The sequence below is a fragment of the Brassica napus genome, chromosome A7, assembly GCF_020379485.1.
Source record: "Brassica napus cultivar Da-Ae chromosome A7, Da-Ae, whole genome shotgun sequence".
Taxonomy (NCBI): Eukaryota; Viridiplantae; Streptophyta; class Magnoliopsida; order Brassicales; family Brassicaceae; genus Brassica; species Brassica napus.
In genome coordinates this window covers 10,930,929-11,000,172 of record NC_063440.1, presented here as the reverse complement: position 1 = coordinate 11,000,172, position 69,244 = coordinate 10,930,929, and the positions used below count along the sequence as shown (strand labels likewise).

At 32.7% G+C, this 69,244-nt stretch overlaps 10 protein-coding genes, 1 non-coding gene and 1 pseudogene across 23 annotated transcripts; 9 read left to right on the top strand and 3 right to left on the bottom strand.

The window, feature by feature from the left end:
- The first annotated feature begins 12,594 nt into the window (after nt 1-12,594).
- LOC106355169 (transcription factor RSL3-like) lies at nt 12,595-13,923 on the top strand. Its single transcript, XM_013795168.2, has 4 exons — nt 12,595-12,939; nt 13,030-13,224; nt 13,591-13,722; nt 13,828-13,923. The coding sequence occupies exons 1-4, from the start codon at nt 12,595-12,597 to the stop codon at nt 13,921-13,923; spliced, it is 768 nt and encodes a 255-aa protein (XP_013650622.2).
- A 2,665-nt stretch (nt 13,924-16,588) lies between these two features.
- LOC106355170 lies at nt 16,589-19,122 on the top strand (annotated as a pseudogene).
- Nucleotides 19,123-20,796: 1,674 nt separating this feature from the next.
- On the top strand, nt 20,797-24,141 carry LOC106358040 (beta-glucosidase 9-like). 3 transcript variants are annotated; one of them, XM_022688744.2, is made up of 14 exons: nt 20,797-20,962; nt 21,211-21,360; nt 21,437-21,500; nt 21,855-21,904; nt 21,998-22,073; nt 22,168-22,239; nt 22,312-22,399; nt 22,504-22,762; nt 22,853-22,968; nt 23,060-23,271; nt 23,346-23,369; nt 23,458-23,547; nt 23,631-23,721; nt 23,797-24,141. In XM_022688744.2, exons 2-14 carry the CDS (start codon nt 21,232-21,234, stop codon nt 24,023-24,025), a joined length of 1,500 nt encoding a protein of 499 aa, XP_022544465.1. In that variant the 5' UTR covers nt 20,797-20,962; nt 21,211-21,231; the 3' UTR covers nt 24,026-24,141. The 3 variants fall into 3 exon arrangements, with proteins under 3 accessions (XP_022544465.1, XP_048592619.1, XP_048592621.1); XM_048736662.1 differs by having other exon boundaries at nt 20,860-20,962; nt 21,211-21,500; nt 21,992-22,073; XM_048736664.1 differs by lacking the exon at nt 20,797-20,962 and having other exon boundaries at nt 20,982-21,360; nt 21,992-22,073.
- A 2,715-nt stretch (nt 24,142-26,856) lies between these two features.
- On the top strand, nt 26,857-31,758 carry LOC106358041 (ATP-dependent DNA helicase Q-like 5). The gene is made up of 19 exons (XM_013797780.3): nt 26,857-27,868; nt 27,947-28,000; nt 28,079-28,191; nt 28,263-28,478; nt 28,542-28,620; nt 28,738-28,791; nt 28,876-28,950; nt 29,058-29,111; nt 29,195-29,239; nt 29,326-29,420; nt 29,515-29,644; nt 29,788-29,886; nt 30,004-30,059; nt 30,157-30,259; nt 30,606-30,734; nt 30,835-31,004; nt 31,093-31,117; nt 31,207-31,322; nt 31,430-31,758. Exons 1-19 carry the CDS (start codon nt 26,879-26,881, stop codon nt 31,524-31,526), a joined length of 2,700 nt encoding a protein of 899 aa, XP_013653234.2. The 5' UTR covers nt 26,857-26,878; the 3' UTR covers nt 31,527-31,758.
- A 400-nt stretch (nt 31,759-32,158) lies between these two features.
- Nucleotides 32,159-32,354, top strand: LOC125576788. The gene has a single exon (XR_007315214.1). It is a non-coding gene; the product is annotated as a U2 spliceosomal RNA (small nuclear RNA).
- A 1,324-nt stretch (nt 32,355-33,678) lies between these two features.
- On the bottom strand, nt 33,679-34,900 carry LOC106358042 (probable methyltransferase At1g27930). The gene has a single exon (XM_013797781.3). It carries the CDS (start codon nt 34,796-34,798, stop codon nt 33,929-33,931), a length of 870 nt encoding a protein of 289 aa, XP_013653235.1. The 5' UTR covers nt 34,799-34,900; the 3' UTR covers nt 33,679-33,928.
- Nucleotides 34,901-37,866: 2,966 nt separating this feature from the next.
- On the top strand, nt 37,867-39,441 carry LOC106358043 (non-specific lipid transfer protein GPI-anchored 1). Its single transcript, XM_013797782.3, has 2 exons — nt 37,867-38,289; nt 39,021-39,441. Exons 1-2 carry the CDS (start codon nt 37,932-37,934, stop codon nt 39,251-39,253), a joined length of 591 nt encoding a protein of 196 aa, XP_013653236.1. The 5' UTR covers nt 37,867-37,931; the 3' UTR covers nt 39,254-39,441.
- A 6,549-nt stretch (nt 39,442-45,990) lies between these two features.
- Nucleotides 45,991-46,800, top strand: LOC106358047 (nuclear transport factor 2B). Its single transcript, XM_013797786.3, has 2 exons — nt 45,991-46,410; nt 46,554-46,800. Exons 1-2 carry the CDS (start codon nt 46,114-46,116, stop codon nt 46,626-46,628), a joined length of 372 nt encoding a protein of 123 aa, XP_013653240.2. The 5' UTR covers nt 45,991-46,113; the 3' UTR covers nt 46,629-46,800.
- A 604-nt stretch (nt 46,801-47,404) lies between these two features.
- LOC106358044 (zinc finger protein CONSTANS-LIKE 15) lies at nt 47,405-49,769 on the bottom strand. The gene is made up of 5 exons (XM_048736648.1): nt 48,924-49,769; nt 48,418-48,565; nt 48,194-48,340; nt 47,817-48,025; nt 47,405-47,732 (listed from the first exon to the last, which is right to left on the bottom strand). Exons 1-5 carry the CDS (start codon nt 49,535-49,537, stop codon nt 47,630-47,632), a joined length of 1,221 nt encoding a protein of 406 aa, XP_048592605.1. The 5' UTR covers nt 49,538-49,769; the 3' UTR covers nt 47,405-47,629.
- Nucleotides 49,770-50,049: 280 nt separating this feature from the next.
- Nucleotides 50,050-53,290, top strand: BNAA07G08660D. Of its 2 annotated transcripts, XM_013797784.3 has the most exons (3): nt 50,050-51,276; nt 52,024-52,434; nt 52,817-53,290. In XM_013797784.3, exons 2-3 carry the CDS (start codon nt 52,225-52,227, stop codon nt 53,111-53,113), a joined length of 507 nt encoding a protein of 168 aa, XP_013653238.1. In that variant the 5' UTR covers nt 50,050-51,276; nt 52,024-52,224; the 3' UTR covers nt 53,114-53,290. The 2 variants fall into 2 exon arrangements, with proteins under 2 accessions (XP_013653238.1, XP_048592617.1); XM_048736660.1 differs by having other exon boundaries at nt 50,050-52,434.
- Nucleotides 53,291-56,197: 2,907 nt separating this feature from the next.
- LOC106358048 (protein NEOXANTHIN-DEFICIENT 1) lies at nt 56,198-59,302 on the top strand. 10 transcript variants are annotated; one of them, XM_048736658.1, is made up of 12 exons: nt 56,291-56,506; nt 57,068-57,139; nt 57,235-57,313; nt 57,390-57,473; nt 57,575-57,638; nt 57,746-57,792; nt 57,917-57,971; nt 58,062-58,100; nt 58,357-58,525; nt 58,631-58,688; nt 58,771-58,827; nt 58,918-59,302. In XM_048736658.1, the coding sequence occupies exons 3-12, from the start codon at nt 57,249-57,251 to the stop codon at nt 59,114-59,116; spliced, it is 837 nt and encodes a 278-aa protein (XP_048592615.1). In that variant the 5' UTR covers nt 56,291-56,506; nt 57,068-57,139; nt 57,235-57,248; the 3' UTR covers nt 59,117-59,302. The 10 variants fall into 10 exon arrangements, with proteins under 10 accessions (XP_048592614.1, XP_048592613.1, XP_048592612.1 ...); XM_048736657.1 differs by lacking the exon at nt 57,068-57,139 and having other exon boundaries at nt 56,198-56,506; XM_048736656.1 differs by lacking the exon at nt 57,068-57,139 and having other exon boundaries at nt 56,198-56,506; nt 58,625-58,688.
- A 14-nt stretch (nt 59,303-59,316) lies between these two features.
- On the bottom strand, nt 59,317-60,719 carry LOC106358051 (OVARIAN TUMOR DOMAIN-containing deubiquitinating enzyme 1). Its single transcript, XM_048736661.1, is given in 7 exon segments — nt 59,317-59,594; nt 59,676-59,936; nt 60,008-60,055; nt 60,057-60,109; nt 60,189-60,238; nt 60,313-60,365; nt 60,440-60,719. Coding segments are annotated over 7 exon segments (678 nt in total). The 5' UTR covers nt 60,614-60,719; the 3' UTR covers nt 59,317-59,555.
- Between the last annotated feature and the right edge of the window lie 8,525 nt (nt 60,720-69,244).

Here is a 69,244-nt window from a genome sequence, read left to right as displayed (position 1 = left end):
TATTGGGGGAAGAGAAAGTGTGTGAGGAGCATAAACTGCCTTGGAGTGTTATTAAAAGTCAAAAACTGCCTTATAGTGTAATATTTTCTTTATTTTATTGTTTGCATATGTAAGGCTTTGAGGTCAGTGGAACTAATCATTAGGCAATGCGTGTTGGGCTTTGAATGTTTAGGTATGACTCGATCCTTTTTCAGCCATTTTTTTTAAAAAAAAAGAAATTTTATAAGTTCAACACAAAATGGAAATAAGAATTTTAATTACAGACATCAACTTGAACAAAACTTTCCAATTCAAACTATTTCTAACTAGCTTCGCTCGACCTATAAAGCACGTTCCGCTAATTCAAATTCGTAATTTTCAGCATTTTCATATAAACGTATCCACCTTTTGTAGAAGTAATCTCTCATGTGTGTAGTCGTCTTATGCTTAGTGATAAAAAGTCTAGCTTAATCAAAAGTAAGTCTTAAATTACAAATCAAGAAACCTTATTATTATTTACTACCCCAAAACCTTGTTCACATATATTTTTAGCCAAAAAAAATAAACAAACTTTGGTCACATATAAGACTAGCAAAAGCTCTATTGTATTATGATCACTTTTTCCGTTTGATGTGTAAATTTGGTACGGGTAAGTAGAGTTACAACTAATTTGAAAGGATTGGTTGTCGTTTGTTTCATTGCGTAGCTCTCATATTTCTCTTTGGGAAGATTTTCTTAACACTAGATTTTTTTTTTTTGGTAAAAAACACTAGATTTTTTTTAATCTATATAGATATATAGTTGTATCTGACTGGTGACCATTCGGAAAACAAGATGAACAAATAAAAAAGGAATATACGGAAATAAAATAGCAGGAATGAAAATGAATTGTTGTTCTTTATCAAATTTGACAAGGAATATTTTTGTTCTTTAATTCTCTACAAAAAAAAAGAATGAGAGGGAATTATTATTCCTTGTGAATGGTAATTATTTTTAGAAACATTAAGAAATGCATTATTCCTCGTCGTTCCCTGGTCACCATTCATACCCTTGGTTTAAAAAATCAAAACTACAAAAAGATATATCAATATTGATCTTAGGTAATTAGATATTTTGTGTATGTAGCGTTAGAGTTATATGAATATTCCATCTTTGTTATTTAAGATCTTGAATCTATAGAGAAATAATCATTGTAATAATCCAAAAATATATATATTATTAAAACTGAATTACTTTTTAAAAATAACTACTTAATTACATTTTAATGCCATTGACAAACTTCTTATTCTTAACTTTTAGAATTCATTGTTTTTTATCAATTAAAGCAACCACAAAACATTCCTAAATTGATTTTAAAATATTAACATACTTTTAAAATACCTATTTAATAAACATTATAAAACAATTAATGATATATTTATTTAGGAAAATAACATAAATCCATAACCAAACTCGTTTTAGATATATTGCAGCTATATTACTGATAACTAATTAATAAAAATGACAAAACACCCATAAAGCCACTTAAATCGATTTAAGTATTTAATTTACCAAATTTAGAACACAATATTGTTTTAAGGATTACTTATATTTCTCAATAGTATTAGTAATAATTAAAAAGTAAAAGCCACATAAAAAATTATTTATATAATATATAAAAAATATAAAGTAAAATGTAAATATATTATTTTCATTTAAATGATAACCCAATATAAATTTTAAGGGATATTTTCATGTATATCACTTTCTGGTATCATTATTCATGTTTATCACCACTAAAAAATATTTTCTTCATTAAGTGGCAAAAAATTCTTATATATTTATTTTCTATATATAATAAATGATTATTTAAATAAATAAAAATAAAAAAATAATTTTTTTATGTTTTCGAATTATACTTTTTCAAATTCAAACTTTTTATAATTATTTTTTAAAAAAATCCAATTTTTTTTTCAAAATTTCTTTCTGAAAATCGAAAATTATTTTTGAAACTGTTTTTAAATTTTTTTTAATATTTTTAAAGTATTTATTTATATATTTATTAGAATCCTAAATTTTACATTCCAAAAACCTACTCACCCTTCAACTGTAAACCCTAAATTTAGATTAGTTAACCTGAGTGTCTTTAACCCTTTATTAAAAGTGAAAATAAAAGTGATTAGTGTAAACATGAAAAGTAGTAATATGAATGTGATATTTTTGGCAATTTACCTAAATTTAATATGATACGTGTTGAAGAATGTAAAATATATAGCACCAGATTTTAATAGTATATTCCAATTTTATCATACATTAAAATTTTGACTCGTATAAAATAAAAATACATTTGTGTGGATCCGTGGATCATATTCTGAAAATGTGGTTGATATAATTGATGGTTTAAAAGACCAAATAAAATTACTCAATATAAACTATAAAATTATGATATTTAGAAATGTCATGTTATACAATTAATGTGGATAAATTTTAAAAATTTATATTACCATTTATCCAAAATAAATATCTGTTTATACAAAACAAAATCAAATATCCGCCGCTGATGTACAACTTAAGCTCTAGTATATATTAACGGTTTAACAACGTCCATCATTTTTCTATTGCTCGGGTAAGAACTACCAAACCAAAACATTGGGGGTGATTGGTAGTTGTTGTAGGTGCTGTCAACAGCTCTATTTATTTCTACAGCACCAAATTCAGAGCAATCAAGCTTTAAATTTTTTTTTGAAACCACAGTTCTTAAAATAATCTACAGCTGTACAAGTGCTCCGCAGAACCAAATACCCAAAGCAATTTTTTAGTGCTTTCAATAAAATTTTACAGCAATAAAATCTAAAACCACATCAAAAAGTCTATAGATTTTTTTCTACAACAAAAATTTTAAAGCTAAAGCCATTACTTGTTACATTAACATAGTCTATCAATTCATCATACATTTGATTAGTTAGAATTTCCATATCGTCGAGTAAATATATTTTGCATTAACAAGTTCGTTAAGTTAATAAGCATTAACGATTGAAAGGGATAATAACTATATTTTTTTTTTGTAACTGAGGCGATAATAACTATTGCCACTATTCACTTATAATTTATAAATCTGTCAAATACTAAAATTTCTGTCTTCCAAAACTATTGGAAAAGAACACACGCACACAACGGGCCTAGTTACGTTCTTTTGATGATATTACAGTTTTTAATTTCATTTTGAAAATTAGAAGAAGCATGATTTTTTTATTTCGCGTACCATAAATTTCTAATATATTTCCAAAGAATAAAAATAATCCATGATCTTGACAAGAAAGACTTCTTCAACGGTTAGTAAAAAACAAAATAAACTAGGGAGACTTCATAAACTCGAGAAAGAAGAATCATTAAAAAAAAATCGAAAAAAAGAAGAATCATTAATTTAAGTGTTATTTAATCTATAGTTAAACATACCTTTTATTTTTCTGAATGAATCATACCTTTTTCATATTCGATAGTTTAATTATACCTAAAACTTAACTAAAAGAACGTCATTCCATTTCAGAAGCTAACTTCAATTATTTTCTACACCATTTATAAAAGTAAACACTTTGATGGCGAAGGGATACATAATTAGCTATTTGAATAATAGAAAAAATAACAAGTAAACGCTGCTAAAAGTACATTCATTTTACTTTGTAAGTGCATTCTAATCATTTTATCACAATGAATTCCTAATTGACTTTCAATGTATAACCAAAAAAAACTTATAAGAATACACTATAGTTACATGTTTCATCCTGATTGTAGAAATGTGTACTTAATTTAGCTTGTGTCTTCGACCAGATGTGTTAAAAAAATTATTTTACCACGAAAATTATTATATAGCATCAAATATCCACTGAACTATGATTTCGTATTAGTTTTTCATGAATTTTAAATAGTGAACTTATTTCTTTCTAAATGATAAGTAGTAAACTTTTTATTGGTTTACTGTTAACCAAGAACCAACTTAACCAATCAAAACTAGTTTTTACTTTTAAAATTGATTCATATAAAAAGTTAATCAACAAATATTGATCCCCAAAAAATAAAATTGATTCATGAACATTTGTGTTTCCGATCTCTAACACCTAAGCTTCTCCATCCTCCCTCCGCAGTCACCGGTGAGGAGTAACCTCAAGTCCTCAACCCCGTTACAACCACTCCTCCATCGCTTTCAAACTCCACTCCTCCCACATCTCTCCCTTCCGCCGCCAGATCCAACCGACGCCGTAACAGTCCGTGAGAGATGGGTCGAAGTTGGAATTGAGATTTGAGAGAGAGAGTGGCAAGACCGGTACAAAGTTCGTCGAGTTTTCTTCTTATGGCATTTAACGTTGAAGATATTGCTTCAGTTGCTCTCTTGCTGCTGGTCTTTGGTTAATGGGTTTGAGAGAGAGAGATAGATAGAGTTTTCCTGATAATCATTTTTGAAGAATCATTTATACGAGATCAGTTCCGTTTGAGATCGAAAGAGAATGATGAATCAGTTTTTCTGGTAACTTATTTTCTTTTTTGATTAATTATTTTGTTATGAATCAATTTTAAAAATAAAAATAACGGAAAAAAATAAATTTACTTTAAATTATTGGTTTGGAGAGAAAAAATACAATGTATAATTAGGAGAAAAGTAAATTTACTTTAAATTTATGGAAAACTAGCAGGAGGTTATAGTTTAGTAGAAATCTGATTATATATGATAGTTTTTGTAAGGAAATAGATCTGTTAAACCCACTAAATATAAAAATTAGGTACAGTACTTTTCGTCTTATTCGATGTTCAATTCATCTACGACGCATACCTTTTTGTACCTTTCCAATTTATAATCCACATCCTTATACGTCGGATCTTATTATAATATCGGATCATAACGAGGTTGTATATTATTATAATATTCCAATTTGATGAAATAAATATGAAACATTCTGAATTTAAGAGAGACATGACAACCAGCAGTGATCATGCCTTAACTTAATTTTATATGTATGTAGTTAAATAACCCGGATAATTGATTTATTTGGTAATTAAATAAAAATGATATTCGCATTAAGAGTATCCGAAAGGGCATACTGTAAACGAAGCATTGATTCCACGAACTGTGCATTCAAAAGTTAGAGGAATAATCATGTTTAACAAGGAAAAAAATACAGATAGGCAAATCCGTAAAGATGCATCCGTCCTCTTATCTTGAAACATATTTTCAAGCTGTGATTTTATTTTCTTTGATAAATTATTAAAAAGTTATAAAGAGAAAATTATATGGAAATAATCTTTTATTTTAAGCTAATTTATTATTATATATAACTAAAAAAAATTTACAGACTACTTTTTTTAAGCGACAATTTTACTTGTTTATAATAATTCAAGTTTGACTTGTTTATAGATAAATTGGCAGTAAAAATGATAAACTAAATTAGTTATAATACATTTTGATGTTTTAATTGATTTAGATGATTTAGAATAATTTAGAATGATTTAAATCAATTATAAATATTTAAATCAAGTTTTAAGAAATCTAGTCGGTTTTCGAATCTGTAGGCACCGCTACCAATTTATAGAACATCGCTTTGTACTTACATAATCTCGTCTTTGCTGACTTGGTAACTCAACTCTCGTATAGATGTATCAGCATTGAGTATAATGAAAATAATCTCTTTCACAAATTTTATATTTTTTGCCGTCCTGAGTATTTTTAAATATGTTTATTTATCTGCTAGCTTGACTTTCATACTTATATGTTATAAGGGAATTTGCCACCAAGCCCAGCAAAAAAATAAGAAGCTTTTAATTCTTATTTTATTATCAAAGTTTTTAAATTTTGTTAAACAACCAACTATAATACATAAAATTAGCTTATTCTTTTTGGAATATCCATATAACAAAGTTAACTAATTGATATATGACCATGCAATTATATAAACATCCCTTGCATACTAAAAAATACATTACAACTTTTGAGTTATGTCACGTGTCATCATTCGAACGATTCTTACAATCTTTAGAAAGTAGGTTGATACATCTAAAACATATACTATATTTTCTCATTAAACTAATAATAAATTAATTATTAATGTATAAAATATATTTTTCATTATTTTTTAATAAAACCTACAGAATTACTTAATATGATTAAAATACATATGACCATTAATACTTTTTACAAAAAAAAATTTGATAATAATAAGTTTAAATCTTTTTGCATATGTTATATTTTAAATTTAAAAATAACTTTAAATTAATATCTGTTAAAATTCCACATTAAAAATTGTGATTAATCGTTTAATTGTTTTGTAACAAAATACAAATTATCAGAAAACCAATGAGTACGAAGTCCCATTTAATAGATATTCATATATATCTATTTTGATTTTTTTTAAAAAATAAACTATATAGCATATAAAATACATAAATATTTGAAATTTTGAAATTTACTTTGAATTTTAAAATAATTATAAATTATTAAAATTTTAAAAATCTCATAGTGAAAATTTGTTATCAATTATTTAAAAAATTTGGTTATAAAAAATACAAATGATCATAAACCATATAAGTAGAAATTTTCATTGAATAAATAGTCATATTAGAAATATATTATTTAACTATGTTAGTATCATATAAGTTTAATTATATATCATTTAAATAGGTAAAAGTGATAGTTTAGATTTATTTACTATAAAATAGTTGTAGATAAATAACAACGTTATGTATGGTATGTATAGCGACTACAACAAATCATGTTATCTCCCGGTGCGAGAGTGTATGGAATGGGCAGCGATGTAACAGATGGATCACACCCACTGATCTATTAAGCAACAAAAGGCGATGGATCACAATAGATGACAGCCGAACACAAGATCATTTAAGACCGAGAACAAAAATAGATAAAGTTAGCGAATCAGTCTATCCTGCAAAAGAGTTAGGAAGCATCGTGTTATTACTTTTCTATTATCATGTTCAACTTAAAAATGTATTTGTTGTATGTTTTAATTCTTGTATTATGTTAAACCTCTTTTGATATTAATAAAGATAAGATGTTATAAAAAAAAATAAAATAACAACGTTAGTTTTAATTTATATGTCCACTTCAATTGATTTATATTCCTAATAGTTAGTTACTTATAAATTTTTAATATATATTTATTATTTTATAATAAGTAGGCAAATAAATAATAGCACGTAAAAATATTTGTAAATATTTATTCCATCTTAACCTAATATAATATAAACTGTTGGATTTCATTTTATTTGCATCTAAAAATGTTAAGTTCTGCTAGTGGACGGAATTTAATGTATAACTAAATACATACAAAGTTATAAAATTAAATGTATAGAAAGGTCTTGTACTTTCTGCCTTATTTTTACTTTTATTTTGTCTTTTTTTTTTGTTAATGGATTAAACCAACACAAAACGAAAACATACAAACCTAAAGGGTAACATTTTGCGTCAACAACGAGCTAGAAATGTTCGGCAAATGAGTTTTTCTTGATATGTATAACAAAAAAAAATGAAATAAAGTAATGTCACAGCTTCGACGAAAAAACATTTGCCGATTAGATCCATTAATCGTGCACGGATGTGGCTATATCTTTATTCTTCACCGTTTCTCGTATGCAACCTCTCTCATTATTATACTAACTAGATTTTTTAACCGCGCTACGCATAGATAAGATATTATAAGTATTTTTCAATTCTAAAAAAATAATATAAAATATTGTATTACATTATTTAAAAAATATAAAATAAAACTACATAACATAAATATATTTTAAATTTTTTTGTGTGGAAATCATTATGTTGTTTGATTATTGTACTTGATTCACATATTTGCATAGATATTTGTGATAGATAAATAACTATATTTTTATTATCAGTAAATAATGTATATTTATTATATAATATAAGAAAAATGAAATTATTTACTTTTTAAACAAACTTGTCTTATGTTGGGGATTCGGTTATAGACATATCATATTCGAAGGAGACAATTTACATTTATCAATCTTCTTAACAATCAAAAAACAAATCTCAATATCAAAACAATCTCTCATACGATCTCTTTGTGAAATAACCGCTTTGAAAAAAATTGAATTTAGGCATAAAAATGACTGGAAATGGATGTGCAGATGTATTATCTAAGTCAGTTTTAAAAAGTAATATTCATAGTTCGTATATCATTTATTACATCATTTCTTAAACATCTTGAATAACTGATGCTAATTAATAATAAACTTTTAGCTGGCAAAAAAAAAATCAATTTAGTCTAATTATCGTTTAATTCGTCTAAATGATATATGTATTTTTCAATTCTAAAAAAATAATGTATAATATTGTATTACATTATTTAAAGAATATAAAATAAGACTACATAACATAAACATATTTTTTAAATTTTCTTTGTGGAAATCATTATATTGTTTGATTGTTGTACTTGATTCACATATTTGCATAGATATTTGTGATATATGAATAACTATATTTTTATTATCAGTAAATAATATATATTTATTATATAATATAAGAAAAATAAAATTATTTACTTTTAAAATAAACTTGTCTCATGTTGGAGACTCGGTTATAGACATATCATATTCGAAAGAGACATTTTTACAGTTATCAATCTTCTTAAAAGTTAAGAAACAAATCTAAATATCAAAACAATATCTCATATATACGATCTCTTTGTGGAATAACTGCTCTGAAGAAATTGAATTTATGCATCAAATCAAAATATCAAAACAATAGCTTATGATGTTATATTATATTTATTTGTGTATATAGAATTTATATATAATGCTAGTGTAATAAAGAAAGAACATTATTTTTTTGTAACTTCAAAAAGATACATTATTACAATTTGAAATTAATAAAAATTGAATAAAATGGTGGTTAAATATTTGTAAATCTAATTGTTTTTATATCTTGTTTAGTTGGATTCTCGTGAAAAGAAATCGATAGGTTAAACAAATGTTTCAAAATTTATTGTGTTATTGTTTTGTCTATAAATTTCAAAATTTATTGAATTGATATATTTAAATATTTCACCCTTAAATAATATTTTATTAAGATATTAGAGAACTATGTTTTGAGTTGTTTTGTCAGAATTGTACAAAAATCTATGATTTTTCATATTTGTCACGAAAATTTATATGTTAGACTTACTTTTACAAAAAATTTAACTTTGTCACGAAAAAAAAAATCTATGATTTTTCTTATTTGTCAATGTTCTCACACTTTCAAAGAATATATTAGTTTAATCACTTACTGTTTTTTTTTTACAAAACAAAGTATCGGAGTCTTGAAAGTTAAATTCATATTATTGTAATTGTACATAAGATTTTGTGATTATTTATTTAGTGACTCTTGTATATGTGTACAAGAAAGTTTCAATGGCTTAGTGGTAACTATCCTATATTTATTTCATGCTAACCTGGGTTCGATCCTTTCCTTCGCATTGTTTTTTCATTTTTTTACGAAAAAATAAATGAGATGACGTAGCAACTTCGGGCTCTATAATTGGTTGATTTTTCTATCTTACGTGGACACCATCTCCACGGCTTATATTTGCCTTTTAGTATTTTTTACGAAAAAAATAAATGAGATGATGTGGAAACTTCGAGCTCTATAATTGGTTGATTTTTCTATCCTACGTGGACACACTCTCCATGGCTTATATTTGCCTTTTAGTATTGTATTGATTTTGATTTTTAATACCAAAAAGTACTATACCGGGTTCGATCATTTCCTTCGCATTGTTTTTACATTTTTTACGAAAAAATAAATGAGATGACGTGGCAACTTCGGGCTCTATAATTGGTTGATTTTTCTATCCTACGTGGACACCCTCTCCACGGCTTATATTTGCCTTTTAGTATTTTTTACGAAAAAATAAATGAGATGTCATGGTAACTTCGAGCTCTATAATTGGTTGATTTTTCTATTCTACGTAGACACCCTCTCCATGGCTTATATTTGACTTTTAGTATTGTATTGATATCTTAACCATTCTTTTTTTTGAAAGATAATATATTAACCATCTTAAACATATACTACACGAAGAATGGCCTCTACACAGCTAAATCAGGATACTTGGTAGCTCGCAACTTAATGCAACCTGACGAAGAAAAAGAAATACTAAAATCCACTATAACAAAATTTCAAGCCTTTGCTTGGAAGATAAAAGCCCACAGAAAATTTGTTATTTTATATGGCAATTGATAACATGTCATTTTGCAGTAACAAAAAAACTGATAAGACGTAACATGCGATGTGATATGGAGAACCAGAATAATCTGTTACTCATGCGACTTTTGATTGCCCACCAACTCTACAAGTTTAGCCCTTATCCTAGACGCTAAAGAATTCAAATATTTTTCTTGTTTCGAATATCTATGCTAATATGGACTATCTCCTTTGGAGGAAGAACATTATTATTGCGGCAGATTTAGATAGAGATCTTTATTCCTGGATAATCTGGTAATTTAGAAAGGCAAAAATGATAAACTTTTTAGTAGAATTGACAGAGATCCTTTGGAGCTAGTTCGTTATACAGAGGGTGAATGCCAAACATGGTTCAATGCAAACGAGATGGTACCATCAAATACACAAGACCATAGTAGTGACGAACCTTAAGTCTTAAGCTTGGGTAATATTTGCATGATAGATGGGCCATGGACATCTACATCACAATTTAGCAGGTGTGGATGGGCGTGGATGGACAGCTTGGGGAAGGTTTAACTTATGGGGGCACAAAATTATATTCGACGAGAGTCTCCTTTGCACTCATAAGTAGAAGCAATAAGATGGGCGATGGAAAGTATGATGCAATACTCGACGTGTCAAAGCTTTGGAACATACTACAAAGATTTGATCGCCATGATTACGGAGCCACACGCTTGGCCAAGTTTTTCAACAGAATTGGAGAGGATATAGACTTTGCATATATGTTTCCCGGATGTGGGAACCAAAATTCGCACTGTCGATTTCTGTTGAATTAAGAAAGATAGGAAACCCTAAATTTCCCAAAGGTCTCGGATATCTGATAAGCCACACGCCAAACAATCAGAAACACAAAAATATAGATGAAAAATATGAGAATCAAAAAGAAAGCAAGAAATGTTTTATTCTGAATCTGCGTATGAGCGTTACAACAAGGTAAAAGCCTTGGCCACGAGAGCTGTCGGTGAGATCCCTAGTTCTAGCAACCTAAGACTGCGGAAACCTAGTTGAGTTGCAGCTCGATAACAAAAACGGAAAGTTGCTTAAATGCTCTAATTGCTAAGTTTGCTCTGAGTAGAAAAATTGTGTCCCTCTGCATCTTCAACCTCGACGTCTTCAACCTCGACGTCCTTATATACTTCTCCTAGAGGCGGATTGCTCTTTCTTTTTCTGCCCTCGGTCGAGTTTATCACTTCACAGAAATATTCCATTTTCATTCGATCTTAGTGTTTATCTTTGGAAACTTCAAATTTATCCTTCGAACTTGACATTTATCTTCTCCTTTAGAATAAAAGATAAATTGTCATAACGATTTGGGCCGAATGGGCGAGTTGGACGACTTGCTCGATCCAACTCGCCGAACGGGCGAGTTAGACTACTTGTTCGGTCCAACTCGCCGAATGGGCGAGCTGGACGACTTGCTCGATCCAACTCGCCAAACGGGCGAGCTAGATGTCTTGTTCGATCCAACTCGCCCGTTCGGCGAGTTGGACGTCTTGTTTGGTCCAACTCGTCCGTTCGGCGAGTTGGACGGTGTGTTCGGTCCAACTCGCCCCTTCGGCGAGTTGGACGATAGTGCCTTATAGTTGTTTCGTTGTTTGAAATCCGTTTGTGCGGGGCCTAGAGTAATCTTTCTCGAAGACTTATCGTGTGAATCCTTTGCGGAGTTGTTACACAAACTTGATTTAGGTTTTCTCACTTTTTTTTCTTTTGATTTTTTTTTTTCAAAGAGGATATTTCCGAGAAAGTTTTTGACGTTGATTTCGTCGTAACCGATTTTGACCTCAACACCAGACTTTAAGATTACTCATATCCCACGAGCGCAGAATCAAATTGTTGATTCTTTAGCTAGGACGACAAGATCATTCCATAGAAAATTTGATTTGGTTGGTTGTTCTATTCCTGGAATGGTTATAAAGACCATCTTAAATTTGAGTAATATAATAACTTTTCGTTTTCGTTGTAACAAAAAGATAGACTATATATATAAATGAATTGTTGACAAAATATATATATATAAACGAATTTTTATTAAGAGAAAATAATATATAAATATTGTAAAGGAATAAAGCTGGTCTCATCACTCCTTCTCGACCCCACAAGTTGACGGAGCGTGTTCAACATCATGCATGGTTTCATTTCGTTTATTTTTCTTTCTCATGACACAAATGATTACAACAGTCTAGTAATCTATTTATTTCTTTTCTTCATTGCTGTATTTCTAAACCTTCCTCAATAGGAATATTCTCTTCATCAAGTACATATCTGCCGTTTTCAAAACAAAAAAGGTACATATCTGACCTATATATATAGGTGCACTAGATCAAGAACTATTATAACAATAAACGAACCAACAAGCAGAAGAAGGAGAAAGGCAGGAGTTGAAGGTTAGAGCGATGGACCTTTTTGTTGATGGTGAATTGGAGTCTCTCTTTTGGATGTTCAATTCTGATCAATGTTCATCATCTAAGGAGGACCGACCGAGAGATGAGATTCTCGGCCTCTCTAGCCTCTACAATGATCATCTTCATCATCACCAGAACAATGTCTCGTCTTCTAATCATCATACTCTCTTAATTCCTGATATGTTCCCACTTGGCGCAATGCTGGGAGGGAATCTTCCGACCACGCTTGATTCTTGGGATCAAAATCACCTCCAAGAAACGGCAACGCTCAAGAGGAAACATCTTAACTTAGAGAATCTACACAATACTTATTCTAACTGTGACACCACAAGACAAGTAAGTGAAAGATCAATAACGTCTACAACGGTTGCATTTATTCATTTTTCTATGCAATAAACTAATTACAACATCATTAACACGATATAGGAGCTGGTCAAAGCCAAGAAAAAGCAGAGGGTAAACCCGGAAACAGATACAGTCTACCAAAGCAACACTAGCTGGAGACATGGTCAGAGTATAAGCACCATTTCAGTTGAGGAGAAAGCTTCGGTTGCAAGTGCTAAAGGCAAAACAAGAGCCACGAAAGGACAAGCTACTGATCCTCAAAGCCTTTATGCTCGGGTAAGAAAACGTGTGAAAGTTTCTAGGACTTCTATCTTAAAACCGTTGTGAATCACTCTCAAATTGAACTTGAAAAAACAAGAAAACCTAGAAGCAAAACTCGATTTTCTAGGATTTGTTTATTGATTAAGTAAACGAATAAATTGCAATTATTTAGATCCGTATTATACTTTTGAAAATCTTGATATTCTTTTCTTTTTCTTTGCAAAAATTATCCTATCTACTTAAAGGGTTTTACGGCCAAACAAACCTAGCTTTTGCTTGTGCAACCGAGATTAAAGTCATTTTCAGAAATCAAAAATACTAATACACAATAGTTTACAGTTTTTGTGGGTTTCTAATTAATTATGGTAATGACTTTTGCAGAAAAGAAGAGAGAAGATTAACGAAAGGCTCAGGACGCTGCAAAACCTTGTACCAAACGGTACAAAAGTTGATATAAGCACGATGCTTGAAGAAGCGGTGAATTACGTGAAGTTCTTGCAGCTTCAAATTAAGGTATGTAAATTACTTTTATGGTTTTATTTTCCTTAGAACCCACCTTTATATCTATAACACCTATATTCTAACTAAACAAAATGCACTATATGTTATTGAATGTAGTTATTGAGCTCGGATGATCTATGGATGTACGCACCATTGGCTTACAATGGAATCGACATGGGTTTCCATCACAACCTTTTGTCTCGGCTTACGTGAAGAACTTACCGATTTAGAACATATGAATAATCCCTTTAATTGAGCCCTACCAGCGAGGTCTACTTTGGGAACGTACCATTTTCTATTAATGGTGTTGTTGTTCATTCTGATATTTTTGTTTATTCCTTTTTGTGTCTTTTTCTTTATTAAGGTTCGGGTAATAAAATATTAAAAAGTCAACTCTGGGACTAATAAAATAACAATCAGTCTTTCCTCGCACATTTTTGAAAACAAAATATATATTTGAACTAGCTGTTAAGAAAATATAGTTAAATCGCCGGCTTTATTTAGAATCAAATGAACAAATTTGAAAAATATGATACATTATATTATTGGAGTATTATTCGACGGAGGAAACCCTTCGTACGTAGCCAAGCATCCTTTTTTTCCTAGGATGCCACACGAAAGAGGCCATGCCAAAGTCTTTTGATCCCATAGTCAAATAATATCAAGCCTTCGTTTCTACTTAGTACTGAATAATTATTAGGAAATTTGGAAAAAATTATATATGTTACGCTATTAAAAAAGAAGAAAATTGAGAAATAGTGTTCATCTGTGGAGAGGAACTAGAGACAACATCATACTGCTTGCTTATTCCAATGTCGTGTCTCACGTGAAATATAGTCAGTAGCTAGTACCAAGTACAACCCCAAGTGCTAGTCAGAACCGGTCCTGAATAAAATTCGTTGAAGCATGCGCTTCTTACCTTGTTTACAATATCATTGTGCTTATTCCAGTGTCGTCGTGTCTCACGTGAAATATCATTGTGCTTAGTACCAAGTACCAATCACTACCAGTCTTGAATAAAAATCACTGAAGCTTGCGCTTCTAACCTTGTTTATAATATATTGTTTTCTTAAGTCAAACTGATAATATTAGTTCTGACTTCTGAGAACCTGATGGGTTACGTATACAAGCATCAAACAAACGAGAAACTAAGTGGATGAAAGTAGTGAAAGCTGATCAAATTCCCTGAGGGATTTCATTATCTTAAGGTGCCTATATAAAGGCAGAGTAGTTACACAAATACCGTGATCTTTACAACAGAAGATCTAAATACAAGATATTCAAAAATATACAAGAGAATATTCTATAGGGAAAATTGCCAAAAGAGAATAAAAAAACCAGGTTGTTGTCCCTTTGGTATAAAGCTAGTTTTGTCCATTTTTTCTCCTTTTTACCCTTTGTATTTCTGAAAACTAATGAAATAAATAATTTTGAGAATCAAAAAAATTATTAAAAATATAAACAATTAATAAAACATCCATATACACAAGTTGGTAATTTTGTTTTGTTCAAAAACTTGGTAAATAAGATTTTTAAGATACGTTCTACTAAAAGTAAAATGCGTCTTCAACATAAAATAGTATAGTAGAAAACAATTTCTAAAATAAACACGTTCATCTACTTCTTTTAGAACGTCCATTTTACTATTTACTAAATTTCTAAAAAAGAGGAATGTGCATTCTACTAATCGTAAAGGTATCCACTTTCCTTCCGAATGCATCTTCTACGTTTATAAAGTATTCTAAATTTTAGGGAATGTGTTTTCTACAATGTACTCTTACGTCTACTCAAAGTAGAAAATGTATTCAAAATTTTTATCATTCTTCTAAACTTTTAGAAGTCGCCTTCTACGGATAAGAATACCTGATTTTTTGCGAAAATTAATGAAATTTCAGTTAAGGAAATATTATAAAAATCTCCTAAAAATATTCTAACTTCCTAAAACGTGTTATGGTCGATTTTACTTGAAAAAATTAAAGAAAAAATGATTCTCCCTTCTCTTCTTCATCAATCTATAGTTTTCCCATAGTTTTTCTTTTGATTCTTCTCACAAACTCTTGTTCTCTATGATGCATATCTATACCGTTTTTTTTTTCTTTTCGATTGCCTTTCAATTTTTTTTTCATTTTTTCCATTAACTTCTTTTTTAAATTCAAATTAACTTTTAAATTGTGTTTAATTAGATTAAATATAGGGATAATTTTACCCGAAATCCGAAGTGGCATCCGAACCCGATCCGAAAAACCCGAACCGAAATCCGAACCGAAGTAGCAAAATATCCGAACGGGTATTGAATTAGGAGAGATTGGATATCCGAACCCGAACGGGTAATATCCGAACCCGAATGGATATCCGAAAATAACCGAACATATGATAATTAATCTTATATTTATAGTTTACATCTTTCATTTTATATAAAATATTTATATTGATACTACACATACTTTAAATTCATATGATATACATACAATTACGTAGAATATGATTTGCTATTCGCTTAAAATGCATGTCAAACTTCTTATTTCAGCAATTAACAAAAAGTTACATCCAAAATTTAAAAACAATAACCAAATTAATGTCTTTTTAGTTTGAAAATGTTATGTCCAAATATATTAACCATGCAATCTATTAAAAATAAAAAATAGTTAAGTGAAAAGTTATATATTTAAATACAAGAAATTTGAGAAATGAAAATTTTTATTTTTTTTTCTTCAAAATCTAAATATCCGAACCCGATCCGAAATAACCGAAACCGAACTTAAAATACCCGAACCCGACCCGAAGTACAGAAATACCCGAACGGGTTCTACACCTCTATACCAAAATACCCGAAAATCCGAAATACCCGATCCGAACCCGAACGGGTACCCGAACGCCCACCCCTAGTTTTGATATAGGAAACTAAGCATCACTTTTGCAGAAACTCAGCGTAAGAACGCTCGGGTGGATTTGTTTGATAGCGATGATGATACGAGTAGTATAAGCTCTTCCTCCATCATGCAATCTGAACGACCTGGCATGGGTGAAGTTCAGGTTCACAAAGATGTTCTGTTGGATCAATCCCTTGATGCTCTCTATGAGAAAAGGTATGCTTCTCCTCTCCTCTCCCATCACTTTTTACTGTTTTCAAAGCTGGTTTTGAATGCGCTTTTGCTTGATTTTGGATGCAAAACTGATAATATTTGGATTCCTTTCTGGATGTGAAGGAGTTCAACGAGAGAGCAAGCTTTGGCTTCCATTGTTGATGCATTCAACAGCGACTTGCAGCATGAGTTTGTCGAAAAGAAGTAATCGTCTCTTTCTCTATTTCGATGTAGTTTAATCTCATACTGTCATACATGACTAAATTGTCTAATGTTTCTTCTTAACGTTGCAGATTTGCCACACTATTGCATCAGTGTTTACACTGCACCAAGAAAGGGTCTAGTAAGGAGACCTCCTTAGCATCAAATGTTATTGGTTAGTCCCCGAGTTAAAGCAACTTTTATGCATCATTCTCCTTAGCTTAATTTATTAAATAACAGTTAGTTAATGTGGCTTTTCAGGGTTGCTAGCATTGACTGTTGGACTCGGCGACCAAGCACAAGAGATTCTTGAAGAATCTGTCACTCCTCTTTCTCAGGCCCTTAAATCTAGTCGTGAAGCCTTGAAAATAACCTCGGTATTAATGATTTCATTATCTAGTAGCTTGTCATTCTGTTAATAGACTCTAAATAATGTCCAATCTTGAATTCACGCTTTGTTAAATTCAGATTCTTGAGTGTTTAGCAGTCATCACCTTTGTTGGTGGGGCCAATCCAGAGCAAACCGAGAGATCTATGCAGATTATATGGCAAATGATTCACCCCAAACTAGGTTCTAATGTATGCATCTTTACTCTTTTCTCGTATTAAACCGAGAGTTCTAACAGTTGGTTAACCTAAAGTGTGCAGTAGGCTCACAGGGTAAGTTGGCGTTTTGTGTAGGTTATTGCGACCAAACCTTCACCTGCTGTTATAACTACTGTTGTGTCCTCCTGGGCGTTTCTGCTCACTACAGTTGACTGATGGACTCTAGGTCCCAAACTTTGGCAAGAGTGAGTGGAGCTCGAAGCATTTATTTCACCTAGTGTCACTTATTAATGGATCTATATAAGCTGATTAGATATTGGTAATCATTGCAGGATCGTAACTTATCTCTCCTCGCTGTTGGAAAAAGATGACCGATCTGTACGTACAGCTGCTGGTGAAGCGCTTGCTCTTATTTTGAGTTGGGAACTCTAGAGAAGTTTGCTGCTGAAGCTAAAGGGTCTGCTGCTAATGGATCAGTGAAAGAAGGTTGTGTGTCTCAGGAGGCATTGATGAACATGCATGGCTTGAAATCTAAAGTCACTAACCAAGTTAGAGACCTCGCTGCGGAAGCAGGTGGTAAAGGTTCTGCTAAGAAAGATCTCAACACGCAACGAAGTTTGTTCAAAGATCTCGTTGAGTTTCTTGAGGTATGCATGCATCCACCTTGTATGCTCTTGATGAGGTTTTTTGTTGACTCTTTTGTTTGAATTTTGATTAGAATGGAGTCGCACCTGAAACCTCTACAAAGGTTGGTGGGGACTCTTTACAGACGTCAACGTGGTATCAGATGATACAGGTTTCTCTCGACCTGTTCTGTTGTTTGTCTCTTTATCTTCTTCTTGTGACTGTGTTTTAAGCATAGACATGTTTCTTGTTCATCAGTTAAATTTTTTGAAGCATTTCCTTGGGGGTGGCTTTATCAAGCATATGCAGGTTTGTTTTCTTGTTTTTCTTTCTTTCCAAGTGTCCACACATCTTTAAAAGCTGACTCTTTGCTGTTTCATTCAATTTGGCAAAACTACAGGAGAATGAGTTCCTTCATGATGTATTTAGTTTCACTCCAAAGAAGATTGGTGGACATTCTACTATGTCTAGTGAAGAAAAGGTTTGTTTGTTTGCTAGACTTAAGTTCCTTTGATTATTTCTGGTTTTAAGCATGAACGTTTCTCATCGCATTGTTTGCTATTATTTGTGGCAGAGGTTGTTTAAATCACCAAACTCAGCTCTCAACAAGGCAAGGACGCTATTCTTGAACAAGCAGAGGATGTTAGCTAAGGTAGTGTAGATTGTAGTTGATTCGTCTTCTTAGAACATTTTGTTGTGGGGGAAGAATATAGTGGAAGTGTGTTTTGTGATTTGCAGAATTTGAACGATGGGCATTACGCTGCGATGGTGGAGAATGAATGAATAATGTATTACTATATGTCTACCCTTAGAATCATATGATTGGTGCCTTCATTATATATGTGTAGCATTTGAAGTCTTTTTTTCCAATAAAGTTTTTGGATGCGTTGTTCCTATGATATAACAGTTGTTGCTCTTAGAGAGCCATTGATAAATTGTAATTTGAGTTGTCACACAATTATAGTCTCTTGAGTAACCCATCTCATGGATGATGGATGTTAGCTAAAACTTAATTAATGTTCTCGTTAAGTTCTTTAATGTTTTCTCGAATAATTATTGTTTTATTCAATTTCTAAAAAGAACCATATAAAGTTTTTTTTCTGATGTATGGTTGTTTAAGATGGATATGCGAAATTATTTTTTCAACATTTCCAGTTCGATTATGGGGAAAATTGCATTTTAAACCTTAAGAGCGTGATATCCTCGCACTTTAAATACTGAACATTTTTTACTAGCACTTTAAACCGTGAAAGTGATATTTTTATCATAACAAACTTCCAATGAAGTTTACTTGTTTTCCAAGTCAACTAGGAGACTTGTAGTGTTCATTTTGTGATGACGTGTTAGTCTTTTTCTAAAAATAAAAGATAAAATACATAGAAAATTCAAAAAAATCTGACAAAATTCAAAAAATGTAAATTTTTTTAGAAATATATAAAAATAACATTTCAAAATTAAAAATAAAATATTTTTAAAAATTAATCCAATTATAAACCAATAAATATATAATATAATAACTTGAATGGCGATTTAAGATTTGATTTTTGATTTTTTTTTTAAAATTGATTTATTAATACTTAATTTATTAAATTTTCAAAATTAGTCCAATTATTGGTATTATTTATTAAAATTATATTTATTTTTGTAATTTAAGTTTGTTTAAAATGAAATTACTTATAAGTGAAGTTCTTAAAAATTGTAAATAACTTTGAAATTAAATAAATAACTAATCAAACTTTAGAGAAACTAAAATATATGTTACTTATCTAAGAAGCTCCACTCACATCAAAACCTAACATATACAAATCTAGAGGCATACCTCTATATCTCTTAATTATATTTCAAACTAACTTACAATATTTTAGTTAAGGTTAAAAACATTTTAAGTGGTTTATGAGATTTTTCTAGTTTCACAAAAATTTAATAACTTAAGTATTAATAAATCAAAAATTAAAAAAATCAAAAACAAAAAAAAAACAGAATCTAGAATCACCATTCAAGTTATTATATTATATATATATTGTTTTGTAATTGGATTAATTTTTTAAAAAATATTTTATTTTATTTTGAATTTTGAAATGTTATTTTTTCTATTTTTTGAATGTTTATATTTTTCTGAATTTTTCAAAAACAAAATCGATTTTTTCGAATTTTTTTGAATTTTCTATGTATTTTATTATTATTTTTTTTTTTAAACTGACACGTCATCACAAAATGAACACTACATGTCACCTAGTTGACTTGCAAAACAAGTAAACTTCATTGAAGGTTTGTTATGATAAAAATGTCACTTTCAGTTTAAAGTACTAGTCAAAAACGTTCAATGCTTAAAATGCGAGAATGTGACACTCTCAAATAATTTTCCATTCGTTTATGTGGACACCATGTTTTGTCATGTTTAATTTGTCCACTTGATTTTCAAAAAAAAAGAAAAGTTACTGGAGCTAGATTCTTTTAAATAATAATGTAATTAAATTGTAAAATTTTATTAAATTTCAGTTAGTTTGATTTTAAATTTGGGTTTGGTTTGGAAATGAAAAATAATTATTGTAAAACTGAAAAAGCTATGGATAGGAATGGATTTCCGTGTGGTCTCAGTGTCTACCACACAAAGTGAATCTGATGGAAGATGGTTAGAGTTGATTGCCGAAATGGTGGCCACTCAATTAAACTGGTTCAAACGTCCCCATGTGGAGCTTAACATATTCAAACCAAATACATGTATATATATGGTGGTTAAGAAGAATGGATGTCGAGAAACAAGTACATATATAATAGGAGAATCTTACACAAATAAGGTAACTTCTCTCACCTAGCTAATTTCGTTATATTTTGACACATCCGTACTTTCTTCAAAAAGATATATAAACTTCGAAAAGGTTACAAGTAACTTGAATGAAGAAGAAAACACCTTTATCACACTTCCTTCGTATGTTGTCGTCTGAATTGAAGATACGACGCGAAAAAGATTGAATAATATAGTTTTTAGACACGCAAAGTCGAATGAAACAGCACGGTTCTGTTTTTCTTCTTCTTCGTCGTGTAGGTTTCTGGAGGATAAGAAGAAATGGAGCTGTTTTTGTTTCTGGTAACAATTTGTTTGAGTTTGGCTTTCTCCGGGAAATGCAGTGATGATTATAGCAGGAACGATTTCCCGGAGGGGTTCGTCTTCGGATCCGCAATTTCGGCTTTTCAGGTTTGCAATTTCAAAGGTCGTTTCCCTACACTCCCTATTATCGGAAAAATGGTTGTGATGATGAGTACTCTCAAAGTGGGAAGGAGCTATTGCTGAAGACGGAAGAATGCCTAGTATAGTGGATACATTCGCTCACGCTGGTAAACTCTTCACTAATAAACACTTGAGAGTTGAATTTCAACAACTAATTAGGACATCTTCAAGTCTACTTTATTTCTCACTCTAAAATAGAGTTTAAAGTAAAAATATTCTAACTCAACTATATATTTCAATCTATAATAAAATAAAACTGAATTTATTCTACAAATATAGTAATTCATTTTTTTGGTGTTCATCATTCAATTTTTCTATTTAAAGTAGACTGCCATTTGAATATAACTTAACTGTGTACTATAGAGTTATTATATATTTTTTGTTTTAAAGAGTGAACCATTGGAGATGGTTTTAGATGATTGAGATTTTTCTAGGGTTTTAATGACAATCAATATCACCAGGTAATGGATCTAACGGAGATATAGCTTGTGATGGGTATCACAAATATAAGGTTTGTGTAGTAGTCAATTATGCAGACGTAATATTTGTTAAAAATTCAGCTAAGCTATGACTTTTGGAGAATGATAATGCTGTGTAGGTGTAGGAGGACGTAAGGCTGATGTATGACATGGGTTTAGATGCACTACGACTCTCCATCTCGTGGTCGCGGCTTATATCAAGTGCGTGTGGTTTCCTTGCTTCAACTCGAATTTGTTACCTTGCTCGAGCTGTAAACGCTTTTATTTTTTGTTCGGTTGGTTTTTCATGTTTCAGGTGGAAGAGGTCCTGTGAATTCAAAGGGTTTGCGTTTCTATAAAAATCTCATACAAGAGCTCAAAACACATGGTAAAGTCATTATATGTCTTGTGTCTTGGTAAGAACGTGAATTGAGTTTTGTTGTTATGTTTCTTTGTGCAGGAATTGAACCGCATGTTACATTGCATCACAATGATCTCCCTCAGGCTCTTGAGGATGAATACGGAGGATGGATCGACCGCAAAATCATGTAAATCCAACATTTTCTTGCAACCACATTTTTTATTGTAATAGAATCTCTAATAAAATTGAAGTGTATGGTATATATCGCCTTATGTGAATTTTTTATGGCAGTGGTGACTTCACGGCTTTTTCAGCCGTTTGCTTCAAAGAGTTTGGGAATGCAGTGAAATTCTGGTCAACAATTAATGAGCCCAATATAGTAGCATGGGTAGGTTATGACTTGGGATCAGGCCCTCCTAGCCATTGTTCTCCTCCATTTGGGATGGTCAACTGCTCCAAAGGAAACTCCTCCACTGAGCCATATATTGCACTCCATAACATGTTGCTTGCACATGCATCTACCGCGAGATTGTATAAGCAAAAGTATAAGGCAAGCGTAATACACACATACGTATCCCTGGTTCCAGCTTGAATTGCTCGATATGACTATCTCTCTCTTTTTTCGTGATCGATTGTATAGCACAAGCAGAATGGATTTGTAGGTATAACCTGTTTTGCATTCTGGATGGTTCCTTTTACTAGTTCTGAAGAGGACGAGATGGCAACTCAGAGAGCCAAAGATTTCTTACTAGGCTGGTTTGTTGTACACAATTATCTTGAGTTTATTTTAAAAATTCTTCTTTGGCTGCTCTGATTGAAATGGAAAACAACGTTTTCATTTATGTAGGGTTTTGCATCCGCTTGTGTTTGGGGACTATCCTAATGTCATGAGGAGAATCGTGGGCAAGAGATTGCCAAATTTTTCGAAAGAAGAATCATATCTCGTTAAAGACTCATCCGACTTCTTGGGACTCATACACTACACAACAACGTACACAGCAGACTTATCCAGTCCACGCCAAGGAGATTATGCTTCAGACATGCATGCATCAATAATCCGTATGTTTTTCTTAAATGGCATCTTTTGGGTGTGTTTTTTTTTTACTGACTCTTTATTTCATTTTATTGGACAGCCTTTGGGAATTCTTCACTGGTCAATGTATGTTTCGCCAAATTCAGAAATCTGACATGTTTTAATACACCAAACATTATTAATTAAGTCTTGATTCCTTGTCATACGTCCACATGTCGATTTGCTTCCATGGGGTCTTGAAGGATTGTTGGAATACATAAAGCAAAACTATGCCAATCCTCCTATCTACATTCTTGAAAACGGTCTCTCTCTTAACATGTTGTGAACTTAAGTTTTCAAACATTACCAATCTTTACAGAGTTTTTCTCAATATCTACACAATCAGGTAGACCTACCAACCACCAATCATCGCTTAACGATGTGGGAAGAATTGAATACCTTCATTCGTACATCGCTGCTGTGCTTAATTCAGTAAGGTGTGTAATATGCTTGAAAATCCTACTTAAAACCCAAATACTGAACGTGATACAATTTTTTTTTTGGTGTTGCAGGAATGGGTCAGAGACAAGAGGCTACTTCCAATGGTCCTTCATGGATTTGTTCGAGCTCATGGAGCCCAATTATACATATGGATTATACTATGTAAATTTCAGCGATCCGGAACGTAAAAGATCTCCTAAAACCTCTGCTCTTTGGTATTTTTGTTTTCTCAATGGTATGACCAATTGTTCACAAGAGCTCTCGGCATCTTCTTCTCCTGGTCTTTTTTCTGCTCAGTGAAACAGAATTGACCGTGTAATTTTATATTGTGTGTTTCATTCGTTGGCATTTTGCCTTGTAGTTTAAGTATTCTTTGTGTTAATCATTTGCGTTTTTTAATATTATAGGTTCATATACTTCTTATTAGAGTCTTAATGGTATTTATACAACTACAAGAGAGGGGGATAAGCTAGTAGATCCTTGAGTCATATTATCTATACACCCCCTTAAGTTGTACTAATAGAGGATATGATCACTCCAATCTTGGAACAAGCATGCTGAAACTGGCTTCTGGAAAACAGCTATCCGGTCATCATAAGCTCCTTTATAAACCCTATTTAACATTTCTACAACATTTTTTTTTGTCTATTAGTATCTCAAATAAAAAAAACAGCTGCATACCGAGGGAAAAAATCGTCGGTATGTCATCGGAATAACGCTATTCCGACGACATACCGACGAAACAAGTCCTCGGAAATTCATTTTCGGAATTCTGAGGAAATGAATTTCCGAGGAAACTCCGAGGACCACAAGTTCGTCGAAAAGTTCCTCGGAATACTTTCCTCGAAATATTTCGATGGATTTTCCGATGGCCAATCCTCGGAAGTCCTGACGAAATATTCCTCGGAAATTTCATCGGGAATTTCCGAGGAACGGAGCCCTCGGAAAATTCCGAGGAAGACTTCCCTCGGTCGACGACTAATTCCGAGGAAGTGCTCGTCGGAAATTCCCGAGGGTTCGTTTCCTCGGAATTTTAAAAAAAATTATTTTTTTTTTAAAATTAAAAATTTTGAAATTTAAATTCGAAAATATAAAATTAAAATTAAAATTGAAAACATATTAATTAGATAATATTCAAAATTGTACAAATAAAAATAAAACATTCCGAGTTTTTGAAAAAAAAAAAAACTACGGGTCTTGAACGTTCAGGAACACCTCGTTCGGGTACATCCTCTTCATCATCTCCATCATTTGCTCGTTCAGCCTCTTATGTGCCTCATAGCCCGCCTGTTGAGCTGCCATCTGGGTCTCCAACACAGATATGCGATCATCCTTATCCTGCAACTGAGCCGTAAGTACTTCTGGATCAACATAGGGCGGTGATGCAGAAGAAGGAGCAGCCGACCGGGAGCGACGACCCAAACAGACCAAACATCCCTTCTTCTTTGGAACCGACTGAAATAGAAAGTAGCCAAATTTAAATAATATAAAAAGATGATAAAATAAAGGCAAATACCACATCCTTTTATATGGCACTGGAACTCTTCCACTCGTATCTTTATAACGAGGCTTCCCACAAAATTTGCATGTAACCCGCTGTTCATCAGCCCTCCAATAAATTATGCAGTTGTCTCTGCATACATCTATTACCTGATACGATAAACCAAGACCAGCTACGAGTTTCTGAACCTCGTAGTATAAACCATGAGCTACATTATCCTCGGGTAGAATACTTTTTACAAAATCAGCAATCGCATCCACACAGTCTTCAGCCAAATTATAATCTGTTTTAATGCCCATCAATCTTGTAGCAGATGATAAAGCTGAATGACCATCTCTGCAACCTTCGTACAATGGTTGCTTTCCAGCATCCAACATATCATAAAATCTTCTAGCTTCTGCATTGGGTAAATCTTCCCCTCTAAAATGATCATTTACCATCTGCTCAGTACCTACACCATAATCTACATCCGTTCTAATTGGTTCTTCTAATCTAACCGCTGGCTGAGGTTCGCTAGTACTACCATGTTCATAATCAGTTTCCCCATGATGATACCAAATTTTGTAACTTCGTGTAAACCCACTCAAATATAGATGAGTCCAAACATCCCACTCTTTAATAACCTTTCTATTTTTACAATTAGAGCAAAGACATCTTAACATACCTGTTTTTGCTTCCAGTTGTCGGTGAACTAACCCCATGAATTCGGTTATACCTCGTTGGTATTCTTCCGTAAGCAATCTCGTGTTCAGATCCAAATGAGGTCGATCGATCCAAGAACGAAAATAATTTGAAAAAGACATGTTTTTTATGAATCAAATTCGTGTGTAAAGAGAGTAAGAGGGAGGATGAAGATATGGAGTGAATGAAGAGGAAGAGAGGTGCTTGTATTTATAGTTGAAATCCTGCCGACAGACCGAGGAAATTCCGACGGAATTCTGACGCTAACGGATTCCGACGCTAATGGCTAGTTCGTCGGAATTTCCTCGGAATTTTTAAAATCTCCCAACGGCTCTCCAACAGCTCTCTAACGGCTATAATATATCCTCGGAATTCATCGGTTTTTTCCGAGGAATACATTTTTCATCGGTATTCCATAAGAATATTCCGACGGAATAATATTTCCTCGGAATTCCGTCGGTATATTCCGAGGAAATTCCGAGGAAACCAAATTTTGTGTTTCTTCGGAATATCCTCAGAAATTCCTCGGGATATTCTGAGGATTTCATTTTCCGTCGGAATGTCCGTCAAAATACCGCTGTTTTCTTGTAGTGAAAGTATTTCATAAATAAAATATTACTAATTTTAATATAGTCTTCATATAAGTTATAACAATGAAGTGAACAAACCATGCAAAACATCATCCCAAAGTATCTTCCATTTTTTTTTCTGTTGAGTTTCTTGGAAGAGAACTCCACTCTCTTCTCTCATCAACTTTTTACAATATAATTAAGTAGTGAGCTATCTGGTCCGGTTATCACATAAACCGGAAAACTAAAATTAACATTTCGGATTAATGAAACAAAAAAAAAATGAAAAAGCGGCATGAACCTAAAACATGGCGGGAAAACGAGGAAGAGTGACATGGACCTAAAACCCCCAAATACTCAATTTCTCAAAAATCTGATTTATCGCAAAAATTGAATTTACCGATGGAATCCGATTCAGACTCCGACGGTTCTCATATCTCCGCCACTCCTCCCCGTGACCCTTTTCCTTCACCGCCGCCAAAGCAGGTTCCTCCAGTTTCCCGTAAAGCACCGTCTTCTTCTTCTTCTTCTCGCTCGAAGCCCAAAGCACATACGCATCCGCAGGCTCCTGATCACTCGGAGGAAGCTCCAGTACCATCTTCCTATCCTCCTCCACCTTCTTTATTCACCGATCTCCCCTTCCGGATCTGCGAACCCTCGAATCGATCCCAACCCGCTGGGTCTTCCTCTTCCGTTTCGTCCTTCTATAGACTCCCGAGAGCGAATACATCGGAATCGGAATCCCAATCGAGTAGCGTCAATCATGTCCTCCCAGAGCTCCCTCACGTGCCAGTCGTTAGAAGAAAGCCTCCTAACCTCATCACGGATTCTATAACTTCTCAGCCGGTTAAAGCTCCGGTGGTGTTTCGTAGCGGCGGCGAGGGTAATTTCGTGAAATTGAACTTGAACGGCAAGAGAGGGAAGAAGTTTCCCAGCAAATACAAAAGCGCATCCAAATCCAGAAGCAAATTCGCATACAGAGGGAAGAGATACAAGAAGTCAGAAGCTAACGGCGAAGAAGAAGAAGGTGAAACTTGGTTGGATGAAGAGTCTGATTTGCAGAGAGATAATGGTTTTATCAGCTCGGTAGAGGAAGCTGTTCTTGCAGTGAAGGCTGAGGCTTCTGATGAGAATCTGACGAAGCTGTTGAGTTTAGTGTATGGTTATGAGTCTTTTAGGGATGGGCAGTTGCAGGCTATCAAGATGGTTCTTTCTGGGAGTTCAACCATGCTTGTGTTGCCTACTGGTGCTGGCAAGTCTCTCTGCTACCAGATTCCGGCTATGATTCTTCCTGGGATCACGCTCGTTGTGAGCCCTTTGGTTTCGTTGATGATTGATCAGTTGAAGCATTTGCCTTCGGTTATTAAGGGTGGTCTCTTAAGCAGTAGCCAGGTGTGTGCCTCAGTTTCTTTACTTTTGGATCATTTCATAGTCTCTAATGGAGTCTGCTTTGTGAATGTGTTTTATTAGAGACCTGAGGAAGCAACAGAAACATTGAGGAAACTCAAAGAAGGCATAATAAAGGTATGTTCTTTAGGGATGTTTTGGACGGCTTACTTCTGATATGAATACTTCATGTTCATTTGTGTTGTTAAATATCAGGTTCTCTTTGTGTCTCCCGAGAGGCTTCTGAACGTAGAGTTTTTGTCAATGTTTCGCATGTCTTTATCTGTGTCGCTTGTCGTTGTGGATGAGGCACACTGCGTATCAGAATGGTGAGTGCTTAGTATCTACTGCTTTTCCTTGTTCTGTTTTTTTTTGGGTTCTTAAGACCTATTCTGAACAGGTCTCATAACTTCCGCCCTTCATACATGAGACTCAAGGCGTCAATGCTGTATTCTGCACTCAAGGCAGATTGCATTCTTGCAATGACTGCAACCGCCACTACTATGACTCTTCAGGCTGTCATGTCGGCACTAGAGATACCGTCAACCAATCTTATTCAAAAGTCACAACTCAGAGAAAATTTCGAGCTGTCTGTCTCATTGAGCGGAGCTAACAGGTATGTGCTTTGTTTACACGTTTCACCTTTTGTTGTACTGATTGAAATCTGAAATCTAAACAGACTGAAAGATCTATTGATTTTGATGGAGTCTCAACCATATAAGAAGATTCGGAGCATTATCGTGTACTGCAAATTTCAGGTAAGCGTGCTTATTTAATTATCCACGGATATTTGAAAATACTCTCAAACTTTCTCGATTTCTTACTTAATCATTCATAATGCGAACGTAAGAGACTTTGGGATGTGTTTTGTGCAGTATGAGACTGACATGATAAGCAAGTATTTACGTGATAACAACATCACTGCAAAGGTTGTTTCCATTTTGAAATCTCCAATAGACGTTTATCTATGGCTAATTTTATTCTAATCAAGCTTAGCTCGACCATTTATCCAGGGTTATCATAGTGGTCTTCCAGCGAAAGACCGTGTTCGCATACAAGAGTCATTTTGTTCCAATAAGATTAGAGTGGTGAGAAAATAAGTTCAGTGATTTCCATACACCTTGTTTATAATTGAAAACTCTCGCTGAGAGCTGTGTAATGACAGTACTCAACTATTTTTGGTATGTTTTGGAAGGTTGTTGCAACTGTGGCATTCGGCATGGGACTTGACAAAGGAGATGTTGGAGCTGTAAGCTTAAGGAAAACCCTTATAATACTTGAAAATTGATTCACACAATAGACATGCTTCTAAAGTTTATCGGTCTACTTTAGGTAATCCATTTCAGCGTGCCAGGCAGTTTGGAAGAATACGTTCAGGTTCAAACTGTTTTTTTTCGTTCCCAGTATGCTAAGTGGTCAGTTTGCATATGACGGTCTCAAGAAACTAAATGTATTTATCACAGGAAATTGGACGTGCTGGTCGTGACGGGCGGTTATCTTATTGTCATCTCTTTTATGATGAGGACACATATCTAAAGCTTCGGAGTCTTTCACACAGGTGATTTGTGTGGGTACTAACTATCATTTGTCCTGGCTTTGCATTGAAAGGCTTTTCAGTTACTTACCTTTTGTCTTCCCCGTTTCTTGTTCAGTGATGGTGTTGATGAATATGCAGTTGGAAAATTTCTCACCCATGTGTTCTCATCTGACACAAAGCAACATGAGAAGATATGCTCCATAGTCATTGAATCTGCCTCTCATAAATTTGACATGAAGGAAGAGGTATTCTTCTTAAACTTGATGACATTTCTTGAACCCATTGTTCTCTACCTTCTTATCATTAAATGTCTGCTCTTGTGAGAGTATGGGCAGGAAAATTCGATTTTCATCATAAATTCTCTGACTCCTCACTGGGGATCTGGCAGGTTATGCAAACGATTTTGACACATTTAGAGTTGGGGGAAGTGCAATACTTACGTATGCTTCCACAGGTTAACGTATGTTGCACGTTGAACTTCCACAAGGTAAGGAAGCTGTTTGCTGAATAAATCCCCTTTTAGTTACAAATTCATATATATTTTTGTTAGCGGTGTATGCTCTAAGCTTCTGATGCTGAGAACATTGTTATGCTACATGCGCAGTCTTCTCCAAATATTCTGGCTGCACGAAACATCATAGTTGCAGCAATTCTGAAGAAGTAAGTGTCTATCCATCGTCTCCAGCTTTACTAGTGAAGTGATTCTGAAGATGTGTTATAGTTGCAGCAATGCATGAGATTTTTGTGCTGTTTTCAGGTCTCATGTGAAGCAAGGGTTATATGTCTTCGATATCCCAACAGTGGCCTCTAGCACAGGTGTTGCAACAACAGATGTCTTGGCTGAGATTCAAACTCTGAAGGTTGATAATCTTTCTCTGGCCTATAATAAATCTATGGCTCAGTAATATATTGTTTCATTTCATCTTCATAAGAATGTTAACTACACAAAGGAACCATGATCGAATTGCACGCAGTAATTATGAAGAAGAACTTAAGCCCACAGAACTGAAGGATATATGAATGAACATCACTGATAGACACATGAATTAACTTCACGAATAGGACTCTAGTATGATATAGAAGAGATACTTAGTCAGAGTATCATTTTGTGATAAAGTTTGATTCCAGAGAAAATTGATTTTTCCTTTGCTATATTGCTTAGATTGTATAGTTTTGAAGACTTTAGTCGTTGATATGTCATTGTAGATGAAGGGGGAAGTAACATACGAGACGAAGGACCCCGCCTTTTGTTACACAATCTTAGAATCTCCAAAGGATACATCTTCGTTGTCCAGCCATCTTACCAAGTGGCTCGCAGAGGTTGAATCTTGCAAAGTAAGTTCGTCACTTGCAGCTAACAGTTACTCATTCTTTCATGGTTGCAGTTACAATGCTTGTTGTGCTATATGTTGACATAATTCTGCAATTGAATTAGGTAAGGAAACTAGATATTATGTCAAGTGCAGCCATGGCTGCTATAAATGTCTCCAACACTTCAGAAACTAGTTCGGGTGCCAAGCAAACTCTGAGCCTGCAAAGCAGAATCTTGGATTACTTCAATGGAGACGAAAACTGTGACGTTCCGAGCAAGACGACTCAAAATTGGTACACTAACAATATGTTTAATGTCTTTTCATCTTTGTTAAAGACGTCTTTCTATTTAAACTGATCAACACTTATTTTGTGGATACAGTTCCTTTCTACGAGCAGACATAAAGGTGAAGATCCAAGAAGCTATTTAACACTTACTTTGTTTTGCTATATATCCAAAAGAAAAATTCATCTGATATTGAGAGTGAAAAAACAGGTGTTCTTGCAGAGTAATCGCCAGGCCAAGTTCACGCCAAGAGCCATAGCGAGGATAATGCATGGAGTTGGAAGTCCAGCTTTTCCTAATTCAATCTGGTCCAAGACACATTTCTGGTATGATCATCAGCGTTTATCTTAAGCCAAGCCAGACACATATGTTTTGTTTCAGTTAATCTTTGATGATTTGATTATTTGATTTTTATTGAATAATGGTGGTGCAGGGGAAGGTATATGAGCGTAGACTTCCGAGCGATAATGGAAGCTGCACAAACAGAGCTAATGAATTTTGTTGATAGAAATGCGGCTTTAGCTTCATAGAGTGAAACTTGAATATTTACACACTTACGTCAATAGATCATTCTAAATTGTGCATTGTCTATTACAGTGTGTGTTTACACACCGTGAAGATTTGCTTAGAGTCTGACTCACATACAGTTGTGCACTTTATCCGAGGTTAGGAGTTAGTAAAAAGAACTAATGAGAACTACATTAAAGATAATGTTTTTGTTATAATTTTTCTTGAGACTGTTTACATCACTTTATTTATGTCCTTTACGAGTAAGAGCATTCTCTGGCTGCTTTAAATCATACGACATTTTCAGAAACTGAAGGTGTTTCTGCGTTGTTGATGTTCCCAGACAACTGAGTGTTCTTCTCCTCAAGATTTGATTCGTAGACATAGAAAGACTGAACCAGATATATGGCCTATGGGAACGATGGGCAAAACAGAAAGAAAGGATCAAGATTAATAAAATTAAAGAATTAAGCTTCCTAAAGAACTGTAGGTTAAATTCAGTGACTATACGGTGTAAATAAAAGTATTAAATACAGTTGTTTAATTTAAAGATGAGACAAGAGGTCTTTTTAAAAACATCCCACATCGAGAAAGAGAGAACTTTACACATGAGCTTCCTAGTATAAATAAAGAAGCTGAGCCCATCTTACAATTCATACCTTTCTCGGCCTTTTGGCTAAGATCAAGTGTAGTATCTGTTCTTATCAGTTTAATATCTGATATGTGGTCCATTGGGCCACACGATATTAACTTTATTTTTTGAGGGAGATGGCCCAATAAAATAGCTTGTTATCTGGGTTATCACGAGTCGTTCATGCGTTGCACTACTGCACGGGCCTTGCTCAGTCCACCAACATTTAGTTCTAAAAATTGAAATTGTGAAATAGTAATTATTAAAATTGAAATAGGATTGGGTTCCATGGACAATACTATTTTCTTTTTGGTCTTTATTCTGTTACTGGGCCTTATAACATGTAAATTAAAGAAAATATCAACACTGGTAAACTGAGAAGCCATAGCTTTTCCATATAAAACTGAATTGGAATTTCTCGAGGCTGATTTACACAGCAGTTCTGAATCTGTAACAGTGGCTGCATCAAGGGGAATAAATACCAAATAAGGTATCACCCCTTGCAAATCCATCTAACTATAGATCTCACTGTGGCAACATAATATCAGAAGCGAAGAAAAACTACCTGTGTCTCTAATACACAGTCACTTTTCTAAGAATATGTATACCTTGCAGATTAATAATGAAATTCATATTAAAATAGTAACTCTGCCGTTAACCATGCTAACTATTCGTGTCTCGTTAGCATTACTTTCACATCATATCACATTTTAACTTGAAATATGTTACTAAAAATCACATATCCAAATAAAAAGTAATATGCTAAACTAATTTGGGTATTAGTCTGATCACTGATGTGATGAAAACCAGCTTATACATTATTGTGTGAAACAGTTTATGAAATTATTCTAACTACTATTAGAGTTTTAACCCGTTAGCACGGCCACAATGTTAACTCAAAACACCAAATCTCTTCATAACATCAAAAAACAAATTACGCTTATTAGCCAAAGTATTTCTAGTTACCCAAGATGTCCAATTTTTTCTCCCTACTATTTTCCCAGACCAAATGATTTTATATGCCTAATATCAGAAAGTATATACATACGAATGCATATTTAAAAAACCTACATACGGTTATAAAAATAGGCACGATCGAAGGTGACCATTTGGCTTGTACTTAAAAGTTAAAAAGTTGTCGAATATTTTAAATAACATCTAGGAGAACACCTCTTGTTGGTTTTCGTTCCCACTTGTATTTCCACATCGCCACTTCTACATTTCTTAATTTACTTTTGGGTTTTAATGAAAGTTGAACACACAATTTAACGAGAGATTCTTGTCGTCATATCTTTTTTTCCTTTTCATTACTTTTCTAAAGGTAAATTCCAAAATACTCGTTGGAAATAAATAATTATGCAAAACCCACCTTTCGTCAACAAAAAAGAAAAGTCTTGCCCTTTATACTAAACTAGTAAACAAAAAACGTCTTAACGTGTGAGACTTTTAGGCAAATGAAATATCGTGATAGAGTTTGCCAGATTTGCTATTATATTATATACTTTTACGTTCTCTACCAAAAAAAATAATTATTTAGCTTCCACTTAAAATATAAATGTCAAATTATTATTTAAATAACGAAAAAGTATGACGTAAAAATGACCTATGCAATACGGAAAGTCCACGTAAGTAAGTAACAATACCGAGATGTAGTAGATCCAAAACACGAGATGAGATCCAAAACTGTCGGCACTAAATCAGATACTCTAATAAGCGAACCGTATGTAATAAGATCCGATAGTAAAAAGGGCAAAAGTGGAAATAAAAAAGGCCGTGTGACGTGTCACAACAGTCTTAACAAAACCTGTAATCTCCACCGTCGATCGTAGCGTTCGCAGCCACCGGAGGAATCGCGAAATGCCATAACCTCCCCGCGGCATGAACTCTGTATTTCGCGCATAGAAACTCCTCCGCGAAAGTCTTCTCAACTCTCCGGTTAACGTCGTGCAAGAACACGTGAGTGACTCCAGGCTTCTTCCTGTTCCTAGCCATAACCGCCGCCGAGAAAATCGCCGCCATTCTTCCCGGAGCTTCGGCGAAGTAACCCTTAGGAGCGTCGAGCATGATCAAATCCCACTCTGTGTCGTAGAACTCATCAGGAAGCCCCGTGAGAGCGAGCTTGCAACGTTCGTTTCCTCGGAGATACGCCTTCGCCGGGAAACAGCTAGGTTCTGTTTTGTAAGAACGTAGAAGCTTGTCGGCTTCTTGTAGCTGCGTTCTGTAACGCACGTGATGGGCGTGGAGGAAGGGAGCGTCTTTGGTTACTTTCTGGAACCACTCGAGATCTTCTTCGAGGAATATGGTTTTGCCGCGTGGGTTAAGAGAAGCCCACATGAGCGAGTCGAGGCCCAGACCGAAGACGAGGAAGTTGGCCGGAGCTAGCTCTTTCAAGACGTTGAAGGAGATTGAGATCTCGTGGATGTTTTGTTGTGGGGTTATGGTGGAGGTCGCGTAGTGGACGATGGCTTGGAGCTGGATCGGTGTCGCTGAGTAATCAGCTGCTGCGGCCACCGCTCGGCTTTTGGCGCTTGCGGTGGAGCAGAGGAAGAACGCGTCGTCGGCTGATCGTATGAAGGATGTGAAGAGTAGAGCGCTTCCGATAAGACCGGCGAGTAAAACGAAGGTGATGATCGAACGTTTCTCCGATGGGATTATGTTGCTCATCCTGTTTGTTTCTTTATTTCAGATCTGACTGTTTCTTTCTGTGTGTTTTGTCAAGTTTCAGACCATGAAATGAGGAGATAGAAATGTGAATGAGTTGAAAATTAGTAGGTTACTATTATTTGGAGAATGGCCTCTGATATTGTGACACGTGTCGTTTCCGACCATTCAAGTAGCTTTGGCTAAAGTGGATGATATGAGCTAGACACGTAACTATGGTTTATTCGAATTTGAAAAATTGTCAGTGTGGACACTGGACATATGTTATTTTATTGGAATATGGCTTTTCGTGCCCACGTTGGTTTGCGAAAGGTAACAATTAACAAGATCGTCCATTGCCAAATTAAATGAGATAGAAGAAGATTGGCTATACTATCTAATTTGTTTTCATGTCACACCATATAGTGGGTTATCAATCTTATGAGCTTATCAGTGTGGTTGACGTTGGTTTAATCTGTTATCTTCTAAGTTAATATGTGAGTGTTGAAAGAAAAAAATGCGAGTGTTGTTTTCATATGAAAAATGAAGAAATTGATTATGAAATAACAAAACATACATACTCTTTAACATATCTTTTCAAGCAAGCCCATTTTAAAGAGCCTTAAATTACATCATCTATTGTTTTATTTTTTCCTTGATTATTACAAAAGATTGTGGGTCCAAATATTACTTGATTCGATCGTATACACGTGTATATATGTGCGTCTATAGTAATTAACCGAAGAAAAAGGCAAAAGAAAATTCAACGATCGTAAGTCACACTTGTTAACTGCTTATAAAAACTATCAGATATCTACGACTTCCCTTCTACACAACTCTTCCTTGTGCAAAACAGCGATCGTGTCTGCTAATGGCCGATACTCGAGAGCCTATGAGCCACAAATACCGTGGTTCGTCCATTCATCAACTTGTCTAGCGCCTCCAGGACCAACTTCTTAAAAAACAAATCTATGAATTTTTTTTATTTCTTTTTCAAATCTATGAATATTACTCAACTGAGAATCTCACACTATTACTTTTTTTGGTATAAATCTGAAAGACCGTTTGAATTACTTGTAAAGTAGCGAAAGAAAAATAAATTCAAGTGTATTCTACTTTTCTGGCCTGGTCTTCATTGCGCTAGTGCGGTCTTATACTCATCTCCAGTGCGCGATCGAATTGCATTATATCCGCTTGTCGTGTCTGCTTTCAACGTATGATATATAGAATATAGAGCTATATGAAATGTATGATATATAGAATATAGAGCTATACATGCAAATCGCATCAATTGGCACCTTTGGATAACATATTCATGGGAACTATCAAACTCATAATTAAACACAAGGATCAGATCAATTTCAGATCCTCGCACAAGTAACTAGCAATGTCTATTGTCAACACCGTAATGTTGTGATTAAGCCTTTCGTCCGCATCCTTAGTCTGGATGAAACCCAAACGAGCTGAATATGATATTTTCTCAAAAGAGGAAATATATCATGTGCGTATAACTGGCAATTCTCTAGATTAACTTACATTGGTGCTCATAACACACACATACTTGGTGAAGACCTAATTACATGGGATATATATCATGGCCTCATGGGATATATATCATGTGCGTATAATGTATCAAAATATATGTAAGTATGTCCCTTCTTTCATCTTTATATTAAATATAAATGCTCTAAGCCAAGGTTTCAATTTAGATTTATTTCTGGTTAAAATATCATCCAGAAAGTTGACACAAACGTTGTACCTTAGTGATATGCCTGCTAGAAGAAACATCAGTTTGGAAGAAAAGACCGTTGTACCTTAGTGCGTGTTTAAGCTAATACGTGTTATTAATTCTGAGTATATTTTTGATCTTGGAGATCTCTTTTCATTTGTATTCTAAAAGTTTTTGTTTCTCTTTTTTGAACTGAGGTATTATAAAAGTTTCCATATATATATATCTTTGACATTGACTCAGAAATTAACATCAATATATTACGACGCCTTAGAAGATATGATTAATATTCGTGTGAGAGTGTGTGAGGTAAACCTTGAGAAAAGCCCAAGACTTCTTCAGCTTTGGTAGTTGACAAGAAACGAAGATAACTTTTGTCGCTAAATGTTGAAACGGCATAGCATTAATGCATTGTAACAACTTTCTTTTAGGGGTCAACACTTGTGGAATTCTCTTTTAAGAGATTTTCATGATTTACGGATTTAGCATCCCAATATGAAAGAGGTTGATTGAGAATGGAGTACCCAATAAAAAGAGTCACATGTACATTCTTTATGGATACAACTTTTTTTGAAAATTATATAGCTCAAGATATTTTTGTATAACGAAAAAAACAAAGGAAAGGAAGAACCAGCAGGTTCTATCATTGAATCGAATGAATGAAAGCGACAAAATTACTAGAAACTGAGACTTCATATCTTGATCTTACGTGAACGACTAAATTAGTAACGCGTTGTAGCAATTACTCTCGTGCGGATGCATTTATCACTTTCCGTTGGACTCAGCCCGGACATCGTCATTTTTTTCTTTGCTTACATGAGTATCCTTCCGGTTAAAGATCGTATATGAGTTTTAAAATAATTACTTTGTTACAAAAATTTATGTTTCATATACAAAAAGCTAATCAAATATCAATCTACAAATGAAAAAAAAATCAATCATGAAATGGAAAAATGCCTTCTTGATTGATGCTAGATATATATATTCTTTAATGTGAAACACATTCTCTAGTTATAAGCAAATAACATGAAACTAATAAAAATATTACAATCTATATAATCAGTTGGGCAAATAAACCTCTGCTAAATGCGTAATTTTGAAAAAAGAATAAGGGCAAATTCGTACTTTCCTTTTGAAATTAAACATTTTTCCATTGATAATGGATGTGTTTGTTACTCGACCCAAGCGTCAATAATACCACAAGCAAACAAAAGAAAGGCCAACAAGTCAACAACTATATCAGCGTCGTTAATGTTCATATGTATAGGTGTCGATCTAAGCTCCCAACTACAAACACCACGTCTACAGTGGCATTTACTACGCAACACACACCTCAAAGTCATTTTTGCTTTTAAATACAAACAAAATCTCCAACAAAACAAACAAAGCAAAACACAGAAGAAAGGAAACCAAAAAAAAAATCTGATAATGAAGGGTCTTCATTTCCACCTCTTCCTAGTCACCATGACGGTCGTTGTATCCGTCTCCGCGGCTACACCGGCAGCTCCGGCGGCAGGAGGAGCGTTGGCAGACGAGTGCAGCCAAGATTTTCAAAAGGTGACGTTGTGTTTGGATTTCGCGACCGGGAAGGCACCAAATCCGTCTAAGAAGTGTTGTGACGCTATCGAAGATACAAAAGAGAGGGATCCAAAGTGTTTGTGTTACGTGATACAACAAGCGAAGACAGGAGGACAAGCTTTGAAGGATCTTGGTGTCCAAGAAGATAAACTCATTCAACTTCCAACTTCTTGCCAGCTCCACAACGCTAGCATCTCCAACTGTCCAAGTACGTTTTGGCTCCTTTTCTAGTATTACTTAATTATTTTAGTTCATATATATGTATGGTTTCACTGAGATTTAAATTCAGGAAATGCATGTTGTTGATTATGGATTTGGTATCTCAGCATTGCACTTTTGAGGAAATATATTATTGAAATTACAGAATATTATTTATATATTCATATTAATAATGAGGCGATTCTTAAACTATATCTATTTGTAGCCATAATCGTGCGGAGTTTTTAATGTTCAAGGTGATTGATATTTTTTTTGGTTAAGGTGTTTCAGATACTCTTTTAACTGATTGTCTCAGTAGTTTGATTTCCCTTTTGTATAGCATCTACAAACAAAATTATTTTCGCATGCTTATACTATAATACTTTAAGGGAATACGATAGCTAGGTGTCTTGAGATGCAACTATATATTTACTGCGAATCGTATTTAATATGTAGCGCATTGATAAGTATAACCTACTTTTTATACACCTATTTTTTATTATTAAAATACAGCCAACTTGTATCTAATAATAGTTGCATTTAAATAAGAAATTATGATGCTCCCTTCTTTTTCACTCCTACAGTAACTATTCTCTTCTTTTCACATTGTAGTTTTTGTTTAAACTTTAAACCATACAGATTTTAGTTAGCAGTAAATATAGTTGCAACTATTGGGAAATGACGATGCTAAATATACATTGTTAAGTGATGCTATTTGTTAATATATGCATGAATGAACAGAGCTTCTCGGGATTTCACCGAGCTCACCAGACGCAGCCGTATTCACAAGCAATGCCACGTCAACAACAACACCAGCGGCGCCAGCAGGGAAGTCTCCGGCAACTCCAACGACGTCTATGGGTACAGGAGGATCACCTTCCATAAGAGATGGTCACGCCACCGTGGCTCTAGCTTTCGCTTTGATCATGACCGTCTCCTTTGTCTCGATCTTGCCTAGAATGGGTTTGGCCTAGATGGTAGGCACGTGACATTAGGGATGTAACCTTTCTTTATTATGTGGTGCGCTTTTGTTTCAAAAAATTGCAAGACTATCGTTTCAAGTGTGTTTCTTGGTTCGGATCATTTGTTGTAACGAGTGAACATTCCACTTAATCGGATCTCTTTCCGCACATAACAAAAATCATCCAACGTTCAAAAGTTATTGTTAGGTTCTAACTTTTAACTTAACTGAGTTTGTGTTCCAAGACTAACGTCGTTGTTGAGAGAATTTGTGGGGTGTGTTGGTACAGAGGTGGGAGGATCGGATGCGAGATTCTCAAGAACAGCACAGTATGGTTTCCTTGAATAGCTCTCTGTCTCTCTTGGTAGAAGCTAAAGTCATCCAGTTTCGAAGAACGCATCCCACAGCTATTAAATATATTTAACATCACTATACCTTGTTCTAGTCAGCCTGTAGCTATAAAACGCAATACTATTTCACATCTTATATTTTGAAAGTCTGCCAAATGTGGTGAAATTAAGTAAACATAGATGCTGAAACTTATTTTCATTGGTCAGTTCTTGGATACGTTTCCTCGAACATCCACACATTTTACTACCTTGGATATTTTTAAAGTACATGGGAATTTATCAGGTAATATAAGCATTCTCTAATTTCCAAGAAGACAAGTTCTATGTTGGCTATATCCACGAAGGAGAAGATATTATCTTCATGAATTTGAATTCAGCAAGACCTTCCTGAATAAGTATAATATTTTCTTAAAAATTTAGGAAGATATTGATAATATGAACATCTTTATAAAAGTTAAGAAAACTTTTGTAAATGTGTATTTAGAAATATATTCTCAAATGTGTATTTAGGAAAAACTTGATAAATATATATTTATGAATACATCATTGAATTTGAATTATATGTATATTTATATTTAATAATATTTTTTAATGGGACAATTTTAAGTGATAGTATCCTATAAAGACTATGCTGAATTTCCGGCCTATATTTCCAGTTTTCCTTTTTTTTTTGTTTCCTTTCGCTTTTGAATTAGTCATGGTAGAAAAGAATTAGTCATGGTAGAAAAGGGGATTCTCTTTTTATTTCCAACACTTCCCCTGTCTTGTGCCTAAAAGAAAGTGCAAGACATTTTGTTTCCATCCACACCTCCAATCTTTTGATTATGATAATGAATTTTCTTTGCAGATATGTATAAGTTGTACATAAACTGCAGGGGAGATGAAGTCAAAGTGGGAAAAGAGAAGACTTTTGAAGGCAATACAGAGGGCCAGGGGGCTACCATGTTTGTCTATGGCGGTGGCGCAGAGAAGCACTAGGGATCTAGTAGCACATGACGTTTCTTGGACGATGTTGCAGAAGTGGGCGATTACACCATATTGAACACTTCAAGACTATCAGCAAACAGACCATCTCCCATTATTGAAATCTACAAAACAGCTAGGATATCTCCACTGGTATTGACCTACTATGGTCTTGGCCTTGGTAATAGAAACTACACTGTGAGCCTGCACTTCGCTGAGATTGGTTTTAAGGCCGACATGCCCTAAGAAAACTTTTAATAACATATTTTTTATAATTTTTATAATATCATATATATATATATATAATTCAAAATATCACACAAGTTTTTTAAACTAATCCAACTCCATTAATAATTATTAAAGATAATTTTATGAAGTTTATTTTATAGAAATATTTGTTAATATTATCACCAATTGACTATAAATCAATCATAATTTACTAAAATCAATTGTTAATAAGAAAATTTAACATTTAAAAATGATATTTTACTTATATTTTATTTAATTTTTACTCATATTTTATATAATTTTACTTATATTTTTATTATTTTTCACTTATATTTTATAAAATTTTAGTAAAGTTTATATGTAACAATAATAAATTCGTAAAAACATTAGTTTTGTTTATATATATTTTTAGCTTGTGTGGCTTGTCATCTGGGCAGGCTTTGGCCCTACCCTATGATTTCAGCTATATTCCCATGGAACCTAGTATGTCTTTAATTTTAATTCGGAAATGAATGGCTTGAATTTTTTTAGTGAATCGGTGATGATTGCCTTTGCTCTCAGTTTGCAGATTTTAAACCTCCAGTTTATCATGATAACAAGGGCCTTATCATAAGCATAGCTGTTGCGGTTATAGTCAGCGTCTCCCTTATTATTAGAGGACAAAGCCTAACACAAAAGCAAATAGAAGAGGTATGTGCTGCATAGTTGCTCATGAGACTATCTAGATGTCTTGGAAAATTAAGAGGGTTTTAATGCCAAAACCTCTGCTCATTGAGTCCCCCTTATGAAAAAATAAATTAATTAAGTAACCTTTATTTCTTCTTGATATTACATTGCAGAGGATATATCGCTCCCGATATGCGATGCATGGTGAATTGACTGAAAAAGACGATGTAATTCAGTATGGTTGCTCTTGAAATCGTCAGTGGGAGAAGTAACTCAAGCTTCAAGACGGGCGAGTAATGTAGAGAATGTGAATATAAGGGTCTTTTAGTCTTTGTATTATACCTAGAATACTTCATGTAATCAGTATAAATACCGTATCATACATAATAATAACTAGATTTTGATCCGCACAGGCGTGCAGGTGTATTTTTTTAAAAAAATATGATGTTATTTGCTGTTTATGTCACTATTTAGGGTTGGGCAAAAAACTCGAACTCGAAGAATTGAACCGATCCCAATCCGAAGAAGTAGTACTAAATCCGAACTGGAATTGAATAAATATCTGAATTATTCAAATTTTGGTATTTGAAGAACTGAAACCTAATCAGATCCGAACCGAAGTATTTTGGGTATCCAAAATAGATTTATATACTTATATATTTTAATTATTTTTACATTTAAAATATATAAAGACATCCAAAATATATATGATACTTTTAAGTTTGCATAAATGCTTGAAAATATATACAAATAATCAAACGTAAATATCTTAAATAGTTAAAAAATACTCAAAACTCCAAAAATACGTAAATAATTATTAATTCTCTGTCCAAATATTTAAACCAAACCTATTTAAATTGGTTATCCAATTCCGAACCAAATCCTCAAAGATCTGAACTGGACACGAAATCCCAAAAGACCCGAAAATGAACCTGAACACCCACCCCTAATCACTATTGTATATATATGTGTGTCATCATAGGTTACAAAATATGTGTTATCATATAATTAATCGTATTTTATATGTACTATCAAATAAGTTTTCTTATAATTAATAATATTTTATACGTACAATCATGTAAATAATCATATATATTATATTTTAAAATTTAATATGAAATATAAAAACCATAATTTAAGTTGGTGTTTGAAATTGGGCTTCGTATTGTATTTTTATTATATATATTGAAAATATTTTTATAATAGTTATTGGAAAATATGTTAGTAAAAATCAAATTTTGAATATATGTATATTTTTGAATGAATTTTTGATATAAATTAATATTAAATTATTATTTTGATTTGAATATATATATATCAAGTAACATAGACCCATTATTTTTTAATATAATGTAATGGACTTTCAAATTTTTAGTAGCATAAGCCCATTATTCTTTTTCTTAACTTACTGATATCCATGTTTCCAAACATAACTCTTTTTTTAACTACTATCCATATTGCCAAACAATCTCAATGTGTACTTCAACTTTAATAATATAGAAGTACGTTCAGCAAAAGTAATTTACGTCCCTTCTTAATTGGGCTTACGTTTTGCAGGATAATGGACGTTTGCTTGAGCTTGTTGATCCAAAATTAGGGTCAGAGTTCTCTGAGAAGGATGTCTGTATTGTTGTGTACATAGCAATGATGTGTATAAACATGTCTCCTACGCTAAGGCCACTATGATCGAGGAGGAGACTAATCACATCTGATATTAAATAAATTTCGTTTTTTAGCTTCTCTCCATTATCAGCCAAAACAAAAATTAGATGAACAATTAAAAGCATAACAGATTTATATTTAAACTATATAGGATCTTGTATCTTCACTATTTTTTAATCTTTTTATTTGTTTGTTCCAGTACTATATATATTTTGCAATCAAATTATGCTAGTAACCGATCAAAACTAAAAGGAGATGGAATAAATATTACCTCAAAACCGGGCTCAAACGTTTACAATATATATAGAAATATTACCTCTAGCAATATACACTGAAATCAGACTGTAAAAAAAGTCTAGAAAGTAATCAACTTCTAATAAGCTATAAGCTTGGTTCCACAGTAAACCAGGAGTAGTAGACAATCTCCAAACTAAATCATCCAATCAGAAGATCTGAAATTACACATCATCAAATACATTCGTCACTTGCTACACGCCGCCGAAGAACACATTTTCTTGATTCACCTTCTCCCACAAACCACAATCTCTCCACCTTCTCAAAATGTGAATGCTCAATCGAAATCAATACTGAAGAGAATTGTGAAGTGTGGTGTTCGACTCCAGCTCGTTACACCGAAGACTTGTTGGGACAGAACCCAATAGTGAAACCTGTTACAGAAGCAATACGGATAAGTGAGATTGGCATCAGGTAGAGTTAAATGAAGTCCCTAAAATCGACACTAACCTTATAAAGAGAAGGCTGCATTGTAGAGGATCTGAGCTCATCTAACAACGTAACAACCTCATCTTTTTCATTCTCTTGTATACATAAGAGAGTGTGTGACGCCATTAATGTACTGAGAGAGAGAGAGCTTATGTAGCTCTGGTGATAGTGAATTCCATGCACTGATCCTGAAGGAAATGTACCCATACATTAACGAGGAACTCTAAAACCTATGTGTGTCTTTCTTTCTTGCTTTCAATTGCTTGTGTTTTCCTTCTTGAGTGTCAAAGGAGTCGCGAACCTGAAACAAACGAGAAACGATCACAGTGAGCTAGAGAGAGTGAGATAAGAGAAAAGAGAGATATAATGAGCGAGATACTTCTACAATTGGTATCATAGCTCGGTTAGAGAGCATTAAAAGGATCAGAAGGAATACTCAACACACCGTACACGCGGTGAACAAGGGGGACAATGGATCGATGAATTCATCAAGCAAGGAAACCGTAACTTCATCAAAAGAATCCAGATCAAGATCTCAGGCCTATTCTAAACCTATCTTTTACTTTTGAATCGGATACATAGAAAATTTGTGTAGTACTAGTTCTCTGTGAGATTGTTTTTTGTTGATTGCAGGTAACATGAGTGTTGCTTCTACATCATAAAGATGGATCCAACTCCAAGGAGGTTCGAGATAGAGAAGTTCATGGAAATGACAGTTTTGGCTTATGGAAGTTCAAGATGCTGACCCAATTAGAAATCCAAGGCTTGCTGTCAGTTCTTGACAAAGATACGACTTCAGTATCAGATGAAAGGAAGTTAGAAAAAGGAACTGATGTCAAGAAGGATCCAAAAAAGTTTGAAAGGATCTACGGGTTAGGAGTCTGTTCAGTACATGCTTAAGTGATGTAATCCTAAGGAAAACAATGCACGAGCAAACAGTTTTAAGGATGTGGAAAGTATTGGAAAGGGACTATCAAACAAAGTAATTTCTTAATATGATCTAATTGAAGAAAAAGTTCTCTTTCTTCAAGATGGAAGAAGACGAGACACTGGAAGAAAACTTTGATCTATTTCTAAAGTTGAAAGCAGATTTGGCAAGCATCTAGGTTGATCTAGCTCTCAGCAGCATACGAACCATTGGTTCACAAACTGTGAATGAAGTCATGACAGCAACCTAATCCAAGAAGGTGGAATTGAAACATAAAGTAATGTTATCATCAAAAGGGAGACAGTCGGAAGGTCTATACGTGGATGCTATGGGAAGAGCAACTAGCAAAAGTGGAACTTATAGTCAAAGTAAGTCTCCCTAGTAACTTATACTATTTCAATCTATTTTTTTAAAATATAATGAAATATCCTTAATTAGTTACCACTTTTCAAAATACAGTTAATAAAAAAAATTAACATTTGGATTTAAGGTTTAGTGATTATTGTTTAGGATTTAACATTTAAGGGATGAGAATGTGTTTATAAACATTTATAAATGATTTAGAAGTGTTAACTTAATTTTTATCACAAACTTACACATTTATAAAATTGATTATCATTTAAGAATAAATTTGATAAAAATAGTATCAAATTTTTAGTAAATTTGAAATTCTTCCAATATAGTGTGATACATGTGATCTATTTCCATTTTAACATAACTAAAAATTCATGAGTATGTATTTTTCTTTCGGCTTATGGGTATTTTATGTCTAGTTTGAAAAAAATTGGAAATCTATAAAATAAAATATATTAGTTTATGCTAATATTATGATAAAATATAGAGAGATTCTCATGGATAGCCTTTTCTAGTTTATTTTCATAAAATAGATTTCAAAAAAGAAAATGATCAAAATAAGTTTTATTAAAAAGTAAATATGTATTTATACTTAAAGGTTGACTAATCCATAATTAGAGTTTAAAGTTAAGAGGTGAGGTTTTGGGATAGAGATTCAAATTTAAAAAAATAAAAAATAAAAATAAAAAATTTTAAAATAAAAAAGTCTATTTTGATCATTTTATCTTTTGAGTGTTATTTTGTGACAAAAATGAAAAAATGCGAGAGAATTATCTTACAATATATAAGTTAATAATAATATGATTTTCGTAATTTGAGAAGAAAATTAAAAAGAAAAATAAATAAATAAATAAATAAATAATAGTAGCGTTATTGCGACGCAAAGTTTTAACAGGTCAGAGAGAGCATCTCTCCATCTGAATATAAAACCCCTTTCTAATTACTCGCCGCATCGTCGTCCACCTCTCTCTCTCTCTCTCTCTCTCTCTAGCGGCGCAGATGGATCCCGATGCAGTGGCGAAGGCCTTCGTGGAACACTACTACTCAACCTTCGACACCAACCGCGCCGGTCTAGCCGGTCTCTACCAGGAGGCTTCCATGCTCACCTTCGAGGGTCAGAAGATCCAAGGAGTCCAGAGCATCGTCGCCAAGCTCACCTCTCTCCCCTTCCAGCAGTGCAAGCACAATATCTCCACTGTCGATTGCCAGCCTTCTGGTCCCGCCTCCGGTATGCTCGTTTTCGTCTCCGGCAACCTCCAGCTCGCCGGCGAGGAGCACGCCCTCAAGTTCAGCCAGGTCTATCCTTCTTCCTCTCTATTGCTTCCTTTCTTGATTTTTTAAAGAATTAGATCGCTAGTGCTTGCGTTTACTTGATTCGTATAGGGGCTATTGTTACTTTTTTTGATCTTGGTCTGATGTTGACTTTTGCGTGATTCCAGATGTTTCACTTGATGCCCACACCACAAGGAAGCTTTTACGTGTTCAACGATATCTTCAGGCTCAACTACTCTTAATCACACTATCAGATTGTTGTTGCATTACTATTTGAGCAATCCTTTTATCATATCCCTCTTTGTCTTTTTTTTCTTTTCTTCATTCATATATGATTTGTCTTGAGAACAGAGGAAAAATACTCTTTGTCTATTGTGTTTCGTTTGGTTTGGTTTGGTCATTTTCCGTTTACAATCTATTGGCTTGATCAGACAATTTGAAACAAAGTAGATTCACTCCAAAGTATCCTAAATTGCCTATTGCTAAATACCGTCTAATACAGAACCAGGCAGCTACCTACTAAAAAGAAAACGCTTTATCACAGTTAACTCAAACCGATTCTAAACGTCAAAAGGGCTTTGACTTGATGATAGAAGAGCATTGGCCTTTGCATTTGGTGTAGCAAATGTTACATCTTTTAAACCAATCAATGATGACAACTATTCTCCGGACCTGTGTAAAGCAGTGGCACAAGAGCTCTTACGGCGAGAACAGAGATAGGCCGCTTACTACATTCTCTGTCAGGATTTGACATGACAGTAGAAACAAGTGTGGTGTTGCTGATCATATCTCCTCTTGCGAACCTGGTAGACCATATCTCGCTCGTCTAGCTGTAGTGTACAGAGAGATCATGTGGTTAAACGGAAGAGGTAGCCCATCTCTCATCTTCTGGAAGATTGATTATGATTTATCCATACTTTTCTCAGATCTTGCGTAGAAGCTCAAGTATGCCGTTGTTCTTGACAACACAAGACAACCACAAGGCTCATGAGAATTCAAATCGTTAGGATTGGACCAATAAACAGTAAACAGATAATTTGCTTCTACAAGATTAAGACATTGATCCTTTTTCAACTAGAGAAGTTTCCATGGTACAATAAAAAGGGGCCAGATACGACACACAAAACGACAAGCGTGGCCAAATGAAACAAGACCGATCTATATATACATGTCCGAGATGGGAAGTAGACAAAAAAGTTCCTAACTTTATAATCTAACAGGAAACCTATGTAAAGAGAGTTTTTTAAGGATAAGGAGCTTCACTAGCTTTCACAAATCGTCCTTTGACACGTAACCTTGTATCAGCTGTTGCCTTCCTCGATTCATACCTTATCGTCTTATCATATCTGCTCACAACCAAGATACGGTATAAGATTCTCAAGTGGGAGATGTGGTATAATAAGGAAAAAAATGTCTAAAGCGGTATTTACCTCCGAGTTTTCCTCTTTTCCTTGTAACGCTGCATTGCATTGTCTCTGTTCTGAGCCAGTTGCTCCAGATCAGCCTTGGCTCCCACTACTCTCGTGGTCTTACAGCTAGCGGCGGAGTTTGAGCCTTTCTCGGAGCTAAATGTAAGTGGAAGATTGCTGCTCTCAGATGTTGCTGGCACCTGGCTTGAAGTTGGTCGATAGTAATCATCCTGCGAAAGAATCCTAATGAGCATTACAATCCACAACCACTTGATTTGCATGTAACAAAGATATCTAACAAGCCAAAATGTTGGAGGTAAAACAAAGAAAAGCAAACCAACAAGTTCTGAGTCTGTCTCTATTCACAAGAAGAAAACAGTTTCTTAACCCACAGTTACCTGGCAAATCTGTTTAACACCTTTGGGTTTAGTGGAGCAAGTATCATTCATGAGGTCAACAAAGCTGTTGATTGTGAATGATTTATCATCTTTTGTTACATATGCATCTTTAGTGTCTCTCGACTGTCCCAAGTTAAAATCCCATATCTGCATGTTCACAAGTTAAGACCACAAAACTCCACAAGAGTGACCCAAAGAGAGAGAGATAGATAGATTGCACAAACCTGAGTAGTCCTGCCAGCACAACTAGCACTAGGATTATCAGCATTCAACAGCAAAGAAGTAAACGACGTCGTAGGAGGCTGCTGGATAACTTCTCCACCGCTATTGATTTCCTCTGCATCTCTCGCCCGTCCCATTCTCTCCGGCATCCAGTGCCGGTCCTCAGCACATACCCAAGAAACATTTGCATGGGGCCTATTTTTGTGGGGTTAACTCTTTTGTTTTTCTCCCAAATAAAATAAATACTATTATATGCAAACATATATCAAACTAATATATTATTGTATAATAAACTAATTAAATAAATATAATATGTATAAATAAACATTATCATATGCAATTTTCTGGTTGTTTTTTTTAAGAACCTTATCAACATTATAGCATAATTTTTTTTTCTAGAACTAGTTTTTTGCTATTTAACATTTTTAATAGCATTTTTAAAATATTTAATTTATTTATAATTTTTGTATTGGGCCGCGGAAATGTCAGGACCGGCCCTGCCGGCATCTCCGGAACCATAAGCCCTTCCCTTGCTTCTCCTCCTCCTTCTCCTTCTCCGTCACCATCATTGTCACCATTATTGAACAACTCCTCAAGCTGTTTGCACAACACCTGCTTAAACCTCCCACAACAGCTAGACCCACGCTTCCTAAACGACGTCGTCTCCTTGGGCACCGGCACAACCAGCTCCTGCAAAACGTTAGATCCAGTAACCCACGAATCCAGCTGCATCCCGAAACTCTCCATCGTCGGCCCTTCGTTCTCTTCTTTCCTCCCTCCCAGATCGACTCCCAGTAACGCGGCGAGCTCCAACGCCGATGGACAGCCGGAGAACCCTTCCAGGGCGGAGCGGACATGAGCGTCGGAGACGGAACAGCTCCCGTGGACATCCCAATCGCAGTCCTGACACAGGACGAGGTTGTCGGTGAAGCACCGGACGGAGACAGGCTCGTTGCCGCAATTATCGCAGATCTGAGATCGCACGTGCTTTTTGGAGAGGAGATTCGCCGTGTGCACGTGCTGGTCGCAGGGCAAGCAGAGCTTCGCCGTGTCGGCTCTGCAGAACAGAACCGCCGCTCGCTCGCCGCAGAATTCGCACGGATGTCTCTCGGAACTACTCATGAATCCTCCTCTCTTTCTCTCAGATTATGTCTGGTGAGAATGTTTTGATCAATGGAAGAACATGACACCGAAGAGGTTTTGTCAAAATGTGTTATCTGCAAATCTTTGTAAAGTAAAGAAGAAAGAAAAAGCTTTCATTGTCCTCTAACACTGTGCGTTTGGTTTGGGATATGCTCCTGTGTCTCGCCATCTATTGTAGATCGAGAGATGCTCAGATCTAACGGTGTGTAGAGTGAGTCTTCATTGTTTAGACGGCGACGCTTACGTAGGTGACAGAGAATGAGAGAAATATCTAATCTACTTTTTCACCTTTCTAATCTTTTTTTAATTTACAACGGGAATGTTAGAGGAAAGCACGTGACTTTTTGGAATTAGGTAATTCCTTAAATAGCAATTACTTATGGAGTTTGGGTTCTTTATTAAGTCACCACTCACCAGTACCAATATAGTAGTAACGGTTTGAATCATATTTGATCTCTTACGGTCTTACCAAACATTTGTATCTTCAAAATAATGAAACCTATAGCATATATTATGTGCATTATATTCCCAAACACCGCAGGGTTGGTAGACGAAAAAAAATTACAGGAGGATATAATATCAACTTCTGTGTAGGGTCGGTTCTTGGCAAATTTTTTTATCTAGTACTAGTATATGCTAGAAGCACATGTCGTATAACTCGGCAAGATATTTTAAGACAATAAATGTGAAAAGAAAGTGACGTCGATAAATAAAAGTACAATGATATTAATCATATTTTTAAAAGATTCATTATGTATTTATGTGTTTGTCGGGTATAAATATCTTGATATTCCAAGATATCAAATCCACTAAAACTAAACGAGAAAACAAAGAAAACAATGGTTGCTACATTAGGAGGCTTAGAGCACCATTATCCCTAGCAACCCTAATGGATATCTTAATCATTTTTTTACTAATAAACATGTGTTAAGCACTTTATTTAAGAGCCTTCTAATTTTTTGCCTCCAATACAAGGTTTTTATTTTGAAGTTCTTAAAAAGTGGAGAGTGAAGATGAGTTTTGTGTTGTTACAAGTGGAGAGTAAAGATTATATAAACATAAGAAGAAGATACAGAAGAGACATAGACACAAGCATAATTGATTAAAAAAAAATAAGCATAAGACACAAGCAATCAAGCATATGCGCAGAACCATAACAAGAACATATGACATTATGTCATTATCTACAGCCACCCCGACTGCTACAACAGATGGATAAATGCGCAGAGCCTCTGATAACACAACAAAATTTAGGGCTGCAGAGTGAGAAAACAAGAACCAACAAAGCTACAACCTTTTAAAACCAAGAAGATAAGTACAAACTACAACCTTAAAAAAAAACAAGAACCAACAAAGCTACAACCTTAAAGAAGAATAGTCGTGTACGTCACCAGATTCGGCACCAGACCCATCTCGGGAATTACGTCGAGCACCTTGTAGGCACTCTCCACATCGTTCTTCTTACACAAAGCTTTCACGAGGAGATTACAAGTGAAGATGTTGGGAGTGATTCCAAAACTCCTTGTTGTTCTAAACATGGAGTGTACCAGATCGAATCTCCCGTTTGAGATCAATCACACGTTTTGGAATTAAAGCCATCTAATTTCACGGGAGAGAGATAGAGATGAGAGAGAGGAGGAGACTCCTGTGTCTGACGCGTGTCTCATAAGCGCTGGTTCTTCCTCTTCCTAATTAAGCAACGATTCTTCATTTAAAAGGTAATTTTCTTTTTTTTTAAAATCAAAAATAATTTAAGCACCCTACCTAAGCAATCCCGATAATCATGCTCTTAGAAAAGAACTAATGTAAAGAAGGATTTAATAAATGGGCTTAGGCCCATAATGCAAGCTCGACGAGTAGACTGGCGGCAATAGATGGTTGTTGTATTATTTTAGTTTTTCCAGAACTTGTTTTCGACTTATCGCTCGTTTATTCGGGTTCGTTTATAACAAAAACCGGAGTGTTATCCGGCAAAAAAATTTCTTTTGAGTGAAGGAACCCTAAATCACCATGAACATTGAGAGATACTCCAGGAGCAACCGAGATAGGGTAGTCAAACTAAATGATGCAATATGCATGATCAGATTCACCTCCTACCTCATTAATACACAAGAACAGAGTTAAACTCTGGAACTAATTTAGTACCATTGATAGTTTCAAAATGAAATGGTTCGTTTGTCACAGTATTTTCTATAGATTTTACTTCTTATCAAAGGAACATTTAAAATTAACTTGGTCACTAACTGAAACCATAATGATTATCTAATGCCACGCGCATGAAGTGGTCATAGAATATTATACTATGACAAATGAAATGGTTCTTTTGTTATAGTATATTCTATAGATTTGAGTTCCTACCAAAGGAACATTTTAAAATGATTTATTAGTTAAACTGGCCACTAACCGGAACCATGATGATTATCTAATGCCACGCGCATGAAGTGTGTCATACCTTCCTTTTACAGGGGACGTGCACAAAATGCGAGCCTCAGTGGTCATTGTGCGCCTGACAGCTACGGCCTCCAGCTTTCTCTTTACCCAACAATCATGTTTCTTCGTTTCCGTTTTCTACCTTAAATCCTTTCAAACTCTCTCTTCCTTGTCCTCTGGTGTGGAAACATTTCGGTGTGTTTGATCAAAAGAAACAAAGTAGTGTGTTATATAAAATGGCGGCCCTGGATATGGATACGGTATCGAAATATCTGGAGAGATCGATGCAGAACTGTTCATTGAGTAACCAGATAATGAGTTTCGAAGATGGGTTTGGTGTGACGGACGAGAGCGAAGGAGATCATATACCGATCATAGATAGAACGTTGGAGCTCAATTCACACATCCCTGTTCCTTACCATTTGGAACAGTGTCTTGATCTTAAGGTAACAAACACAAAACCAGATTCATTTTCTTCTTCTGCCTTTTTTCTTTCTTTCTTTCTTTCTAGGTTTAAGTACTCTCTAGCTAGTCTCTACAAGAACTTCAAGTTTATGTCATTTTTGTATTTAGTGTCGGAATAAAAGGATAAATAGCTTCTTTTTTTTCCTTAAAATATTTTTTTTTGTCATTTTTGTCATTTTTTGTTTATTTGCGTAGCATTTATTGCTTCAACTCTTGTTAGTTGTGACTATTGTCTAAAAGTGATGACAAGGTTTGGTTTAAATCTTAATTCTAGTAACCAAAAGAACCCTAGCTGAAATTTAGGGGTTTTAAAGTTGTTCTTATTATTTTGGATTAAAATCTGGAGGCCGGTTTTATGTTTAGACAGGAGAGGTTTACTACGTAAACCGGAACAGTGGAATGAGAGTGAAGGAAGATCCGAGGAAATTTGTCAGTAGCAGCTATGCAGATCAATTCAGTGGAGACTCCGATGTAACTGTCTTTTCAGAAGAAGGTAGCTCGTATTACGAGAGCGAAGAGTCTTCATCAGAGTCATCGAGAGAAATTTACAAAGAAGAAGTTCTTGTGGTAGCTGGTTGCAAAGCTTGTTTCATGTATTTCATGGTCCCTAAACTCTTAACGGACTGCCCCAAGTGTGAAGCTCAGCTTCTCCACTTTTGATCGACCACATTCAGCTTCTCCTTCGACCTCCTTTTTTTTTGTTTTTTTTTTCACTTTTATCTTCACAAAGATTTGTTGGTTGCCTTTTATTTCTTACTAGAGATTTTACCGCGGTTTATTTGTCTATAAACATTAAAACCTTAGATTTTTTTAAAAAAAAATAAGTTTTTTTTTTAATATTATATCATTTTTTTGTTTCGATATATTTTTTTGTTTGAAATATCATTAATTTATGTTAACATATTAAATGTCTTTATTAATCTTTTCGTAACCATGTTTAAATCTTTCTTAAAATTTAAAATACTCTACATTTAATAAAATAAAAAAATTCTATCATCTTATGTATATAATATATTTTCTTATATATCATCTGATTGATTTTGAATTATTTTCTGAAGTATAGGTAAATAACTTTTATTTCATATAAATATATAATTTTAGAAATGTGTAATAATTTTGAATACTTAAATCTGTAAATTTTGATAACCAATAAAATGACTCAGCAATTCTTTAAGTTTTGAAGCCATAATTTATTTTCAATATTAAACTTTCTGGTATTTATTATTTTGTAAATAATTATTTGTTATAACAATGTGAAATATGTAGTAGATTTCAATATGAACAATTCTGTATTTAGTTACTACATAAAAGGATATTGAGAAACATTAACATATTCATAGATGGTCACTTATTTAACTAATCTTAAAAATTATCTCTTAACGTTAAAAATTCTTAAGTGTTGAGTTTCAGGATAGAATCTTGTTAACATATTCTCTCTCTGTTAGAAAAAAATCAGAGATATGTATGAAATCAGAAGCATAATATTGAAATATGGACACATACCTCTTCATCAATCATCAACATCTCAAGGCCGAGAATGATGTCTCCTTTGGAATTATTGCGAGCTTTCCATAAATAGATTAGCTTAAAAAGCAACTGGGAATCTCCAGGTCCTGATGAAACCTTACTGAAGAAAAGTGGAGAATGAATTTGGGTGGTGGTGACTGCCGTTTGATTTGCCATAAAGCTAGGAATGGATTTGAGGATCCGAGAAATAGATTTTTGGCTTGAGGAAGAATCGTTATGATTGAGTAAGAGGAGGGATGTTGAAAGTTAGACGCCGATTTGTCTAGATGAGTAATTAAGTAGCTTTAATTCGTCACTATAGCCGTCGCAGGCGTTATACGGAAGAGATAGAAAGACAGTGAGTTCTGGAATGTCTTCTGTAGACGTCGTAACAAAATTAGGTTGGAGCAAGAAGATGGCAAAACAAATGGGTCATTAAAGCTAAATGGCCTATTACACAGCACATATTCGTGGTCCAACAACTTAACATCCATGATGACATGGACAAATGATTGGTTGCGAATTTTTTCGCTAACGTGGACAGCTTAAGAGGGCTTCATATTCTCCTTTTAATAGTGTAAGATTCATGTTTTCTTTTTGAGAAAGGATATAAATATACATGTTTGTTAGAATCTTAAATGTATTATTATATATGAAAATAACGCTAACCATGTTATTAGAATAATTGAATAGATTTTTTTTGAAATAAATATTACTGGTTAACTTATAAAATATAATCCTTACAATAATTTTATTATACATTAGTATATATAGAATAATATTGATTGTATTTTTGTTATTTAATACAATTATTTCTTTTGTTTATTTTATATTTATATATTTTATTTTTATACTCATGTTTACATTATAATGATTTAGCATACATATAGATGTAGATGATGAAGACGTTTATCACCGAGTTTATATTTATTTATAAAGTAAATTCTTATCAGAAAATATAAGGAATATAAATTTATTATTTCTTAAATTTTTGATGAAAAAACTGTTTTGAATTTATTAAAGATATCCATTTAATTTAAAATATAAAATACTGTGATGCTTCCATTATAAAGTCAAAATTGATGTATTGTAAGGAAATATTCTACTCTACTAGATTTGGTAGCAAATAAATTGGTTTTTACTATATAATTGCTCTATTTTGACTTGGATTTGGAGTAAAGTTTGGTAATATATTAATGTTCAAAATATTTTGGTGCTATATTTATAAGCCAACTAGCTATAATTTTATATATAGTTATATGGAGTTTTCTCTTCATCTAAAATGTATATATTAGTAAAATAAAGTAATAATCATTAGATTATATCTAAATATAATTATTATATTTTAGAATTAATCCACATTCTAATATATAGTATATAACTAATCCTAGAAGAACATTTTTGACTAAAAATATAACTCTATATATTATTTTATATAAACATATTTTAATATTTTCTATGTAATAATATTTAGATTTTATATATTAATTTAACTGTTATTCCGTATTAATATATTATTTCAGTTAATATTAAATAAAAATTAATGACTATATTATTATATATTAAAAAAATTGTGAATACAATTTAATGTTTATTTTTTTTCTTTGTTGATGCGTACACTTTAGATGGGGAGTAATTATATAAAAGATTAAAATGTACTTGTAACTGTAAGAACCAAATTTATAATTGATAAAAATAATTAATATTTAACTTACAATATATGTTTCAAATTTATATATTACTTTTTAATTTGATTTTCAAATATAATAAGGAGGATATAAAAGAGTTTTCTATATTAATATACATATCTTAAGACAATGCTATGGTCTTATGAAGTCATCTTGTGTAGATTTTATTGTGTTTGGGTTTGTATTTCTCTGTCTCGTGTGGTAGAATTAAGTGGTGCAAGAGATTGTTTATTTTTTTTTTTTGAAAAAAGAGATTGTTTATTTCAAGTCGTAAAATAAATATGTTTTCGTTGTGGTGAAAAATAAAACGCCGTTTCGATTGGATAGCGTATAATTCTTCTAAGTATTCGGTATACTATATTTCGGTGTTGTTTGTGGATTTTAAATCTCCGTGAGATTAAAAAATTTTGTATTCACAAATTTGGTTGATGAAAATTATAGTCGATAAAAAAAAAACTAACTATGTCAAGTTTAATTTATAGACAGATGAGAGCAATCATTAAAACGATAGCAAATAAAAGAAGGTGGGAGCTGATGTTAACTTCGGATTGGCGCGAAATAAGATAAAAGCTTAAAAAAGAGAGACAAAAGTCTCACTGATTGGTCCAAGAAGAACCAAAGCCTATCCACTTCTCACTCGCTTCTCCTTATTACCAACGAGAACCTTCACTCACATAAATCTCTGTCGGTTCCTCTTTTTTATTGTTATTATTTTAATTCGGATAAGGGAAAATCCACATTTTTATTTCCATAAAAGTTTTTATTTTTTCTTAAATAAATCGGCTCAACTGCACACCGAAACCTTCGCTCGATCTGAATCTTCATCAAGATTTCATTCTGCTGAAGGCTTTGGAACGAGGTTTGGATTTGTTTCATTAATTAACATTTTTTAGTTTGTTTTGTATAATTTTGTTTGGATTACCATTTGTAATGGTAGCAGTTTCTGGGAACCTTCTTGTGTTACTCATCTTACATGGTTATAGATTTTGTAGGCAATCGCTGGATTTAGTTTTGATGTTTCTGTTTACAAATGAATGCAACAGTTTCTGGGTTACACTCTGTTTCATAAGAGATTCCGCCAATGGTTTTGCTATTTTTTCTTGCTAATTGTATAAGAAAATATCTTTGGAAAAATCCACTTTTTAAAGTAAATAAACGGTTAAATAAACCCACTTGCCTCAACCCTTTGTGTACTTTAAAAAGAAAAAAATCTAAAGAGAAGACATTTTGAATTTGTGTCCTCATCTTTACATTTTTAATGAGTATAGTGCTTGTTTCCTTTTCTGGGATTTTCATTTTCTATATTTTTCTTACAAATGAAAATATTACCAAATTAGATCTTACATGTAAAAAAAAGTTGGCAATTTGGGTTTGATTGGGTTTTATCTGCCATGTTTTATATGTACCGTATTTGCTGTAGCTTTATTGGGTGTGGAGATTGTTGATGATTCGATGTCACTTTTGGATCTTTGCTAATTAGTTAAGAACTCTAGTAAGTTTTGATATGTGCAAGTTCCATTTACACTCAGGTTTTGTCATAACTTGTCTCCTAAGGTATGTTTTTTTTCTTTCTCTTTTGTGGCGTAGATTGCATCACTTTCATGGAGGTTGAAGAAAGGAATGTTTCTTCTGGTTATGCTAAACCTCCATGGATATTCAAAGGAAGGCAAGTAACCTCTTATTATTGTGGGCAATGTCTCTTCTTTGCTTTTAACTTAGCTTCTTTTTTGCTTTGCTTTCAGTGCGTTGTACCAGATTCATCTTGTGAAGGCTTCCACTGCTCGAGCATTCATCCCCAAGGAGTTTCGACTTGTTGAAGCTTTTGGGTATAAACAAGCTTCTACAGGGTTCCTTTCTAGCTTAAATGATCTTTTTCAAAAATGATTAAACAAATATCTTTCTTGTGTGATTCTTTTTTTTGGTTCAGGTACACTCTTGGAGGGTTTTTCCTGGCTAGCTACGATGATAGTCCCGCTGGTGTCTTCGATGAGGTCTCGTCTTGCCTTTCCTTTCCTTTACTTTCTACTTACTCAAGCTTTATCATCCCACAACATTCTTTAATCGACTCTCTCTATTGCTTTTTGCTTTTGTTTCACAGCTTGTCATGATTGCAGGGATTGTATGGAACCCTCCTACATCATGCGCGTATGTTCATTCTTCTCCTTCCTCCACTTTTAAAAACCATTCTTTGTAAAGCAAAATTTGACTCAAGTGATTGGGAATATTCTGTTTATTAAGTGATCGTTCCTTCTCTTATATCCCTTTTTAGATGGGCGGCGAGGGTGCTTGTGAACAGCAACGAGGCTTGTCATCACGGACGCAAGGTAGGTGGGTCTTACTTTGCTCTACATCAATGGAATGTTTTGGAGGATAATAATACATTTTATTATAAAAATAACATGGTGGTGTTGCAGGAAGTAGGCCTCCCAAGCCAATTTGCAAGATTTTCTAAAGTTAGTGCCTATACTTTGGTCTTAAAAGTGATTTACCTTGTAATAATTACTGATTAGGCTCTCAATAAGTTTTCTTTTTTAAACTACCAAACCAAATGATGAAAACAAGATAAAATCTTGTCTACACAAAGTAGAGACACTGCAATCATTAACTACCAAAATAATTCTTCCTGAACTCTTGGAGAATGGGATGAAACATGTGTAAAACAAGATCTTCTGCTTTGAGTAAAAGTATTTTTTTTTTGGTTGGGAACAGAAAATCACTGCAGTTCCAAAGAGAAAAAGGGAAAGAGCTTTTGGTTTCTTAGACACATTTGGGTTGGGAACTACTCTGTCTCACCCTGAGGATTTGATGGAGGTTAAAGTTAGTGAAGTTGATAGTGCTGCTTCTGCAAATATCTGCAACATCCAAATTAGATCGGACGGTGAGTTATTTGCTTGTTGGCCTAACTTTTGCATCTGTGTAATGAGAAAACTCATTTCATGTTTTGATATCTAAGTAATGGTCTAATTGGCTACCTCAGAATTAGAGACCAAACTAGGAAAATGGATGGGACCAGCAATCAAAATGTCGCTTCCGAGTTTTAGGTAAAAGTTCGGTTCATTTGATTGTTTCCATGGGAGACTTCTTGGCTAGTAAGCTCATCAAGAATGTCAAATAATATGGCAGTGGCAATACAAAGTTCAACCCAAACCTGCTCAAATACTCTTGCCACATCCACTGCAGGTTATACTTCTGCTTCTACTTAAGGTCAATCTCTTAATAACTTAGCAGACAACGTTTATTAGAAGGAAGATATATTGAAATCTTTTGCAGGGTGAGGCCTGTGAGTCCTGCGGTAGTATCAAAGCCTTTGGAAGATGAGGCAGATAAGAATCACACATCACAAGAGTCGCTTGAAAATGAAAGGCGGTTAAGTGTAGCTGTGATGCTATCAAAACCAATCATAGCTCTTCAGTTTAAAGACTTAACAATGCAAGTAGAAGCTCCCGTCGTAGTTCACCCTTCAGTGTAAAGCACAACCACTCAAATTTCAAGAACATACACTTCCTTCAAGGTTTCACATCTTTACAAAAAAAATACAAATCTTTCCACTCTGATACAATATTTTGGGGGAGTTTTGATTTCTTTTATAGTAACAAGACCAATAATTGTCCAAAAGCTTTGTCTCTCTATCAAGAATATACTCAAATTCAATTTAGAGACATCAAATCAAGTCATCAAAACAACTTAGACCTCTGTTTTTAATTATTTGACAAACCATTTGGTTCAGTTTGATATACTATGAAAGAAGACTTTGATGGGTATCAACAGCAAAACAAAAAAGTCCATTCTCTGATGTTGCAAAAAGGTTTTTTGATCATAATCAAGGAGTAAAGAGATGATGCAATTGTTGGTTGTTCCATGGTGTTTCATCCATATTACCACAATTTTGTAAACATCTTCTAACCAGTTTATGATGTCAAACGACATTTCTCCACATTGTCCAATACCTGTAACAACACAACCATCAACTTAAAACCAGGTAAAAATCTAAAGGAAGAGAAGGCTGTATGGTGATCAAGTGTTTATACCTTAGAAGATGGCTTGGGGTAGAGGATATCGTAATGGCCTGGACGATACAACAAGGTTATAAAAGGAGCAGAAGCTTCTTCTTGTTTCTCACTAGTGCCCACAGGAACAAAGTCATGATGGTTCACAGTGACACCTCCACTATCACACGAGCTACGGTCAAGATACACTACCCGAATTGCAACACCAAGCGCGTCTGACAAAGCGGTTATGTGGATATGGTCACTCTCTTCTCCCATCGGTTCAACCGATGTCTTGCAGAACTACGATTAAAAAAAAACTATCATGGAGGATTCAAAGCTTTCTATAGAATCTTTTATAAGTGTGCACAAACCTGATCAACGGTTGAGTTTGATAGTCCTGTTATAAAAGGTTCGAAAAAACTCTGCACGAGTTCGTATTTCACCAGCAGTAACAAACCTGAAGAACATTACAACTGCGACACAAACCAGAATCAGTCAAAACTACGTTTGGTTGGATCTATACGTCATCAAAGATGTTTTAGAGAGGCTTACTGTAGTTAGAGACAGACTGATCTCTACTTCAGTTAACCAGCTCTTCGTAGATGTAATGGAAAAAAGGATGATATAATATGAGAAGAGACGTCTAACCATCTCATAAAATAACAGTTTTCTCTACCTTATAGACTCCTCACTTCCTAGGAGAATGTCATCTAGTTGCTCGAGGAACAACTGTATCAATAAGATTAATGAGATTGAACGTTTCTAAATGATCAAAACAAGGTTTGGTGGTTTTTTTTTTTTACCGCAAAGAAGTCCACAAAAGTAAAATCGGTATAACCTAAGTTTTGAAGAGTCTTTCTACATTTCTCAACATTGACCTTGATACGATCAACTTCACCACCTTCTTGTGATTCCACAGAACAGTTCCCCCATTCTTCAGCTTCATCATCCTTCACTGCATCATTATGATTCTGCATCCTCTCACTACACAAAAAAAAAGTGTGACTAAGCTCAATAAATATAGTTTCATTCTAAGCAAAATGTTCATCAAAGATAAAGACTCCGAGTGCATAACTCCAAATGCAGAAGAAGAGAAACGGAGATGACACAATGGATTTTACCTGATCGATTCAAAGACGCAAACTTCTGATTTTCCCACCTGCAGCAATGTTCTCTAAAAACGCAAACTTTTAGTGAAAAATATTCTGAGAAAAGGAAACCAAAATCAATTTGATTGGAAGGGTAGAAAAAGGTAAACAAACGTTTCGCTTTTGAGAAAAAGACAAAAATAACACTAAATCAAGTTTTTGTTACCAAACTAACATTCAAGGTCAAAAGTCACAAAATAGCACTTAATATTTTATCAAAAGAAATAGATATGTTTATACCACTATAGTAAATTAGTGTAGACATTAGGGTTTAGAGTTAAGGGGTGGGGTTTAGGATTTAGGGTTTAGAGTTTAGAGTTTAGGGTTTAGGGTTTAGAGTTTAGGTTTTAGGGTTTAGAGTTGGGAATTGAGATTTTGGGGATAAGATTTCAAATTTTGAAAAATAAAATTTTTTTAAATTTTTCAAAAGATAAAATGCTATTTTTGTGATATAAACTTAGAAATGTGCTATTTTGGAGATTTGCCTTTCGCTTTTTTCCCAAAGTATATACTCAATATGTTTCAAAAAATATATATTTTAAAATATTTATATATGTATTAACTTTTAATTATCAATATATTATTTTTTGAAGTTATTTATTTTTCATAATTTTTACGGTATTTTTTTCAAATAATTTTTTAAGTTTTTGTCACACATTCAAGAAAGAAAATGACCAAAATAGCTTTTTTGTTTTGAAAATTTTAATATTTACTTTTTATTTTTTTTTTTAATTTGAAACCATATTCCCAAAACTTCCACCGTTTAACTATAAACCCTAAATACAAATTAGTTAATAATAAGGTAAAAATACAGTTTTACCATTTAACCAATTTCAAATAGAATTATGTTTTCTGAAAATTTTCAATAACCATTAAATAATACATAAAAATATAAAAATATAACTTTTTGAAATAATTATTTTTTCGTGAATCCTTTCGGAATGAAAATAATATTTTTTAAACACTTTTTTCTTAAAAGTGGATTTCTTAGAAATAGAGGGAGTATTATTTATTGTTATAATTTTCCTCTACATTAGTAAGAAAAGCCGAATCGTTTCTTGGCCATAAACACGACGTGCATGTGGCTTCGCTAATAATGGAACGACAAAATGTTGAGCTCTATATTGGGCCAAAACGTTTGGGCCCTTCCGCTGAATAGACAACCGGATAGTTGTTATATTATTATTATTACTCTCCTAAGGTGGGTGGATCCAACGATCATCTTAATATGCAAAGAATCAACATGATTCTAGTACCAATTGATGACATCACAAATGTTGTGCTAATCAACCAACATACGATAGCTTGGAAGTGTTAGCTCATGTCTCATGAAGTAGTCTAATTTGAGATAAGGCTATTGTGGCAATTATATTCGTAAAGCGTTGTGATATTTTTATAAAGTTTTTATTCTACAAATAAAAGTCATCATAAATCAACTTTCATATGTCAAAAAAAGTCACCAAAGGTCATTCACTTGTCCTAGAAAAATATGAAGGGTAAAGATCATAGATCTATAATGCAATGTCATTTGAGAGAAAACCATGTTATAGAGTTTTCCGTCTTTATACGATATGGTTTAAATTATCTTTGATTATCAATACTATTAAAACAGAAGCAATTTTTATCTACTTACAAATAGTCTAGGTTGGACCATTATATTTAATTATATTTTCTATTATTTACTCATATCTAATTTAATTGTTAAATATACATCATACCTAAAATTAAGGAACTAACTAACTAATCTATTATTTTTTAAACTAATGAATTTAATTTATATTAATTTGAAATTCAAATAACTAATCAATTATATTTTAGTTATTAATGTAATAAATAATTATATATATGTCTATTCATTCGTATATATACAACTATATATTAATTCAAATGCAAAAAAAAAATTGTTCAAAACCCTCACCAAATACATAAAAATATAATTCTTACAGTTAGAGTATTAAAATATATATAAATATATATTATAAAATAAATATTAATAGAAATTATATGATGAAACATGTTACTATTGATAGTTTAATGAATATATTTTTTACGGGTTACTCAAACAGACATGTAATATATATATCAAATATAAACTAATTGAACAAATATAATAACACAAATATATCATAAAACATTACATTAACATAAATCGAAGCCAGAGAGTAAGAGTCGATATTTTAATTGTTTAAAAATATAATTATATATATATATATATTAGAAAAAATTAAGAACTAAATATAATAAAAATATATATCAAAATTAAAATAATAAATATTTACATTTCTAATGCGAATAATAAAATTAACTTTTAAATTTAAAATAAGCCATAGACAAAACATCAAAAAGTATCTAATAATATGTGAATAACAAAAGTAAACTAACTAAATAAACAATTGTATTTTTTTGCAAACGTAAATCATTAATTTGTAATTGACGTATACACATTATTGATGCTCAAATCTATTTTATTTTTAGTATGCATCCACTCAAATATTAATCCATTAACAAAATGGAATTTTAGTTGGACTAAAATTGTATTAAAATTGGAATATCAATTTCATAATATATTCTCTATTCATCTGAACGTTCATGAATATATATTACAATACTCTAAATATAATATTAAATCAAACCTGATTACATATTGGGTCATCTATCATTTCAATCGATAACCAGATCTCGGATTTTAGCGGTTGTTACGGGTTTTATAGAATTTTTAAATAAGAGTTTTTTTTTAAAACTAAAATGGATTACATATGAACCACCGAATTTGGCAATTTAACTGCGGGTCGGGTCGGGTTTCAAAATATTGAATATAATGTTTCATTTGTAATATCTAAATGTAGATACAATTAAAATACAAATTTATATCAAATAAATTTGGAATGTTTCGAAAATAATTCCGCGCTTTGAAAGCGCGGCTCAAAATCTAGTAAAAAGTTAAAACTGTAATAAGGATCCGAGTTATGTCAAAATTGTGATAAGCTAAATTTAATCACCATATCTTAAACTCTATGGAAAATAATATTAATTAGTTGGAAAATGCTCATATGATAAGCAGAAACATTGGGAATTTGAAAAAAAAAATACATTTTCACAATAATAAAAGTTAAGAACCAGATCGAAATATTGGTTTTGATTAAATTGAATATATTAAGTATAATAGTGAATTGAATTTAGAAAAGAAATGATGGTTTGTGGTTTTCACAAAGGGAGATTTGATTTGTGTAATTAGAAGAAAGTCATTTTGCCTATAATGTTAAAAGTTGTTGTGGTTGTAAACTGATATGCCAAAGTCCAAGAAGTTTAGAGTGCGGAAAGTCCTCTTGCCTAACTTTTTGCATTATGACAAAAGTTAAGCCCTCTACAAATAGAAATTAATACAATGTTTGTTTGTTTTGTCTAATTATGTAATGTTAATTCATTTGTTGTTTTGAGATGTTAAAAGGCCACCGAAACATATTCTCGTCAACCAAATTATTATTTTTTCACATGCACCCTAATCTAGATTTTACTATTTTATACTCATGTGTGTCTAGTTAGACGACAAAGTAATCATACGTTTTTAATATAAGGAGATAAACGTATTAGTTTTACCTTTTTCTTATCTTTCCACGATGTAGCGCCTTGCCAAACGACTAAATAACCTTAAACTTATGCCACATTCTTTTTATAAACACTGCCCGACTAATTATTGGTCACTACCCCCTAAGAAAAATTATTGGTTTATGCATAATGGAACTTTTTTTTTTTTTGCTTAAAATTATGGAACATTTTTATAAGTCTGCTTGTCGGAACTTTGTTTGACCCGGCCGATTATATTTTTATTTGAATCACTTGTAAGTGTCATAAACAACAGATTTAGTGTTCGATTTATCTGGAGGTTCTAACATTTTTTTTTAGTAATAGAGCTAGTATTCAAGCAAGAGTCGATAATCAGTGATAAATAAAAGTAACTGTATATTCAGCCAATTGGGAAAAATAAAGCATAAGTTTCTTACAAAGTTTTTTTTTTTTGATAAACGTGGAGATCCGAAAGACTTTTCTTTTTAACTGAAATTTTAAGAATAGTAACATCGAAATTTCTAACATAATTATATTTAGCTTTATATATTCATGTTTCTAGATCATAGTAACATCACATGATGATTCTTAAAAGTCGTGTATTTTTGACAATATCTTTGTTTTAGAATCCGATACATATATATTTTTAACTAAACACACCAACTAATTAAAAAGAGTATATTGTTTAATTTTTTTTTTGTAGCAATTTTCTCTGATTTTTATTTTTTGGTTTTGATATGTGCATGTCTTCAAGTAAAATAAACAAATTCGATTACTCATCTATAATTTTTTTTTCTCCCCCAGTCTCTTCCTCAAAATATACGCATGTCTCGTCTTTTCATCATACACTTGAGCTAATTACTATGATTAATATGAGTTGAATAATATTACTCTTTGCTTTACCCTTTTTGTTCCTGTTTCCTCTCCTCATTTCAAGACTACATGTGCCCTCGTAGAGACACTTTCTTTTGCATTTTACATTATGTTAATCTGAGCGATAAAAGACCTCTAAAGACCAAATCTAAGCAAATCCCTGAACAAATGTCCTAACCAACAATTTAATTAATAGTAGCATGTAGTTACTTTTCGCTCGCAATGCGTTTGCCAAAAATCAAACAACTCTTTGACAAAACTAATCTTATATACTTTGGGATTAGTGATGTGCTTATATTAATCAGTGGAACTATTTCATTCAGTTTTAACTTATACTACTATCATTGCTCATGTCTCTTCAGTTCCAAGCAACGTATACCACTTTGTTAATGTGGTACACAACTAAATTAAGTTGCCTACTCCAAATAAGTTTCTCTTTAGAATTTGTTTAACAACCCATTAATGGTTGAGCTCTAATAGATACACGACATTCCGAATGATGATGTGGAATCCTTAAGATCTAAGGTATATATTTCCATAAGTACATTTAAGGATAAATATACATATATTTATAAGTACAAACAAACTACATAAAACTATTGCGTTCAAGCTGTCAAGATAGAGTTTCATTGAGTACAAGTACAACAAACTTATGTGAATGAGTTATAATGACTGAGAGTTCAAGAAATTTCGGCACGTAATCAATTTGCTAAGTCATTGAGTGAGATACTTCTATCCAGAACCAGTGCCGTGTGCGAAAGTTTTTTAGGGTCCGAGGCGAGTTAAAAAAAATTTACATGATATTTTTTTTTGAAATAGTTCTATTTAAATTTGAATTATATAAAATTTGTTTTTGAAATATATATATATAACGCTAAAAAGTTTTGATTTATTACCTAAACAATTTCTAAATTTTCTGCACTAGATTTTTATAAACTAAAAAAATAAAATAATGATCAAAAGTAGGAATTAGTAATATAGAAACAAAAATACAAATTTTAGATTGAAATGTTGGTCGCTGATAATCAAATTCTATAAATATATAAAATAAATCTAACTCATAACATATACAAAGATGAAATGTAGATCATATACTTACAGTTAATTAGAAGTAGAATATTTATAGTTTTATATAAAATATAGTAAAATTGATCATAAATTAGTTTTTTTAAAACAGAAGTCAAATTTAGAATCAAATAATAATAAAAATCTCACTAAGAGAATACATTAACTACCATGTAAAATTTTTTTTTTTTTGTAATTAGGGGTCCTAAAAATTTTACAAAATTTTGGGGCCCTAGGCAAATGCCTTTTTCATTAAGCTGTAAGCACAGCTCTGTCCAGAACCGGCTCTGCCTATGAAGTATGTAAACTTTAAAGATCTTTACTTCCTGGTCATGTTTGTTAAAGTCAATTTTTTTAAATCGCGAATCATAAATAGTACTTAGTATATTAGTTTTAAAGATTATTTGAGCGCAAGAAAACAAACAATTTAAGCATATCATCCTCTATCTATTAATAGACAAACATTTAAAAAGTTATAACTTGTAGTTTGTACTAAATAAAAAATATCATGCTGAATTGTCACGTAATTAGAATGCTAATTTTGCTTACGTGGCGGTTTGAGAATCAATTGAAAACTTTGTTAATCCAAATTATAGTATATAGTATGTCTATCATAGACCATTCACTTATCAAATTGAAATGATTATATATTATTTCCTTAAATAAAACCTACGGAATTACCTAATGTGATTAAGATATATATGACAATTAATGATTTTAAATAATAAAGATTTGGTAACAATCTGTATACTTTCTATCATTTTTGTTTAATTAATTATTATTAAAATAAATTACACAGTTACATTAATCATATAATAAAAATTTAGATTTTTTTTTGAATATGTTATATTTTAAGTTTTTCAAAACGAGTATAAATTACTAAAACTGTTAAAACTCTCACATATACTTTTGTGATCAAGGTTTAAATTTTTTTCTATAATAATATACAATGCTTAGAAAATCATATGAATAAATAATTTTATTTTAATAGGTGTTTATGTTAATATATATATATATATGTAAATAATCATTAAATCATATGAGTAGAAACCTTATTTAATAAATATTCTTATTACAAGTATACTATATATCTATGTTAATATCATTTAAATTTAATACGATAGATAGATTGATTGTTTTGATTTATTTACCCTAAAATGATTGCGAGTATACAAGAGCGGTCGTTTGATATATATGCGCACACCAATTTATTAAATAATAGTAAATGATTTTTTAGTTATTTAATATATAATTATTATTTAATTATTTCATAATATGTAGAAAAACATAAAATAAGTAATAAATATAAAATATTTATTCTCCACAAGGGGCAGATCTTAACCTAAGTATGTATCTCTTTAATAATTTTAGATCTTAAATATTTTTTAAATCTCAAACCAAAACAAAATACGAAATAAGAATAAACTCAAAAATCAATATTTATATCGACCAATAACCAAAATGAAAAAGTGACACAAAAATGATAAAAATATTAAAGATAGGTAGAATTGGCACGTAAACGTAAACTTCTCATAACTATAATTAACTTTTAAATTACTAAATTATGGTATGAAACCGAACCGGCATAGTTTCATTATAATCAAATAGTATACTTGAGATTCTTCGGCATAAACGTTAGATTCTTACGCGATAAGTGATTTTATGACCTAAAATATTTTTAAAAATGGGATTAAATCATCAGTAAACAAATTATGTAATTAGCTAAAAAGTTTTTAAAAAATTGTTTAAGGGCCAAAAATATTAATTCGATTAAGAATATAAGTTTTATTTTTCCATACGATATTTTTTAAACAATTTTCATATAAAATCACCATGCGCAAGGCGCAGATTTTATCGTAGTTTGTTATTAAGCAAAGAAAGTATCCATAGTGAGTTATCCATTCGTTCAATATAAGTATCACATGTTATAATTTATTTCATAAACTATTAACGTTTCTGCTATCAACTCTATAAATATACTACATTATTTTATCTGTATAAATAAAATGTTAAATTATAACTATTTAAACACTGAAATTACAGAACAGGATGTTTTGAAACGGAAAGTAATATCAAAAAAAACATTTATTATAAAACTGATGGAATAATAATATACAGTATACTCTAACTTCAATTAATAACTACTAGCTTAAGATCCGCGCAATTGCGCGGAATGAATGTTATATATAAAAATAATTTTTATCTATTATTATTTATTTGTATTTATTTACGTATTATGTATATACTTAAATTAGAGTAAAGACATAAGTTAAAACAATAAATCTTGTTTATTTATGATACTTTTTAGTAAATAAATGAAAATAATTATTTTATTTATTTTATATGGTATATAACTAAATTTCAATGACATGGACATATATATATAGTATATTTTAATATAAATATTTATTATTGAGAATCCATACTCATACGATAAACATAAAATTTCTAATGTGCGGTTTTTTAATACAAATTTCAAAATTAAAATATTAAGGTTTCAATATCTTTTCAATACAAATTAGAAATGATCATATTTAAGTATTTTTCTATGTTATATAGTTTAATTCTAAACTATATTAATATGATAATATGAATGTCTAGTAAATAAAACTTCATATTCATATGATTTATGATCATTTGTATCTTGTTATTACAAAAAAATTAAACAATTAATCACAAAATTTTAGTGTGAGACATTGAACGTTTTAGTAATTTATAGCCGTTTTAAAAATTCAAAATATAACATATGAGAAATTTTTTTTTTTTTATTATATGATTAATGTTGTTGTTTAATATCTTTTAATAATATAAAATTAAACAAAAAAGAGCTAAGATACAAAAATTATTATCAAATATTTATTATTCATAATAATTGATTGTCATATATACGTTAATCATATTATGTAATTTCGTAGCTTTTATTTATGAAAAGTGCGAGAATATTCTTTTGTACACCAC

What these genes read in the sequence shown, in the direction of transcription:
- LOC106358043 (XM_013797782.3), top strand. Translation starts at nt 37,932, where the DNA reads ATGAAGGGTCTTCATTTCCACCTCTTCCTAGTCACCATGACGGTCGTT. An exon ending in TAGCATCTCCAACTGTCCAA is followed by an intron (nt 38,290 to 39,020) that starts GTACGTTTTGGC and finishes ATGAATGAACAG; the next exon opens with AGCTTCTCGGGATTTCACCG.
- LOC106358041 (XM_013797780.3), top strand. Translation starts at nt 26,879, where the DNA reads ATGGAATCCGATTCAGACTCCGACGGTTCTCATATCTCCGCCACTCCT. An exon ending in ATAACAACATCACTGCAAAG is followed by an intron (nt 28,792 to 28,875) that starts GTTGTTTCCATT and finishes CCATTTATCCAG; the next exon opens with GGTTATCATAGTGGTCTTCC. An exon ending in GTTCCAATAAGATTAGAGTG is followed by an intron (nt 28,951 to 29,057) that starts GTGAGAAAATAA and finishes ATGTTTTGGAAG; the next exon opens with GTTGTTGCAACTGTGGCATT.
- LOC106358048 (XM_048736649.1), top strand. Translation starts at nt 57,249, where the DNA reads ATGGAGGTTGAAGAAAGGAATGTTTCTTCTGGTTATGCTAAACCTCCA. An exon ending in AACCCTCCTACATCATGCGC is followed by an intron (nt 57,793 to 57,916) that starts GTATGTTCATTC and finishes ATCCCTTTTTAG; the next exon opens with ATGGGCGGCGAGGGTGCTTG. An exon ending in AATTTGCAAGATTTTCTAAA is followed by an intron (nt 58,101 to 58,356) that starts GTTAGTGCCTAT and finishes GGTTGGGAACAG; the next exon opens with AAAATCACTGCAGTTCCAAA.
- LOC106358040 (XM_022688744.2), top strand. Translation starts at nt 21,232, where the DNA reads ATGGAGCTGTTTTTGTTTCTGGTAACAATTTGTTTGAGTTTGGCTTTC. An exon ending in CATGCATGCATCAATAATCC is followed by an intron (nt 23,272 to 23,345) that starts GTATGTTTTTCT and finishes TTTATTGGACAG; the next exon opens with CCTTTGGGAATTCTTCACTG. An exon ending in TATCTACATTCTTGAAAACG is followed by an intron (nt 23,548 to 23,630) that starts GTCTCTCTCTTA and finishes CTACACAATCAG; the next exon opens with GTAGACCTACCAACCACCAA.
- BNAA07G08660D (XM_013797784.3), top strand. Translation starts at nt 52,225, where the DNA reads ATGGCGGCCCTGGATATGGATACGGTATCGAAATATCTGGAGAGATCG. An exon ending in AACAGTGTCTTGATCTTAAG is followed by an intron (nt 52,435 to 52,816) that starts GTAACAAACACA and finishes TTTTATGTTTAG; the next exon opens with ACAGGAGAGGTTTACTACGT.
- LOC106358044 (XM_048736648.1), bottom strand. Translation starts at nt 49,537, where the DNA reads ATGAGTAGTTCCGAGAGACATCCGTGCGAATTCTGCGGCGAGCGAGCG. An exon ending in GAAGGGCTTATGGTTCCGGA is followed by an intron (nt 48,566 to 48,923) that starts GATGCCGGCAGG and finishes GGACCGGCACTG; the next exon opens with GATGCCGGAGAGAATGGGAC. An exon ending in GTGCTGGCAGGACTACTCAG is followed by an intron (nt 48,341 to 48,417) that starts GTTTGTGCAATC and finishes GTGAACATGCAG; the next exon opens with ATATGGGATTTTAACTTGGG.
- LOC106358042 (XM_013797781.3), bottom strand. Translation starts at nt 34,798, where the DNA reads ATGAGCAACATAATCCCATCGGAGAAACGTTCGATCATCACCTTCGTT.
- LOC106358047 (XM_013797786.3), top strand. Translation starts at nt 46,114, where the DNA reads ATGGATCCCGATGCAGTGGCGAAGGCCTTCGTGGAACACTACTACTCA. An exon ending in ACGCCCTCAAGTTCAGCCAG is followed by an intron (nt 46,411 to 46,553) that starts GTCTATCCTTCT and finishes GCGTGATTCCAG; the next exon opens with ATGTTTCACTTGATGCCCAC.
- LOC106355169 (XM_013795168.2), top strand. Translation starts at nt 12,595, where the DNA reads ATGGACCTTTTTGTTGATGGTGAATTGGAGTCTCTCTTTTGGATGTTC. An exon ending in CTCAAAGCCTTTATGCTCGG is followed by an intron (nt 13,225 to 13,590) that starts GTAAGAAAACGT and finishes TGACTTTTGCAG; the next exon opens with AAAAGAAGAGAGAAGATTAA. An exon ending in TCTTGCAGCTTCAAATTAAG is followed by an intron (nt 13,723 to 13,827) that starts GTATGTAAATTA and finishes TATTGAATGTAG; the next exon opens with TTATTGAGCTCGGATGATCT.